Source organism: Callorhinus ursinus, unplaced genomic scaffold (assembly GCF_003265705.2).
Source record: "Callorhinus ursinus isolate GAN/ISIS: 27379988/994484 unplaced genomic scaffold, GSC_fseal_2.0 scaffold8, whole genome shotgun sequence".
In the NCBI taxonomy this organism is placed as follows: domain Eukaryota; kingdom Metazoa; phylum Chordata; class Mammalia; order Carnivora; family Otariidae; genus Callorhinus; species Callorhinus ursinus.
In genome coordinates, this window is record NW_027397070.1 from 46,285,462 (window position 1) to 46,352,074 (window position 66,613).

General features: G+C 48.3%; 2 protein-coding genes across 10 annotated transcripts; one reads left to right on the forward strand and one right to left on the reverse strand.

Annotated features, from left to right (window-relative positions):
* Nucleotides 1–5,667: 5,667 nt before the first annotated feature.
* Nucleotides 5,668–25,749, reverse strand: ABCD4 (ATP binding cassette subfamily D member 4). Of its 7 annotated transcripts, XM_073895552.1 has the most exons (22): nucleotides 25,624–25,749; nucleotides 23,247–23,360; nucleotides 17,385–17,503; nucleotides 17,108–17,235; nucleotides 15,827–15,966; nucleotides 14,499–14,615; nucleotides 14,008–14,133; nucleotides 13,353–13,403; nucleotides 11,829–11,923; nucleotides 11,447–11,568; nucleotides 11,254–11,345; nucleotides 10,992–11,081; nucleotides 9,253–9,461; nucleotides 8,990–9,081; nucleotides 8,441–8,477; nucleotides 7,987–8,036; nucleotides 7,524–7,576; nucleotides 7,161–7,237; nucleotides 6,811–6,867; nucleotides 6,575–6,718; nucleotides 6,382–6,497; nucleotides 6,004–6,205 (listed from the first exon to the last, which is right to left on the reverse strand). In XM_073895552.1, the coding sequence occupies exons 3-22, from the start codon at nucleotides 17,416–17,418 to the stop codon at nucleotides 6,137–6,139; spliced, it is 1,899 nt and encodes a 632-aa protein (XP_073751653.1). In that variant the 5' UTR covers nucleotides 17,419–17,503; nucleotides 23,247–23,360; nucleotides 25,624–25,749; the 3' UTR covers nucleotides 6,004–6,136. The 7 variants fall into 7 exon arrangements, with proteins under 7 accessions (XP_073751651.1, XP_073751653.1, XP_073751649.1 ...); XM_073895548.1 differs by lacking the exons at nucleotides 23,247–23,360; nucleotides 25,624–25,749 and adding an exon at nucleotides 21,456–21,594; XM_073895549.1 differs by lacking the exons at nucleotides 23,247–23,360; nucleotides 25,624–25,749 and adding an exon at nucleotides 18,280–18,400.
* A 3,517-nt stretch (nucleotides 25,750–29,266) lies between these two features.
* Nucleotides 29,267–58,062, forward strand: VRTN (vertebrae development associated). Of its 3 annotated transcripts, none has more exons than XM_025869661.2 (3): nucleotides 29,267–29,329; nucleotides 30,116–30,256; nucleotides 55,033–58,062. In XM_025869661.2, exons 2-3 carry the CDS (start codon nucleotides 30,177–30,179, stop codon nucleotides 57,161–57,163), a joined length of 2,211 nt encoding a protein of 736 aa, XP_025725446.1. In that variant the 5' UTR covers nucleotides 29,267–29,329; nucleotides 30,116–30,176; the 3' UTR covers nucleotides 57,164–58,062. The 3 variants fall into 3 exon arrangements, with proteins under 3 accessions (XP_025725446.1, XP_025725444.1, XP_025725447.1); XM_025869659.2 differs by lacking the exon at nucleotides 29,267–29,329 and adding an exon at nucleotides 29,348–29,716; XM_025869662.2 differs by lacking the exons at nucleotides 29,267–29,329; nucleotides 30,116–30,256 and adding an exon at nucleotides 49,026–49,087.
* The last annotated feature ends 8,551 nt before the right edge of the window (nucleotides 58,063–66,613 follow it).

A 66,613-nucleotide genomic window follows, 5' to 3' on the forward strand; every position in this document is an offset into this window, starting at 1 on the left:
AGGGGAGCACGGGACCACCCGCGGTGTGCAGAGTAAGGCAGCACCCCAGCGCACAAGCTACAGGATGAGGTGCCACAAGGACCCAGACAAGGCTGGGCAGGACAGACTCCGTTTGTTCCCTTTTCCGTTAGACATTTATGGAGCACCTACTGTGTGCCAGTGCTGTGTAACGAGCAGAGCAGGCACAACCTCTCCCTGCCCCCGTGGAGTTGATAGCAGGAGACAGAGGAATATGCCAGACTTCCCTGAAGAAGGGGGGTGTTTGGTCAGACATTTATCGAGAGCGCCCTATGACTGAGCCCCCGGCTTGCTGATCAGGCCTGCTTCCGCCAGGCAAGCCAGACTGGGGATGGGATGGGGCTGGTCTCTGGATGCGCCAGGCCGGGTATAGGAGCCCATCCCCCTGCAGACGCGCCATAGGAGGCAGCGTGGGAGGGAAAAGGCCAGGGTCCCGACTCCGCTGCCTGCCGTCCTACCCTCGGTGCCATCTCCTCCATCCTGCGCGCCTGGCTGCTGGACCGGTACTTGGAGGATTCCTGTCAGCCTCCAGACTTCTCCTGACAGAAGCAGCCGGTGGCCTTTGCCCATCGCAACCTGACTGGCTTGGACCTGGAATGTTGTGTCCAACTTTTCCAGAACCAGCTCCAGCACCAGCTGTAACCCAAGATCCAGAGCTGGAGATGGCTTTGGCACCATGTCTAGCTGCAGACCTACAATCAGAGCCGACTCTAGAGCTAGAACAAGCTCCAGTACCAGCTCCGAAGCTAGAGCCAGCCCCAGCCCAGATCCCGTGGTCGCCCTACCACCAGCTCCAGAGTTAGGGCCAGCTCTGGTGCCAGCTACAGAGCTACATTCAACTTCAGTGCCAGCTCTAGAGTTGGCGGGCTCTCCAGATCCAGTGCCATCTCCAAAGCTAGAGTGGGCTCCAATGTCCACTCCAAAGCTAGACCCTGCCAGCTCCATGACCAGCATCAGTCCTAGCACAGGCGCTAGTTCCAGTTCCAGAGCTAGAAGTAGCTCTGGCCCCTACTCCCCACCAGCTCTAGAGCTATAGCTAGCACCAGCACTGGCTCTAGAAACCGTGCCCGAGCTACAGCCGTATTGTGTGTCCGCTTCAGAACTAGAATAAGCTTCAGCACCAGAGCCAGCTCTAGAACTAGAGCAGGCTCCGGAGCCAGAGCCAGTAAGAGAGCCATTGACTAGACAGAGCTAGCACCGGCTCCAGCCCCAGCTCTCCATGGGAGCCAGAGCTAGAGTCAGCTGTCGGGCTAGAGCAAGCTTCGGAGGTACAGCCAGTTCCTGGACCAGCTCTAGCATCAGCTCCAGCCTCAGTTAAAACCTAGAGCCAGTGCCAGCTTGAGCTAGAAGCAGCGGCAGCACCAGATCCAGCACTGAGTCAGTGCTAGGTCCAGGGCTGGCTGTCGGCTGCGGCACCTCAGCCAGAGCCAGAACGAGCTCTGGGGCTTCCTTTGACTATCTGAGCATACTTAAGACCGGTGGTTTAAAGCTTTGGCTAGTAAGAATGTCTAGGCTTCTGCACGGATGGTTTCTGTCATTCCTCACCCCCCCCCCCTTTAAATGGACCATAATCCTGTTTCTTTGATTTGTTTTTGTTGAACACGGGACATTTGAATATAATATGTAACCGGAAACCAGTTCCTCCCCTCCCCCAGAGTTTGCTGTTTTTGATTATTGAAGGCCGCAGACATCTTTTTGGTGACTTTCTCAAACTAGTTTTGCAAGGACTGTCATCCTTGTCATGTGTGGTCACTTGAAGTCTCTGTTCAGCCAGTATTTTGACAGAGATTTCCTTGAGTACCACGACCCCAAACAACCAAAAACTACATCTCTCCCGGTCTTTCTAGACTGACTCCGTGCTGGGGTACTCTTTAACACTAAGCCAGTTTAACTCTTTTAACTCTACCTTAGCCTTTATTTCCTATTTGGACTGAGCTGAGACCAGCCAGAAAGGAAAGCTCAGGGTCTTCTCAGGTCTTTTCTGAGCGGGCATCCTATCCAGGGCATGCATGTGGCTTTCTAAATTCCCTAGTACACCAAGTCACTTTTGAACTCTCCAATGTCCGAAAGAAACTCTCTCCCCAGCATTTCTTCGCAGGCTTTAGGTGGTCTATTGTATGTCTTAAGCATAATCTTTTGCTTCAAGTGGCTGCAGGTTTTGTGCACCTTACCAAGTTTTTGAGCCATGCCCACTACTTTTCTGCCCAGTGAGTGAGTTCTGAGTCAGACAAAACAGAGACGAGCACCTTGTGTCAGTCTTCCTAGCCCTAGACAGGTTAGAACAAACACAATCATTGGTTGTATAGTGTCCTTTGATGCACAAAAGCTTTAATTTTGAAGTCCAGTGTTTTTCTTTTGTTGCTTGTGCTTTGGGCATTGTATTTAAGAAACCATTGCCAGATCCAAGGACATGAAGACTGCCTTATGTCTTAAGAGCTATTTAGTCTTAGCTCTTAAATTTAATTTTCATTCATTTTAACTTCTGCACCTGGTATAAGGTAAGGGCTCACTTTCCTTCATTTGCATGTGGATATTGTTTTCCAGCCCTATTTGTCAGAGACTGGTTTTCCCCATTGAATGGTCTTGACACTCGACAAAAATCATTTGACCATAGACGTATGGGTTTATCTCTGGACTCTTTTTTTTAATTTTTTTTTTTTTAGATTTTATTTATTTATTTGACAGAGAGAGAGAGAGACAGCAAGAGAGGGAACACAAGCCAAGGGAGAAGCAGGCTTCCCGCAGAGCAGGGAGCCCGATGTGGGACTCGATCCCAGGACTCCAGGATCATGACCTGAGCCGAAGGCAGTCGCTTAACCAACTGAGCCACCCGGACGCCCTATTTCTGGATTCTTAATTCTATTCCATTGAACGGCATGTCTCTCTTTATCCGAATACTGCAATGTTTTGATTACCATAGCTTTGAAGTGATTTTTGAAACCTCAAAGTGTGAGTCCTCCAACTTTGTTCAAGATTGTTTTGCCCAGGGCGCCTGGGTGGCTCAGTTGGTTAAGCGACTGCCTTCGGCTCAGGTCATGATCCTGGAGTCCCGGGATCGAGTCCCGCATCGGGCTCCCTGCTCGGCAGGGAGTCTGCTTCTCCCTCCAACCCTCTTCCCTCTCGTGCTCTCTGTCTCTCATTCTCTCTCTCTCAAATAAATAAATAAAATCTTAAAAAAAAAAAAAAGATTGTTTTGCCCATTTGAGATCACTTGCAATTCCATATGAATTTTAGGATCAACTTTCCCATTTCTGTAGAAATAGGCCATTGGGATTTTGATAGGGTATGGTAAAGCGGACATGTGATGGGGATGACAAAAGATTGCTTTTCTGCTGCATCCCACAGACCTAGGACTCCTCAGGAGAGTGACAACGGGACAGAATAACGTTTCTATGTCCCATCCACTGGGTCTGTGTAGTTCCCTGAGTGGTAGAATGAGATTTAAGTTTGGGAAATTATTTGCCTGGTTGATTTGAAAACATTTAAAATAAACATTTTGGGGGCGCCCGGGTGGCTCAGATGGTTAAGCGTCTGCCTTCGGTTCAGGTCATGATCCCAGGGTCCTGGGATCAAGTCCCGCGTCGGGCTCCCTGCTCCTTGGGAGCCTGCTTCTCCCTCTGCCTCTCCCTTTCATGAATAAATAAATAAAATTTTTAAAAAAAAATAAAAATAAATAAACATTTTGTCCTTGTTCTATACTGAGGACACACAACCAGACTTCTATGCAGGTGTGTATGGATTCATCCAAAACTCTCAGTAGCCTCCATCTCTGAGATGAATGTTGCGCAAAGGCGGAGTCTGCCCCTAAGAACAGCTTTCTCCTGGCAGAGCTTCTGCAAGGGAGAACACTGGGCATTCAAAACAGAAACAGCATTCGAAACATGTCTGAGGCGGAGGAAAAGCAAATGCCAAGACCCCGAGTTAGTCACCAACTCGGTCTCTCAAGTCATCAGCTGGCAGCAGCATCTGCAGGAAGGCTTGGGAGCTCCAGGGTCTAGTGAGGAGGAAGCAGGTCAGTAAGGCGATGCTGTCAACAAAAAGGCCGGGGGGAGCTTCAGCTACATTGAAAAAAGCACAGAAATTAAACTATTGAGGGGGTCCTTCCACACCCAGCCCCCATGATTTAACAGACACACACCCAAGGGGTGGGAGTCAGGGGAATCCTTAATCCTCAGGGAGACGGGTGTTCCCTTAACCTAAGCAGGAGCTCTCTTCAGTTAGAAGGGTCCGAGGATGGGTGGTCTCCAGCGCTAGCTAGCTGTGTTTGACCAGAAGCCAGAAGACCGCTTGGCAGGATGCAGCTGGGAGATTCAAGGATGGGACGGCTCTCGGGGCAGATGCCAACCTTGATGGTCCCTCCAGCCTTGTGAGAGGGTTGGACACTGGCTGCAGGGCTGCCACGGGCCTTTGTAGACCTGATATCCTGCAGGCCCCTCAGGAGGCTTCACCAGGGACCCGACCCCCCATCAGACCTGGTCAGGTGGCCCCCTGAGCTCTCTCAGCAAGGCCCCTGGGTGCGCTGCGCTAGCGCCCCGACACGGTGGAGCTGGGGAAGAACAGGCTCCAGGCCTGCGGGCCAGCCAAGCCGCCAGGGGGCGTCACTCAGCAGACAGCACTTCCCCAGTTCCCCACCCCACATCTGGCATCATTTTCAGCAGGGTACCAACAAGGCAGTAAATAATCTCAAGTTTTAGAGTGAGAAAGTTCCTTCCCGAGCAGTTCCCATTCCAGGTTTCTAACTTTACTGAGAAAATTCTCACTTGGGTGCCAGTATGTCTAATTCCCCCCAGGACATCCCTTAACCTCCCTTTGTAGAGAGAGAGAGCAAGCAAGCCTCAGGCTCAGACTCTCTGCAGACACAGTATCAAACTGCAATTTTGTAAACTGGTTTACGTTCACTTTTACAGTTACATTCTATTTATATCAAGCATAAATAAAAACAAACACAATTAGGTTTAAGGAGTTAATTGGGACGCCTGGGTGGCTCAGTTGGGTGGGCGTCTGCCTTCGGGTCAGGTCATGATCTCTGGGTTCTGGGATTGAGCCCCGTGTGGGCTCCCTGCTCAGCGGGAGCCTGCTTCTCCCTCTGCCTGCCACTCACCCTGCTTGTGCTTTCTCTGTCAAATAAATAAATAAAATCTTAAAAAAAAGGGGGGGGGAGTTCATTTAAAAAATATTAAGTAATTCACAGTACAAGAAGTACAGAGATCTGGCAAAAATCATGAACGTGCTGCACTGACAACTCAACTTTGGGTAACACTGTTCTAGAATAAGGGCTTTGGGCTCAAATCATTTTCCATCTCAAGTTTCCATGCTTTCTGGATTTTGTCTGTTCCTCTCGTTGTTGCTGTTTCCTCACAAAGATTATTTTTGAAAAATCTCTGACCTTATTTTAGTTGACTAAAGGGAAAGAGATTTATTTTTACCTGGGTTAGGACAAGAAAAACAGAAGGGCCCTAGAGGTTAGTGACTCAGGTACAACTGGCAAAGGGAAAGTGCAGGTGTGGAGTGAAGTGAAAAACCAGGCGCAGAAGTTTCCAGTACAATGGAGAGTGCATCTCCCTTCCCCCCAGGTTCCCAAATACAAGTCTGTGGATTCAATTTAAAAGGTCACCTTACAGTGGAAAATAAAGAGAAAAGGAAGAAGGCTGCAATTTGTAAGAAATGTTTATCTTTAAAAAAAAAGTTATAAAAGTTAAATAGTCGATTAAAGTTAAAAAATCTATTGCTACAAAATTTAATGGATTTAAAAGATTTCTGGATTGCGTGACTTTAAGCCCAATATTGTCTCCACAACGACCCTACATTTCTCACAGATTCCACACTTCTAGGTTTTTCTTTAGAAAACACGATCTGAGGCTGTTCGTAAGCAATCAGCACCCTGAGTGCAGGGAGCTCTGGCTGAGGCGGCAGGAGTCACCCTGGCAGGACTGGGTGCCCTGCAGCGAGCCGCACACCAGCCAGGCCCCCCCTGCTGCCAGTGCCCCCTGCACAGGGCCTGGGAGGCGAGCCAGGGGTCTCCCGTGCCCCGCAGGCCCCCCTCCCCCGGTCTCTCCGGGAGAATGCCGATCTGCCCCGAGCTGGGCACTTCTTCCAGGGGCCAGCCACACCCTTGGCTTCACTCCACTTTGATTCTGATCAGTTCCCATCTTCCTTCTCCACAGAGTTTCAGAACCAAGGAGTGAAACTGCAAGAGACCAGCACGACGCAGATCAGGCCGCGCTGACCACAGCCAACGGGAGGCCATCCCTCACCTGCCCTCTCCGCCACCCCCACTCCCCATTTGGAAGGGCCCCTGGCCCTCGTCAGGCCCAGCCTCTGGGCTCTTCCTCCTCCTCAGGCCATCTCTATGAGCTTGGGTACCCTCTCGAGGCTACGTCGGTGTCCCACGCTGATGAACGTCATGCCCAGCTGCTGGCCAATGCGGTAGAGCTCGCTCTCCACCTCCTCGGTCAGGGCACTGGTGGCTTCATCAAGCACTGAGGGCAGAATCCGGCAGGAAGAGATCGGCTCCTGCCCCTGGCCCACCTCTGCCTCTCTTCCAAACCACGCTCACCTCTGCCTGGGGCCCAGGGCAAGGCTGGCTGGAAGCTGCTCTGGCTTACAGGAGCCCTGCCACAGGAAGAGCGTGGGCCAAAAAAGCAGAGGGCGAGGCTCCACCTGGGAAGCCTTCTACCAGCGGCAGGATGAAATCCCCCAGCTTCCTAGAGTAAGCACCAGCACTTCCTAGAACCGCTCAAACCAGCGCTCCTTAGTTCCCCCAAGGACGCCAGTCCCTGAAGAAGTTCACACCTGCCATCCCTCCGCCAGGCACAGCTGGGGGTGTTGCCCACTTATTGACGGCAGAGGCTGAGAAGCATAAAATCGCAAGCTTTTTAGGCTGGCTCCAGCTGCTGCCATGGCAGGATGCTCGAGAATGGGTGGTGTAACACATCCCGAGCTGCTCTGGGGATGCCAACCTTGCTGTCGCACAGGCAGAGCTCTGGCATCCTCCCCTGCAGGGACAGAGATGCCCGGCCACGCACAGGGGTGCTCTCCTCCGTGTCTGAATGCCCCCGCGGTTACACATGGAACACACACACACACACACACCCCTGTGAGCACACAGTACCGGGCATGCGTACTGCTGGGGCAGACCTCACCTGCATACTTTGGCTGTAGGTAGAAGAGCCGGGCAAAGGAGAGCCTCTGCATCTCTCCTGGGGACAGAACATCGTACCTGAGGAATGGCAATGAAAGGACCGCTAGAGGAAGGAGGATATGGCTTGGCTTTTGCATAGAATGGGGTCTAAGCAAGAAGAGGTTCTTGGGGCAGAGAGGCTAGCCCCCGGGACAGACGGACATCACCCTCCCCTTTCAACCACAGTCCAGCCCATCATGAGATGGGCTGCCCACATGAGGTGAGGCCAAAACGCTGCTCCTGAGGGCATGAACATGCCCCTGATGGGCCAGCAAACACCTGAAACCCACTGTGTGGGGGGGGGGCACCCCAACTCCCTTCTTACCAGTTCCAGTCGACCTGCTGGTCCAGACCCTCTGTCCTGGTCACCAAACTGGACTGTAACACACCCAGAGGGAATGCTGTCTGTGAGAGGGCCCATCCCTGCTTCCTGTCATCTCTCCACACACACCTCTGAGGCAGCTACAGCCCTGCAGCGCACGCACCGTGGCAGGGGCTGCGGGAACGGTCTGTGCCCCGCAGGGAGGACTATCCTATCAACTACACTATTTACGTCTGCTAAGCAGACTTAGTTTTAGTATCATTTTAAAAGTCGATGCAGAGAATGCACCCTCTGGTTGCCTGTACCTGGCCAACTGCTCCCCTCACCACTTTCTATTCCTACTCCTGCAGTCCAGGCTCACACTTCTGGTCCTGAGCCCCGGGCACTATGCCGGCTCTGCTGGACCAGCCCTTGTGGTCAGTGCTACCAGGTGGGCCTGGGCCTCAGGGTCCCTGCCCATACTCACCAGGCCTGCCAACTCCAAGAACCTCATGATCCTCTCATCATCAGTAGAACCTGCAAAACAGACAAGCCTTCTTCAAGAAGTCAGCTCCTTCTGGGCAGCCAGAAGAGAGGGGGTACACTGTGGAAGGGGCCAGGGCTGGGGTGGGGGGCGCCAGATTCTGGACTAAGGCTCTGCAGTGACGGGGTTATACCACTTAATACACAGAAGAAGGGCCAGGCGAAGGAAGTAGTCCCTTCCCTTCCTCCAATGAGGGTCTCTCCTCAAGGTAGGGGAAGACAGAACAAGATGAGGTCAGGGTACAGACCCCAAAATAGTAAACACTTGAAGGAGAAGAAAACTACCTCAAACCAGCAGCCTTGCCGGAGCCTCTGCCAAGAGGCACTGGCGAGGCCCCAGTCAGGCAGAGCAGGGACAATTTAGATGGGAGGACATGCCCCAAGGAGGCCCAGCTCACCTGAGTCCGGGTAGATTTCCTTCAGGGGATAGATCACCTGATAAAACAAAACCACACAGGTCTAAGATGAGGGCCCATGAGAGGCAGTGCTGCATACAGCCTATCCTCCCTCAGAAACAGCCCCAGCAACTGCCAGAGGCCAGGCTCCTCTCCACCTGAGGACGGCAAGGAACACTCCGGCCAAGGGTCCAGTGGGAAAGTCTGGGCCAGCAGATAGTGCGACAGGGTCATTGCAACCTTCAGATTTGTGTCTGAGGGGAAAGAGTCTGTGAGCCTCCTAAGGGCACAGCGTCCAGAATCCAACCTCGGTGGCCAAAAAATGTATGTGATATTTGGTTTCGGCCCCCACAGGTTAACCTGCCCCCAGGAGCTGCTCTAACGACGTGGCCCAATCCACAGAAGTGAATAAAATGTTCTTAGAACGAGGGAGTTCCTGAGCAGGAGCCATTTACTACCCCACCTTCCGCCCCATAACTTTCTAGAGCTGAGACCTGTCATACTGCCAGAAGTCTCCGTTAGGGTAGAGGGAGGTGCGGGCCCCAGGCTGACCTGCTCCCGAAGGGTCCCATCAGTGAAGAATGGCTTTTGTGGCAGGAAGAGCACCCCATGGGGTCCAAAGTCCGTCAGCATCTGCACTGAGCCTGCAGAGCCCACAGAAACCTCCATTTTGAGATCTCCCAGACAAAGTAACTGCCTCTCATTTCCTCTCCCCAACAAAAAGGCCTGGATTTTTACACACACGCACACGCACGCACGCACACGCATCCCACCGGGCCAAGGCTGGCTCAGAGGCAGGGAGGGCTGGCTCTCACCCCGTGTGCTTGCCCAGAGGCCACCGAGAACCCGGAGCAATGACGTCTTGCCCGTGCCCGTGTTGCCTGTGATGAGCAGGCTCTGCCCCTCAGAGATCTTCAGGCTCAGATCCCTGATTAAGGGTTTATTAGAGGAGGGGGCACAGATGGAGACCCGCTCGAGGAGAAAAGCTGTGTCTGTTGGCTCTGTGACCGGCCGCTTTGGGGCCCTGCGACCGAGGGGAGAGAAGTAGTGTCAGTATGCTGGGAGACAGGGTCTTCTCCTCGGGGGCCTCACCTCTGGACAGGGGGGGTTGTTATGGGATAAACCGTGTTCTCAAAATAACACAATTATTTTGTGAAGACAAGAAGACGGCCATCTGCAAGCCAAGGAGAGAAGCCTCGGGAGAAACCAACCTGGCCAACACCTTGATCTTGGACTTCCAGCCTCCAGAACCGTGAGAAAATAAATGTCTTAGATAAGCAACCCAGTCTGTGGTATTTTGTTACGGCAGCTCGGGCACACGAACACAGAGGTAGGGCTGAGGGCACCTACTTTGTGCCAGGCTGTGCAAAGGCCCGCCGTGACTGATCTTAATCAGCTTTAACACCCACTGAGCACAAACGTCATCCCCACTTGGCAGAGGGGGAAACCAAGTCAGGTGGCTCAGTAACTCACTCAGGGTCACGGAGCTGAAGTTGTCTAACCTTAACCCTGGTGGGTGTGCACAGTGCGTGTGACCAGGGCGTGTGACAGGACGGATGTGGTGGTCGGAAAGGGACCTGGAGTTTCTGGTTCTGCACAGACGCCTCTTTCCCCCAGAGAACAGCACCTCTGGTCTCCTACAGTCGCCGAGCCATCCCCCCAGCCCCAGGCCCACAGCTGCACGAAGCCTGAATTCTGAACGGGGGCAACAGTTAAGGCTTTAGTGCCTCGGAAGGGAGTTGTGTGTAGGCCCTGGAACGCAGGCTGTTTCCACTTTTGAAAGCTTACTCTGTGGCCACTGTCCAAGCACTTTCCACGCACTGTGACAGCTAATCCTCACAACCATTCTAAGAGGAAGGTTCCATTACTGTTCCCCTCACAGTGATGAAGAAACGGAGACACAGAACAGTTGAGTAATTAGCCCAAGAAAGTGAGAACATGAAAACAAATCCTCAGTGCACAGAAAGGCCAGAAACATCACAACGCATGCAAGGAGACATGAGTAAAGGGACGCCTGGGTGGCTCAGTCCATTGAGTGTCTGCCTTCAGCTCAGGTCATGGTCTCAGGGTCCTGGGATCGAGCCCCGCATCCTCCCTCTGCTTCTCCCTCTGCCTCTGCCACGCCCCTCCACTTGTGTTCTCTCTCTCTCTCAAATAAATAATTAAAAAAAAAACAAAAACAGGATACACAAGTAAAGCCATGTGTGAGGGTGAGCGAGGCCTGGGGAAGAGAGAACAGGCAGACCCCGAGGAAAGGGGCAGGCGGCAGGGCTCAGTAGGAGGCAGACTGCTCAGAAATCCTGATTTGTCGTCTCGGGCCCAGGCAGGAGTGTGCACCATGCTTCCTGCAGCTGGGGGAAGGTGCAGGTGACCACAACAGATGTCAGAACAGCACTCCTGCCTGGGAACACCTGTGATGTGCCTGGCACCAGGCAGAGAGGCCTGGTATCTGCTCTGCACAACTCTGCTGCCCGCCTGGGAAAGGGCAGGGCTCCGGGGCGAACCCCAGCTGGGCACGCCCACCACGGCACTGCCCTGCCAGCCCGGCACCCACCTGTCCATGTCCCACTCGCTCTCGTCCGGGACCTCGCCACCCTGCGACTTCAGGGACATGTCCAGCAGGGTCTCCTGAAGTTCCCCGATTCTGGGCAAGAAGTGAAAACCTGAGCTGGGCCTGGGGGCCCAGGTGAACGCATCCCTCCTCCTCTCTCACACCCACTGCCATGTGGCTTTTCTGTTCCTTTTTTCATTCAGCTACTTCTCCCAGTGGCACCCGCTTTGCTCAGGACCTGGAGAGGGGCCGGACGCAGCCTCACCTGTGTGTGTAACCAGCCACATCTGAGAAGGTGCTGGAGAGGTCGATGAGCCCGGTGAAGCAGCTGATGAGGTAAATGCACACGAAGGCATTCTGCACAGGACAGCGCGCAGTGAGCACCGGCCTTGACTCCGAGGCGCTGGGCCGAAGGGCAGAGGGGGACGGCATGAGGGGTCACCAGGAGGGAGCCTCACCTTGCTGACCAGAGTGCTGAGCTCTGTGGGGCTCAGGTCTCCATAGACACCACGGAAAATAGGGATGGCCATCACAACGTAACTCAGGATGCTGCCCAGATAGTCGAATGTGTTGACACCGACTGCAGAAGGCAGAAACACCGAGGGTAAGAGACCCAGGAACCACTGATGTGCTCTGAGGGAAGAGGAAGCCAAGTAGGACCAAGCTATTCCCTGGAGCCTCGTTCTCCCGAGGACACTCCTGGCAAAGACAGTCGCTCCCCGTGGTTAATTCCTTCACCCCGGCAAACTGACTAGGGCAGAGAGAAAGCGGGGAGGTCAGGGAGGGAAGCAGACTATCCCGCCCCTGGGGCTCCTGCCTCCCCGGGCTCCCTCCACCTACTGTACAGCCAGAGCTCCTTGGAAATCAGCTCCCTCTGGGTCTGAAGGAGTCTCTGCAGCCTGCGGTCTGTCCTCATGTGTTCCACATGCCCAGCTCTGACGAGAAAGGCTGGGATGTTGATGGGGCCTGGGAAGCCTCAGCCAGGCCAGGGGAACCTCTAGCCTTCATCACACTTTCCTTTGGGGACCAAGCCTATATCCAAATGGTCTTCATCTCAGACCCTTTCTGCCACTAGCATCCATTCACTGCTTCATTTACTCCGCACAGTATTGTCTGGGGAAAGAACATGAACTCTAGACTGGGCAGATCTGGCTCAAATCCTGGCTCTGGCCAATTACTAGCTGGGTGACTAATGTTACTGAAGCCTCGGAGTTTCAGTGTCTTCTTCTGTGAAATGGGGCTAATCATACCTACAAAATAAGTTAGAGAATTTCTAAATAGAAAGTGCCAGGCAGAAGAGGGACCCTTAAAAAATAACAGCTGTCATTATTAAGCGACTATACACGGAGCAGTTGCTCGGTGGCAGGCTCTGTGCTAGTTAGCCAAATGAGATACACAAGGGGATAACATAGTCCCTGTCCTTGAGCTGTCAGTTTGGGGGGGGCAGGCAGACGCACTGCATTCCTCCCCTGGCACATGGAAAGTGTTAGAGGGACAGAGAAGCCAGGGAAGAACCCATCTAGAGCTCCAAGAACCAACCTGCTTTCCCCAGAGCCCAGAACTTCATGAGAGGCTGCAGAACCCAAAAGCACTTAGCACAGGCCCAGCCCTACCGCCTCACAACCAAACCCCACCTCATAGATTCCTAGTATTCTTGGCGCCCCCAAGTGGTGGCAGCTGCAAAATGCAGCAAAGACAAATAAGTGCAAAGGTCCTCGAGTTATTTAGATCCAGGTGATCCAAGAGCAGCTTCCACTCCTTTAACACACACCTCTGGGGCCTGAGTTATCTCTCTGGCACCAAACAATGACTCCAGAGGTCCCACAGAAGGCAGGGCCCAGGAACCCATCCTGACCCTGAGGGAAGGAAGGAGATTGCACAATGCTGCTATAATCAGACACTTTGTTCTACTTGGACAATGTTTGTGGGGAGCAGGTCTCCTGATCTCCTGAGGCCTCCTTTCCCTCCCATCCTACAGAGACAAAGGATCAGTCTCGGAGACTTTAATCGGCCATCAGGCACTGGCAGAAAGCCATTTTGTAGATGGAAAAACAGAGGCAGAGGCAATGCCTTATAGTCATCACCAAGACAAGAAGCATTCACTCGTTTCATTCTTGGAACAAATTTAGGCCCCCTGCTGGGTCACTAGAAGGAACAACCAGCTTCAGAAGCAAATCCCTGGACCTAAGGATGAGGCAGACAAGGGCAGTGAGAGACATGAGGCAAGGGTCATAGCCAAGGGTAAGGATGCTCAGCCCCAGGGTTCAGTGATGGTGGGAGGGCCGTACAGTTCGTCTTTCCTTTTCTGCCATCTCCACTATCAGCTCTGATGAGGCAGAAGGAAACGATCCCCACCTGACTCACCTGAAAAAAGCAGCAGGCTCAGCATTCACCCGGATCTGCATGTGCTTGAACCTGGGCAGACCAAAAGCAAATGTGTGCTGACAACGGGCAATACTGGCCCTTCTCCTTTCTCTAGCCTGGACCAAGAAGATCTCCAGACGAAGAGGAACCTGGCTCCACCTCAAAAAGGCCCAGCCCTTCCCTGAGCTGTCGCAGGGCCTGGGTGGGGTGGCAGGAGCCCTGCAGACAGGACAACCCCTCACCTCCCCAGAGGACAGGTGCATTCCTGCCCACACCACCTCCTCCCAGGGCCCAACCTGAAGTAGGAGGCCAAGAAGCACAGTGCAGGGGCTGGATCTATTGGCTGAGCCAAAACAGGAAGGTTGGAACAGAAGCACATGAGAAGACCAAGGGATGATGACGGCCAACCAGACACCGCTCTTGCTGCTTCTCACCTAGAACCTCAATAATGCTCCTCACAATCCCCTCTGCAGGCAACAGTACCATCCCCATTTTAGAGATGGGAAAACCGAAGTTTAGGGAGGTTCAAGACTTCACCCAAGAGCACATGGCTAGTAACTAGCACAGGCTGGGACTCGAGGGAGGCTGTCTTACTTGAGATCCCACTCCTTAAGCATTATGCTCGGCCCAGAAACCTCAAGCAAGGGAGACATACCTGAAATCCCCCTCCAGCTTCTCCTGCTGCACCAGCTTTGCCACGATGGGCCCCATCAACATTTTGTTCACAAGGGTTCCCAGGATGAAATACCCGAAGATGCTCACAGGCCCGAGCCAGCCTGTGCTGGAAGGCAGAGAAAGGGAGGGTGGGGGGTGTCACATATCCCCGCAGGCCTCAGCCCTGCTTCTTGCTCTTTCAAGCAGCCCTCGTCCAATCTCAGCCAGCAGTCCTGTGGGACCTCTGCTCCTTTGTGGGGGCAGCGGGTACCTGGTCCAGGTTGTCAGATACCAGGACCCCTGTGACACTGAAAAGCCATGTGTCCAAAGGAAGGGCGGGGGCCCGAGCACAGGACAGGGGAAGCCTTCCTGGGCTGCAGGCGGGAGGGAGGAAGACCGGCCTCTTCTGGACCCTGACCTGGGGGAGCTCATGTGAGGGAGGGACCTCGGGGGGAAACACCTGGGGGTGGGGTGGGGGAGGAGAGGCTTCACCTTTGGAAGCACTGGTAGGTGTAGTAGATGAGGGTGAAAGGGGAGATGATCAGCTTGCTGGCCATGCTGCTGAGCTGTCGGCAGAACCGTTCCACATCCTGGCTGATGCGCTGGTCCCTGGAGCCAACCACAAAGCAACCGGACCAGGGAGCGGGACGCGAAGGGTGGAGAGGGCTGAGGTTACCTCTTGCTCTGACCGCGCCTTTCAGCACTGTTAGCCACGGTCCCGGGGTCCCGGGGAAGACGGACCCCGACAAGCGCTGGCTTTCCTAGAGGCACTCAGACCTTTAGGACCTTTAAACAGGGTTCTGAAGAGTTACTTCTTAGGGTGCCTCAGTTTACCCCTCAGGAAAAGTAGCAAATCAAAGGGCCAGTACCCAGGGGTCCTGAGCCAGTTCTGAGTAGCACCAGAGAACGACCCGAGGGTAGAAGAGCTGAGTTTCTGGACGAGCCAGAAAGCTACCCCTTCTCTCTGCCTCCTCCCAATCCCTTCTGGGAACCTGCGCCTGCCCCCATTTTAGCTATCTGGCTGCTGAAGCTTCATATGGGTTGAGTCATGGAGAAGCCTAGAAGAGAAAGATAAGAGGCAACAGGAATCCCAAGAATCTTTGCCCCAAAGCTCAGCCTGAGCTGACGAAAGGTCACCACAGGCAGAAAAGTGCCTGGGGGTGGTGAGTGGAGAGGGAGTGTGAGGAGAGACCCCGTATGTCCCACTGCACCACCAGGGCCGCTCTGACTCCCGTTTCCAATGGGAGACATGACTTTGGACAAGTCACTTGCATTCTCTGGGCCTCAGTTTCCTCACCTGTGAAATAACCAGCGCTAACTCACACTGGGACACTTGCGATGTGCCAGGCACCCCACATGTGCATTGCATGAATATCCTTTGAGATATTCTTGAGATAGGAACTATCACCCCCATTTTCTAGAAAGGGAACCTGAGGCTCGGTGAACGAAGGCCTGTCAACTGGGAGGTGACAGAATGAAGATCTGAATCTTACACTGAGTCCCGGGCAGCAATAATTTTTTACTGCTGAAAATCCAAGAGCTGGTTTGCGAGCAAGGACACTTTCCTCAGAGGGTGCCTGGTTGGGAAGCACAGGGTATAAAATGGACAAAAGGGGGCCGCTCCTAACTTATATGCCCTATTCTCAGCCCCGCGGCTGCCCGGGGGTTTCTCCATGGAGTCCCCCTTCCCCTATGACACTTATCAACATTTGCAGAGAACTGTGGATGATCTCAAAGGGCCCACCGCAGGGACTCTCCAGGGCGGGGCCAGACTGACAGAACCCTGCAGAGGGTGGGGAGGACGGAGGGGGGGCGCCTACGGGTTATCGACGTCATCCCGCAGCACGTTAAGGGTGTAGTACACGCGGCCTTGGAAGTAGAAGCGGTGAAGGTGCTCGGTGAGGTCCTTTCTCCAGCTCACATACAGCAGGTTGCAGGTGAACTGGTCAAAGCTCTTCAGCTGTGCAGTGGGGAAGCGAGAGGACGTGAGGAAGAGGGAGAGGTGGCTTCTGCACATCTCAGCGAGGAGCTCGGGGCTGGCAGAGTGCATCTGCTGACCAGTCCCAGCCCACTCCGCTTAGTCTCTGTCCACTCAGCACTTCTGGGTTAAAGTGTCAAGTCAGGCGATTCTTCCCTCTCTCCCTCCCTCCCCGTCATGCTCTTTCCATCGCCAAGCACAGGTCTCTGGCCCCTTATGTTGTACTGTCTTATCCTGAGAGCAGGTGAGCTTCCGGATATTGGGGATGGTATCTTCTATGCCATTTATGTTCTCACTTTTCTGTTCACCAAAACTTGGAACAGAGTTCTGTATACACAGGTGTTTACCACCAGAAGACCCATCCAAAGTGCCCAAGTGTGATGAGAAGCGGATTCCCCAAGAGAACAGGCCACACAGGCAGGCAGAGCATTAGGCTTGAGTCCTAGCAGAGGCCTGACTCACTGTTCACCAGGGATGGAGCAGCTACATGCTACGTCCAAGGCAGTGACACTGAGCTCAGTCTAGCAAAGAAACAATTACAAGGGTGTGAGGAGTGTTACAGCAGAGGTTAACTAAAAGTATTAGCTAAGCAGAGAAGAGGGCAGAGTTTGGTTGAGGAAACATGAAAGAGAAGGCTAAGGAGGACTTGAAGGAGTGACAACAGCAGAACGTGAAAAGTGAGCAGGCATTAACCAAGTGAACAGGGTGGGGAAGGAAGCCATTCTGCAGGAAAGCAGCAGGTGCAAAGGTGGAGGGGTGTGACACAGTGCCAGGCTGAACCAGGGCCTCAGCCCCACAGAGAAGCAATACCCCCCTGGCTGCTGATCCCAGTTTTCAAATGCTTGGGAGTTCCCTGAAGCAAGAGTAATGGGAATGGAAGGGACAAGATCATTTTTGCTAAACACTGACTTAAACCAGAACCTCGTGGCCAAGTCCTGGGAGCCGAAAACATCCCAGGGATTGGGCCCAACAACAAGATCAATGCCCTTCTGACCTCCAGTTCCCAGAAAGGGAGGGAACACACACGCACAGCTTGATTTCTGCTTCCTGGTGGCTAAGTCCCAGTGGACACCGTGCTTACCCTAGGCTAGAGAGGAAGAGAAACACAGGGAGAAGACCTTACCATGGAGTTGAGAACGATGAGCACCACAGCCAGGAATGTCAGGGTCTTAAACCCATCCAAGTCTTTGTTTCCCAGGACCCCATAGTACTGGCTGGGGATCAAGCCAACCTGGTAGATCACCAGTTGTTCTGAGGTGGGGAGAGGGGTCCAAAGTCAGTGGTGAAGGGGGAGAAAACAAGGAGTCTTCCCCTTGAGTCCTTGCCTTATCAACTCCCCAGAGAGAAGGGACCCCAAACCAAGGCTGCCCTCCCCCTGTAGCCTGGGCTCACTCACTCACTCAGTAGGGCGACACACAACAGGGTCAGGAACATCAAGGCATTCTGTGATGACCAGGAGGGAAACAAAACCTTCTGTATTTGCAGGAACCGCTGGAGAAATTGCAGATCTAACCTGGGCCTGAAGAAGAGATGCAGGAGAAGTCGAGAGAACCCGAAGAGGGCAGTTAAGCCTTACAGAGCAGTTACCAAGTTGATCTACACTGTTCTGGAGAGGGGTCCAGGCCATGCAGGAAGAATGGTTTACTGATGCTGAAGGCAGTAGACTGGGAACAGACCAGGGAGAGAAAGGGATTTCTTTAAGCTGGTAAATGCTATAAAAGGTTATTTACCAAAAATTTACAGCAAAAAAATAAACAAATAAATAAAACATAGTTAATGAAGAAACTTCAGGCACATCCTCTTTATGGTCACAAACATGACAAGAAAGCCCATCAAAGATTTTAACGTCCTGGGGCACCTGGGTGGCTCAGTCGTTAAGCGTCTGCCTTCGGCTCAGGTCATGATCCAGGGGTCCTGCGATCGAGCCCCGCATCGGGCTCCCTGCTCCATGGGAAGCCTGCTTCTCCCTCTGCCCCTCCCCCTGCTTGTGTTCCCTCTCTCTCGCTGTGTCTCTGTCAAATAAATAAAATCTTTAAAAAAAAAAAAAAAGGATTTTAACGTCCTGGCTAAATCAATAAAGCAAGAAAAATAAATGAGGTAAAAGAATTAAAAGGGAAGAGATTGTCTTTATTTGCAGATAATGTGATCATTTACACAGCAACGAGCAAATCAATAGACAAATGCTGGAAATAAAAGGAGTTCAGCTAGATATAGGGTTAACATACAAATATCAACAGTGTTTCTATACCAACAATAACAAACTGGAAAATATAAAGAAAATATGAGGTCACTTACAAAAGAAAAGCATTAAAACAACTGTAAAACATGGGCGCCTGGGTGGCTCAGATGGTTGAGCGTCTGCCTTCGGCTCCGGTTGTGATCCGGGGGTCCTGGGATTGAGTCCCGCATCGGGCTCCCTGCTCAGCAGGGAACCTGCTTCTCCCTCTGCCTCTCTCTCTGTCTCTTATGAATAAATAAATAAAATCTTTAAAAAAAAAACAAAAAACTGTAAAACATCCGGGAATTAACTTTTAAAAAGAATGTATAAGACATTTTTTTTTTAAGTAGGCCCCCAAGCCCAGCATAGAGCCCAATGTGGTGCCTGAGCTCACAGCCCTGAGATCGAGACCTGAGCTGAGATCAAGAGTCGGAGGCTTAACTGACTGAGCCACCCAGGTGTCCCACATTTTTTTTAAGATTTTATTTTTAGGGGCGCCTAAATATGCACCCCTGAATTTAATCTATGGCACTACGACCCTAGACTGAACCACCGAGGCACCCCAAAAGATTTTATTTTTAAGTAATCTCTCCACCCATCATGGGGTTCGAACTCACAACCCCAAGATCAAGAGTTGCAAGCTCAACCGACTGAGCGAGCCAGTCGCCCCAGGATAAGACATTTTAAAAAGAAAAACGAAAGCTCTGTTATAGGATGTGAAAAAAAATAGAGCTGGCATGACTTAACATTATAAAGACCTCATTTCTAACAAAAGTAGTCTATAAATTCAATATAATACCAATCACAAGCAGAACTTCTCTGAGGAACTTTATATGGAAATATAAAGGCCCATGAACAGCTGAGGGCAACCGTGAAAAACAGGAAAGGAGGAATTGGAGACCCAAACCATCAGTTATTGAGACAAATCAGGGGCGCCTGGGTGGCTCAGTTGGTTGGGCATCTGACTCTTGATTTCGGCTCAGGTCTTGATCTCAGAGTTGTGACACTGAGTCCTGTGTCAGACTCCATGCTGAGCGTGGAGCCTGCTTAAGATTCTCTCTCTTCCTCTCCCTCTGCCCCAGCCTCTCGCGTGTTCACACCCTTCTCTCTCTCTCAAAAAAAAAAAAAAAAAGACAAATCATAGTGCAGGGCTGTGGTTTTAATACAGAAAAACTGTGGTTTTATTTTTTTTTTTAAGATTTTATTTATTTATTTGAGAGAGAGACACAGCGAGAGAGGGAACACAAGCAGGGGGAGCGGGAGTGGGAGAAGCAGGCTTCCCGCCGAGCAGGGAGCCCGATGCGGGGCTGGATCCCAGGACCCTGGGACCATGACCTGAGCTGAAGGTAGATGCTTAACGACTGAGCCACCCAGGCGCCCCAAAATTGTGGTTTTAATATAGAAACAAAAAGACCAATGGGACAGAGACCAAAAAGAAAAAATAGACCTATGTTTACATGGGCACATGATAGAGGTTATATCACAAGAAAGGTCATAGTAATACTAATAGTTGTCAGCACTTATTAAGCACATACTATGTGCCCAGTACTGTTCTACACGTGTTTTTCATGTATTAATTCATTTGATTGTCACAACCTTAAGAGATGGAGACTATACCCGATTTATGGATAAGGAACTGAAGCAAAAGAGGTTAAGTAACTTGCCCTGTCACCCACCTGGTAAGTGGAAGCCTCAGGGTTTGGACAAGGGCAGCCTAGGTCCAAGAATCTTAATGATGCTCCACAGGCTCTCCAATTTTTTTTTTTTAAGAATTTATTTATTTATTTGACAGAGAGAGACACAGCGAGAGAGGAAGCACAAGCAGGGGGAGTGGGGGAGGGAGAAGCAGGCTCCCCGCTGAGCAGGGAGCCTGATGTGGGGCTCGGTCCCAGGACCCTGGGATCATGACCTGAGCTGAAGGCAGACAGACGCTTAACAACTGAGCCACCCAGGCGCCCCTCCGATTTTTAATTATTAATTCATTAGTTATTAATTGAAAATGGTGAAGGAAAATTAAGGTCATTACCTCAAATCACTTAGAAAGATAAAATTTTAAAACTCCAAATAGATTAAAAATCTAATGTGAAATTCTATTTAACAGAAGGAAAGGAACAATATCTTAATGAAGATACAGTGGGGAGATATTCCTCAAATAAGACCCCAAACCCACAAATTTTGATAAAGGGGAAAACTAATGGACTTAATTTATTTTTGCTCAATACAGTGCCATAGATTAAAAGACTTCTGGAAGGTATGTGAAGAGTGTAAAACCAACAAGACATTAAAATCTAGAGCATACAAGGAATTCCTGCAAGTCAGGAAGATAGGAAATCCATGGAAAGTGGGAAAAGGATACAACGAGGCTATTCAGAAAAGGGGAAACCCAAATGCTTAATACAGGAAAACACAATGGGATATGCCACCTTACAACCCATCAGATTGATAAACATCAGAAAACCAAACAATACCAAACATTCCAGGGATGTGGGGAAGCCAGAACCTTTATGCAATGCTGTTGGAAGTATAAACTCATGTGCCCATTCCAGAAAACAATTCTGCAGAATTAGTTATGATCTAGCATCCTACCCTGGGGTGGGTAATCCAGAAAAATATTACCCATATCCACAAGGAGACAAGTGCCAGTATATTTGAGGTGGTTAAAAACTGGAAGCATTCTAAGTGTCCATCACTTGGGGAATATATAGGTAAAATGCGGTCCAAAGTACATAGGGTAGTATTATGCAGCCTTCAGAAATGGAAACTAGACTACTACTGAATGTATGATCTCAAAAACACAACGTTGAGTAAAAAGGTTTTTTTTTTTTTAAATCACAGCATATTATCATTTATAGGAATTCAAAAACCACTATCTTTCAAGGTAAGAGACATGCAGAGTTACGTAAGCTGGGCTGTACAGTTTTTTAATACACCAGAGTGGGGGTCTGAGAAGGGGAGTGAAATAGGATTGAGAATAAGGAACATAATAAAGTAAAGACAAGAGGGACCTTGCACTGGACCACAGCGTGCCAAGAACTGAGGACGATTAACTCAATTCTGTGCACTTGGAACTTCTTGCGTCGGGGGCGGGGAGCCAATTCCGAGGCAGAGGATCCCACAGCCAGAGTGCTGGAGGCCGCCTCGGATCGCGGGAGGGTGGGCGCCCCTTCCGAGCTCCTCGTTCGCCGGGGCCCGGCCACACAGCCCCGGGGAGGGCACCCAGAGGCCCGGCTCTCTTCCCCACCGCCCTGCTCACCTGGCGCCAGCCCCGGCCGCAGCCCCCGGGACCGCCATGAGCCGAGTTCCGCCCTCCTCGCCCCGCTGCCCCGGGAGCCGGCTGCGGGAAGAGCCCAAAGAGCACTCGGTCGGCCTAAGAGGGCGGGCCCACGGTGACCACAGAGAGGGGCGGATAGAGAGGAAGGCGCCGGGCGACGAGGCCGCCCCCGGAAGCGACCCACCCCTCGAAAAGAACCAAAGAGTGCCGAGTGTTACATTTGTCGACCGGGCGCCTTCAGCGCCCCCTGCTGGATCCGGGAGGTTTCCTATTTGACAAGAACAGCCGAAAAATGTGACCATTTTATGACAAATATTTTAGACTCGGAATATAGATGTTTCATACATTCTCCCACAGAAGCCAGAGTGATCTTTTAATAACATAAATCATGGGCACCTGGGTGGCTCAGTCGGTTAAACGACTGCCTTCGGCTCAGGTCATGATCCTGGAGTCGCTGAATCGAGGCCCATAACCGGCCCCCCGCTCTGCGGGGAGTCGGCTTCTCCCTCTGACCCTCCCCCCTCTCATGCTCTCTCTCTCTCTCTCTCTCTCTCGTTCTCTCTAATAAATAAAATAAAATCTTTCAAAAAAACAAAACAAAGCATAAATCATGCTTCTGGATTGTTTCCATAGCAAAGTGATGGCGCCTTTCCCTTAAATCTTCATTGAGAGGCTACTGTTTCCATCTCAGGATCTTTGCAAGTGCAGTTGTCCTGGCTGGGAGCTTTCCCATGGATGGCTTGCTCTCAAAATTCGTTCAAATGTCACCTGGTCACCCTACCTAGAATATGCCAGCCTGCCCACATCATTCCCTATTGTATTACCCTGCCTTCCCGCTCTCCCTCCCTCCCTCCTTCCTTCCTTCATCTCTACACCCAGCATGGGGCTCAAACTCAGGACCCCAAGATCAAGAGTTGCATGCTCCGGCATCTGGGTGGCTCAGTGGGTTAAGCGTCTGCCCCTGCCCCCCCCCCAACCATTATCCCAGGGGCCTGGGATGGAGTACTGCGCTGTGCTCCCTGCTCGGTGGAGAGTCGGCTTCTCCCTCTCCCTCTCCCCCCTGCTCAGGCCACCGCCAGCGTCCTCTCTCTCTCTCTCTCTCAGATAAGTAAATAAAATCTTTAAAAAGAAAAAAAAAAGCGGCGCCTGGGTGGCTCAGTTGGTGAAGCGTTGGCCTTCGGCTCAGGTCGTGACCCCAGGGTCCTGGGACCGAGCCCCACATCGGGCTCCGTACTCGGCCAGGAGCCTGCTTCTCCCTCTCCCTCTGCCCCCCCACTTGTGATCTCTCTCTCTCTCTCTCTCTCTCTGTCAAATAAATAAAATCTTTAAAAACAAAAAAGAAAGAAAAATAGAGTTGCATGTGCTACTGACTGAGCCAGCCAGGTGCCCCACTTGTATTTTCTCTATGATAATTATCACTGTCTGAAGCCATCTTGTTTCCTTGTTTATTGTTTGTCTTCCCCTCTGAAATTAAACTTTCTTTGAGCAGGGACTCTGCCTTGCTCATAGCTGTATTCCCAGTACCTAAAACACTGCCAGTATAAGTGCTTAGTAAATATTTGTTAAATGTTGGAGAATGCAATACTTCATCTCATTACCGTGCCCAAAGGGAGGTGGGAAATAATTCAGAAAACAAGCAGTTTGCGAGAAAGACAAATACCATATGATTTCACTCATATGTGTAATTTAAGAAACAAAACAAAAGAGCAAAGGAAAAAAAAGAGGCAAACCAAGAAACAGGCTCTTAACTGTTGAGAACAACCTGATGCTTACCAGAGGAGAGGTGGGTGGGAGTTTGGATTAAACAGGTGATGGGGATTAAGGCGTGCACTTGTCCTGATGAGCAGTAGGTGATGTATGGAATTGTTGAATCATTATATTGTACACCTGGAAATGGTATAACACTAAATTAATTAATTAATTAATTAAAAAAATAAATCAAGCAGCATGATCTCACAGGGTTTGAATCTGGACGTACCTCCTCATCTTCCTTCAAACCTTTTTTTTTTAAGATTTTATTTGTTTATTTGAGAGAGAAAGCAAGAGAGAGCACAAGCAGGGGGTGGGGAGGAGAAGCAGACTCCCCACTGAGCAGGGAGCCCAGATGCCGGGCTCAATCCCAGGACCTGGGGATCATGATCTGAGCCAAAGGCAGAGGCTTAACTGACTGAGCCACCCAGGTGCCCCTCTTCCTTCAATCCTCATTAAGTGTGAACTATATGCCAAACACCCAAGAAGACACATGTATCACCTGTCCCCATGAAGCTGCCAGTCTAGTTGGGAAGGTCAACCTGTTTACAATTATAGTTGTCTTCATGAAGTGCTGTGACAAAGGTACCTACAGCAAGTTTTCACAACCATGACAGCATTGACTTTTGGGGCCCGATAATTTTTTGTTGGGGGAGTAGGGAGGCTATCCTGTGTACTGTAGGATACTGAATGGTATTCCCAGCTTCTACGCACTAGCTTCTAGCAGCACTCTCCCTGATCCATTTGTGCAATCACTAATGTCTCCGGACATTACCAAATATCTCTTGGTAGGTGGGTGTGGGGAGGAACAAAATCCCAGCATTGCCCACCCCCAGCATTTTGAGAACCACTGCCCCAGAGCCTCAGGGAGTGCCATCCAACTGGGGATGGGGGCAGGGAGTCCAAACTTTATGGAGGAGATAACTGAGCATTTCTCAGAGATGGCAAGAGCTTAACTTCCTCCCAAGTATGATTTCCCGAGTATGGCTTTGTCACTTTGAAAATCAAACAAATAAAACATGTCAGGATGCAATCTCTGAAAAACTAATAAGGCAACCAAAGTATTAAGGCAAGCAACTTCACCTGGCTAGAACAATTCAGGTTTCCAGGTCTTGTCACCTTTTACTCTCAAAAGCATCCTGCTTTGGAGTATGGTGGCATATCTGTCCCAGGTCCCCTCAACACTATATATTACTTTAAACTTTTAAAAGGTATTGTTCTGGGGCACCTGGGCAGCTCAGTCATTAAGCGTCTGCTTTCGGCTCAGGTCATGATCCCAGGGTCCTGGGATCGAGCCCCGCATCAGGCTCCCTGCTCCGCGGGAAGCCTGCTTCTCCCTCTCCCACTCCCCCTGCTTGTGTTCCCTCTCTTGCTGTGTCTCTCTCTGTCAAATAAATAAATAAAATCTTTAAAAATAAATAAATAAGGGTATTGTTCCAATACCAACTGGATTTAAGTATGATCTCAACTATGAAAATATAGATATAAATATCTGCATAGGAAAAACTATAATGCAATATAACAAAATGCTATGTATATCATATCATTCATTAATATATTAGTTTACATTTCTAAATTATCTACTAGCTAACCTCCAACTCTTTAATCCCGGAGTGGGGATAGTGGGAAACCTGACAGAATACCTAAAAATTTTTTAAAATAGTTCCTTAATATCAAATATACTGTGTTCAAATTTCTAATCGTCTCATAGCTGTGTTTTTTTTTTTTTTTTACAGTTAAAAAAATTCAGGATCCAGGGGCGCCTGGGTGGCGCAGTCAGTTGAGTCTCCGACTCTTGGTTTCCACTCAGGTCAGAATCTCAGGGTGGTGGAACTGAGCTCTTCGTGGGGCTCTGTGCTCAGCTTGGATGAGTCTGCTTGAGATTCTTTTCCTCTGCCTTGCCCTGCCCTTCTCCCCTCCACCCTGCCCTGGAGCACACTCCCTCTATCTCGCTCAAATAAATAAATAAGTAAAATCTTAAAAGAAAAAATCAGGATCCAAATGAAGTCCACACATGGCAGTTGATCGATGCATCTTTGGAGACTCTTTTAATCTATAGGTCCTCCTACACCACCTTAGGCCAGCCTCCTAACTGGTTTCCCTACTTCTTGTTCCTGCTTTAATCCAGTTCCTACATAGCAGAAGGGAATCTGCAAAAATGTAAACGAGATCAACACCTCACTTAAACCCTTCAGTGCTTCAAAAAGCTCTAGGGCCTTGGCCCCACCTGTCACTCCAACTTCTTTAGGGGCCAGGAAATAGCCTTGTTCCCCTCAACTCTTCTGTTAATTTCTACTCTTCCTTCTGTCTCCAGCTAACGTCTCTTCCCCAGGTCCTCTCCTGACCACCCTCTCTAAAGAAAGCCTCCATTACTCCTTCCCACAGCACTCCGTTTTCTCACCTGATAGCATTTATTGCACATTGTTGTTACATTTTTCACTCTGTGTGTTTACTTCATTAACGCCTCTCTCCACAGATTGTCTGCCCCGTGAAGGCATGGCCTATGTGTGTTCGCCATGACTGTCTCCATTCTCTGAACACACTCAGGAAGGGCACAATAAATATTTGTTGAAAAAAGACGAGCTAGACAATTTCATAAAACACACAGGTCAGTGTCTCTGCGCACGCTGTTTTCATCTAGGATGAATTTCCCCTTTCTGGGCTACTTCCTCATTCTCATACATAGACAAGGGGTGAATACACTGGTGAAGTAAAATAATGGGAAGTAATTTGGCAATACTACCAAATTTTAGATGATGCAGTGGTTTCACTTCCCGGACTTCTCTTATAAATATATTTAGCCAAGAACATGAAGGGTTAATTACGAGGGTGTTTCTGCAGCACGGTAAGTAATAGCCAAATCCCAGAAGCAACCAGAATGCATATCAAAGGAGGAGTGGTTAGATAAAGTGTGACACAATCACTTTGTAGAATACACTTTGCAGCCCTTAGCGGGAGAAGGGTGTCATCGCAAGATGGTTAAGAGCATGGACTTCAGAGCCAGGTCACATGGGTTCAAATTCCTGCTCCACCACCTAATATCTGTGTGACCTTGGGCAAGTTGCCTCAGTTTCTTTATCTGTGAAATGGAATAATGATTGAGGGTTGTTGTGGAAAATAGTAAGTTAATACACGTGAAATATCTAAACAGCACGTGGTAATAAGAGTTATACTATATATAATGTACAGTAACATGGAAAAAATGCCCATGCTATTATTGTTCAGTTTGTTTTTATTTTATTTATTTTTTTATTTTTTATTTTTTAAAGATTTTATTTATTTATTTGACAGAGAGAGACACAGCGAGAGAGGGAACACAAGCAGGGGGAGTGGGAGAGGGAGAAGCAGGCTCCCCGCGGAGCAGGGAGCCCGATGCGGGGCTCGATCCCAGGACCCTGGGACCATGACCTGAGCCGAAAGCAGACGCTTAACGACTGAGCCACCCAGGTGCCCTGTTTAGTTTGTTTTTAATTAACTAGGTTTTTTTAAAAGTTTATTTTTGTTAGTAATCTCTACACCCAATGTGGAGCTCAAACTCACAACCTCAAGACAAGAGTCGCATGCTTTTCTGACTGAACCAGCCAGGCACCCAAGTTAACTAGTGCCTGGCACATAGAAGGTGTTCAGTTTAAATTTTTCAATTAAAACACTAGTTAATTGGGGCACCTGGCTGGCTCAGTCAGAAGAGCATGCGACTCTTGATCTTGGGGTTGTGAGGTCGAGCCCCACATTGGGTGTAGAGATTACTAGAAGAAAAAAAAAGAAAGAAAGAAAAAAAATTTTTTAACACATGGTAAAAAAATTCACACAGGATGATAGAGTATGTAATGAAAAATAAGTCTGTCTCACATCCCAACTACTGTTCATGGTTTCTTAGGAATTTTTCCAGAAATGTTTTATGTATATACAGATTGATATGTGTGATTATTATTCTCTTTCTCTCCCTCTCTCTCTCTCACACACACACACACACACACACACTTTTCCTTTTAAACACTCTGTCTTGCAGCTTGCTTTTTACACTTTGTTTAAAAAAAACATTTATTTATTGAGAGAGAGAGAGAGCACGCAGGCAGGAGTAGGAGCGGGGAGAGGCAGAAGCTCAAGCAGACTCACCCCGAGGATGGAGCCCGACATGGGGCTCCATCTCATGACCCTGAGATCATGACCTAAGCCGAAATCAAGTGTCTCACGCTTAACTGACTGAGCCGCCCAGGCACCCTAGCTTTTTACGCTTTATAGTATAGCTTGGAGATTGTTCCATACCATATACACCTATCTCATTTTTTTCCCACTATAAAATACACCACCTAAAGAGGAACTATTTATCCAGTTCCCTCCTGATAGACATTTTAGTGGGCTATATTCTCTTGCTAATACATAGAATGCAGCAATGAATATCCTTGGATATAGCCAAAATATGGTTAGGTTTGGGGCGCCTGGATGGCTCAGTCGGTTAAGCGTCTGCCTTCGGCTCAGGTCATGATTCCAGGGTCCTGGGATCGAGTCCCACATCCGGCTCCTTGCTGGGCGGGGAGCCTGCGTCTCCCTCTCCCCCCCCCACTTGTGCTCTCTCTCCCTATCTCTTTCTCTCTCTCTCAAATAAATAAATAAAATCTACAAGAAAAACAAAATATGGTTAAGTTTAAAAGAAGCCATAGTCCCTATTTTGTTTTTACAATGCATGTTTGTGTGTGCATAAGTACACACCCATTGAAAATAATTGGCATCTGTAGGAATTAGGAATGCAAGGACTAGAAAGAACACAAGAGCCTGTATGTTTAAAGTGGGTTTTTTTTTTAAGATTTTATTTATTTATTCATGAGAGACAGAGGCGGGGGGAGAGAGAGAGAGAGAGAGAGAGAGAGAGGCAGAGGGAGAAGCAGGCTCCCAAAGAGCAGGGAGCCCGATGCGGGACTCGATCCCAGGACCCTGGGACCACGACCTGAGCCGAAGGCAGACGCTCAACCATCTGAGCCACCCAGGCGCCCCTAAAGTGGGTTTTTTTTAAAAAAAAAATGTTACCCACACAATAAAACCTTCCCAAAGTTGTCTCCCAATATAGAAACAATCACAATCACCTTCTGGCTCTCTCAACTCTTGGTTCACACCTCAGTTATAGACAGAATATTCCTGCCTCTCACCCCTGCATGCCTGCCTAGTGCTCCTCATATCCTGCATCACCCAGCCCAGTGCCTGGTGCATAGAAGGTGTTCAGTGAACACTTTTGGAATGAATGAAGTTAATATTCTAACCCCCAGTTTCCCTGTACATAAAATTAGGATGGTAAAGTGGACCTGCAGTTCATAGCCACCACAAGAAATTACTGAGCATGTGAATGTTCTTGAAAAAGATGAAACAGGGGCACCTGGGTGGCTCAGTCAGTTAAGTGTCTGCCTTTGGCCCACGTAGTGAGCCCAGAGTCCATGGGTCTCCCTGCTCCATAGGGAGTCGCTTCTCCCTCTCCCTCTGTCTGCCGCTCCCCCTGCTGGTGTGTTCTCGTTCTCTCTCTCTCTCTCTCTCTCTCTCTCTCTCTCTCTCTCGTCAAATAAATAAATAAATAAATAAATAAATAAATAATATCTTAAAAAAAAAAAGATGAAACTGTGTAAAAATACTCAAGAGTAGGGGCGCCTGGGTGGCTCAGTTGTTGAGCATCTGCCTTTGGCTCAAGGTCATGATCCCGGGGTCCTGGGATCGAGCCCCGCATCAGGCTCCCTGCTCCGTGGGAAGCCTGCTTCTCCCTCTCCCACTCCCCCTGCTTGTGTTCCCTCTCTCGCTGTGTCTCTCTCTGTCAAATAAATAAATAAAATCTTAAAAAAAAATTGTAAAAGTGAAAAATTAAAAAAAAATACTCAAGAGTAATCAGTTAATCTGAAATGTATCCTATGGGCTGACAAGGTCAAAACACCTGCAGTGTGGCTGGTTCAAAGGCCCAAGGCAGCTTCCCCATATGACACTTGCTTCAGAGGAAGTGAGAAGTATCAGATTTGGGATGTATTTTGAAACTATAATGGACAGAATTTGAGTTTGGGTGTGGGGAATGAGAGAAAGAGGAATCAAGAGTGATTCTAAGGCTTTCGGCCTGAACAACCGAGTGAATGATGGTACTATTTACGGGGATAGGAAACTCTGAAGGAAGAACTGATTCTGGGTAGGGACAGGTGGTAAGTCATGAGTCTGTTTATGGACAGGCTGAATCGAAGATGCCTACTGGACACCCAATGGTGATGTTACATAGGCACTCGGCTGTTTTGTCTTGAGTTCAGGAGAGATATGAGCTGGCGCTATCAATGTGGGAATCATCAGGAGGTGGGATTTTAAATGAGTAGATTACAAGAGATCACCTAAGAAGTGAACATAGACAGAGAGAAGAGGTCAGAGGATTGAGCCCCGCAGGACTTTCACATCTAGCAGTGGACCAGGACAGGAGGAGAAAGAGCCAGCAAAGGAGATGGAGAAGCAGCAGCATGGAGGGAGGAGGAGAGAGCCAGGTGAGTGTGGTGTCCTGGGAGCCAAGGGAAGCAGGCAAGCACTTCATGAGGCATGGCCAGATCAACTGTGTTGAATACTGCTATGGGGTTACAGAGACAGAAACAGAATTGCCCACTGGAACAGCATTGTGAAGCTTATCAGCAACCTTGCCAAGAGCAGGTTCCATGGAGCGGGTTCAGGAGAGAGGAGGTGAGAAAGTGGAAATAGGCAATTAGGAATAGGTGATTCTTTCTGAGTTGTACCATAAAAAAGGAACAAATAATGTACCAACAGTCAGAGGAAGATATGAGGTCAAGGATGGAAAGATATTTCAACACATTTGTAGGGTGAAGGAAAGATCTAGTAGAGAAAGGGAAATTGTCGATGTGAACCTCCACTGCATACTTACTACTTTTCAGGAGCTGTGTCAGGCATTTTATATGGATTGCTTAATTGGACACCAAACCAATGAGGTAGATAATGTTGTCAGCCCTATTTCACAGAAGACAAATTGAGGCATCGGGAGGATGGATTAGTACATGGCCATGGTCTCATGACTGGTAAGTGGAGAAACTTGTATGTAACCACGATGTCTGACTCTGGAGCCCTTGTGTTCACTTTCTTCTTCATCCGAATTTATCTCTTATTGCAAAACATAACCACTGGCTAAAATTTATATCCATTATCCTGTGTTATATCCCTTCAGAGGAAAACAAAACTATGGACCCTTCAAGACTTGGCTGAAGTGAGTCTCCTGGAATTTGTATCTGACTGCTCCCTCCCCCTCTGCTTTGGACCAAACCTCTATCATGGTCTCTACTATGCCGCTGCCCAACCCAGCACCCACCCCCCACCTTAATGTGTCTGTTTACTTATCAGTCCCTGCAGTGGAACCGGAGTTCCTCAAGGGCAGGAGCTGTGTCTAATTCATCTTTCTATCTCTGGCTGGCAGGACAGGCCCTCCAGCAGTAAATATTTATCAGGGAGTTGAATGGATGGATCACTGAAGGAACTGTAAAGAGTTACTAGGAATGTTGGCAACCACAAGACAGCTGAATATGGGCATCTATATCTGCAAGCTGGTTACATACTAAAGTGCTCTCAAAATCCAGAGTGCAAAGGACTCCCTGAGGAGTAGGAGTTTGTGGTTGAGGATATTTAAGGATGTTCCACCCCCAGACATTTTATTCAGCATGTCTGAGGCAGAGCCCAAAACTTAGTACAAGAGGGTTCTTCCCTTTTCAAAGAATTCCATGCAAGTACTCCATGGTCTTACCACTGGAAGGTGCTAGGGAATCAGGAGACTCGGATTCCAGTTCACATTCCCCACTTACCATGTGGATAGGGTTGCCAGATAAAATATTGCATGCAATATTTGAGGTATGCTATACTAAAAAATTACTCATTTATATGAAATCCAAATTTAACTGGGCCCCTGAATGTTTATTTGCCCAATCTGGCAACATTCCAGCTGGATGACCTTACCAAGCTACATAATAACCCCTTTGATCTTCAGGCTCCTTATCTATAAAATGGAGAAATTTGAGCTTTCCTCATTGTCATGACGATTAAATAAGGTCTTTATGTAAAGTGCTTCAACAGCAGATGGCACATGATAAGTGCCCAATAAATGAGCTAGTAGAATTTATAACATTTATTTTAATTTCCTTCTCTCCTAGAGCATTAAAATATAATCCATCAAATTAGATTTACACACAGTTTCTCAGAAATGCATCAGGTGAATGGTCAGTTAATGTGAGTCTGGGCAACTGGTTGGGATGGTGAAGTATGGAGAGATCCAGTCAGTCCTGGGCCCCAAACAGAGGGTTAAAAAAGGACATCCAAAGTCTCATTCAGCTGCTAATTTCTCAGTCAGATCTCGTTTTCCCAGATCAGCCAACCAATAAAAGAAAGATGTGATCCTTCCAGAAACCAGTAGGTGGGAGTGTGTGCATTTGGAGACAGAAGTGGGATTCGGCAGGAATGGTCCAACAGCACCGCGGCAGGGTTTCACATTTGTTTAGAGAAAAAGGGAGGGTCTGAGAAAGCTCTGGGCAGAGCACTGGTCAAGAAGGGGAGAGTCGCTGCAGCCCCCAAACTGCCAACTAAAACAGCCTATAGAGGACCAGCCCTTATGGGCAGATTTGGGCATACACCGTGTAGAAAGAAAAATAGATTTTGTATGTTGAAAAATAGCAAAAAGCCAAAAGCGGGGCACGGGGCTGGCGTAGTAGAATACTCACTCTTGGTCTCAGGGTTGTTGTGAGTTCAAGCCCCACGTTGGGTGTTGGGTGGAGATGACTTAAAAATAAAATCTTGGGGGCGCCTGGGTGGCTCAGTTGGTTAAGCGACTGCCTTCGGCTCAGGTCATGATCCTGGAGTCCCGGGATCGAGTCCCGCATCGGGCTCCCCGCTCAGTGGGGAGTCTGCTTCTCCCTCTGACCCTCTTCCCTCTCGTGCTCTCTATCTCTCATTCTCTCTCTCTCTCTCTCTCTCTCAAATAAATAAATAAAATTAAAAAAAATAATAAAATAAAATAAAATCTTGGGGGCACCTGGGTGGCTCAGTTGGTTAAGCGACTGCCGTCAGCTCAGGTCATGATCCTGGAGTCCCAGGATCGAGTCCCGCATCGGGCTCCCTGCTCAGCGGGGAGTCTGCTTCTCCCTCTGACCCTATCCCCTCTCATGTGCTCTCTCTCTCTCTCTCATTCTCTCTCTCAAATAAATAAATAAAATCTTAAAAAAAATAAAAAAATAAAAAAATAAACTAGAAATATATTAAAAAATAAAAAATAAAATAAAATCTTGGGGCACCTGGGTGGCTCGGATGGTTAAGCGTCTGCCTTCAGCTCGGGTCATGATCCCGGAGTCCCAGGATCGAGCCCCATGTCAGGCTCCCTGCTCTGCGGGAAGCCTGCTTCTCCCTCTCCCACTCTCCCGGCTTGTGTTCCCTCTCTCGCTGTGTCTCTCTCTGTCAAATAAATAAATAAAATCTTTAAAATTCAATTCAATTTAATTTAATTTAAAAAAACCAAAGCAAGTGGCAGACCAAAAGAGAAAAATCTGCAAATTTTATTTTATTTTTTTTATTTTATTTTATTTATTTATTTGAGAGAGAAAGAATGAGAGATAGAGAGCACGAGAGGGAAGAGGGTCAGAGGGAGAAGCAGACCCCCTGCTGAGCAGGGAGCCCGATGTGGGACTCGATCCTGGGACTCCAGGATCATGACCTGAGCCGAAGGCAGTCGCTTAACCAACTGAGCCACCCAGGCGCCCTGCAAATTTTATTAATAAAGAATTTCAGAATGTATAAAGATGTCCCACCAATCATTAAACCAAAGACAAAAAAAAACCCCACAAAACCCTAAAAGAAAACTGGATGCTAGGGACACCTGGGTGGCTCAGTCGGTTAAGCGGCTGCCTTCTGCTCAGGTCATGATCCCAGGATCCTGGGATGGAGCCCCGCATCGGGCTCCTTGCTCAGTGGGGAGCCTGCTTCTTCCTCTGTCTGCCATTACCCCCACTTGTGCACTCCCCGCCCCTGACAAATAAATAAATAAAATCTTGAAAAAAAGAAGAAAAAGAAAAATGGATGGCAGATATGAACAGACAATTCACATAAGAAATACAAATGGCCAATATACATATGAAAAAAAAAGATTACTCTCTCTAGCAACAGGGAAATACAAATTGAAACAAGACTGCCAGGAGGTTCTGCCTTATTTTCCTATGACTATTAAGGGGAATAACTTAATATTCATCGAGCACCTATTCTGTGCCAAGTATTGTGCTAAGAGCTTTCTAAACATTAACTCAGCATTTAATTTGTACAAAAACCTTGAGAAGTAGGAACAAAGGGAATTGCCATTTTACCTACAGAACACTGGGGCTTAGAAAGGTTAGTAACTTGCCTTGAATGCACTCAGCCGGGAAGGGCAGAGCAGGTTTGAGACTCAGGTTTGCATGGTTCCAAGTCCTTTCTCTCTCCACACTGCTTTTTCTAAGACTTTAGTCCAAGTAACATCTAATGCTTGAATGTGGTGCTTTGGAGAAGGCCCTGGAAGCCAGAGCGGAGCAGACAAAAACAAACAAACAAAAACCTCAGAAAATCAAACGGGCTTGGGAGTAGGCCTGGCGAAGCAGCGTTCTTTGGCAGAGCGTGCAAAGCTGGGATTTGGGAACTGGCGAGAGGGGCGTTTGGGAGGCCAACTGGGGGGCGGGGAACCAGTTCGTGGCCGCACTCAAAGCAGGATGGAGTCTGGCTGGCCTGAAGGTTCACAGCCTTAGAGGCTGGAACCTGAGGAATCTGTTTGTCAGTCCACTGCATGCTGAGTTGCAATTCTGATTTCTAAACCTTGCAGGCCAGAGTCCGCATCTCCCTCCCCCATTCTCGCACCTGCTGGCAGCAGGGGGGCTCCGATGAATGGACAAGTTCCACGGATTCTTGCCCCTTCCCCCACCTTTTACATAGCCAAGACCAGGGACAAAAGGCGCCCGGGGTCTGGGGCTCCCTCCTCGGGCTCTTGCCAGCTCTGGTGAGTGCCAGACAGCTGGAGCCATGCTCCACGCTGCACCATTTACATTTTTTACAGCTTCCCCACTGCCACCACCACTCCCCTCTTTCCCTCTTGGCTACGGCCAGGGCCACGGGTCCACAAGACCCCAACACCCTTGTCACAGTTAAGGGTACTTGCCTGGAGGTGGAGGCTACTTGCCCGGGAAAGAGAGCCAGAGCGGCAGGAATACCGACAGGGACGCCATGCTCAGGTCCCCATGCGAGAATGCTGGGCCCTTTGTCCAGGACAGGACATCCCACCCAGCAGCGGCATGTTCGGTCGTGGTTCCAGGCCCCATGTGGGGACTGCCCTGGAGGATGTTGGTCCCTATCTCTTTGCATGGCTTCCTAATCCACTAATAAACTAATAAACAGCTACAATTTATGAAACACCTCCTGTGTCCTGGGAAGAGGGCTGAATGCTTTTATATCTGTTCCCTCCTGTAAATCTCAAAACAACCCCAGGTGAAATGAGTATGGGCCACATTTTCCAGATGAGGCAAGAGGCTCAGAGAGGAGAGGCTTGCCCCAAGCCTCCACAAAGTCAGCTATCAGCCCTGGGCCCAATATGTGAGCCCAGGTCTCCCCCTACCCCCTACCTTGAGGGTAAGTCTGAGGACCCTTGGGTAACCCCTTCCTCACCTTCTCTTGCACAATTCCTCAGTCTCTGTTGTTTACATGTTTACCAACTGGCTCCAAAATCAGGCCATCACCCTGACCCTTACTGGGCCCTCAGGACTGGCCCCACCTGAGCACCCCTTGCCCTTCTAAGATGGCCTCCTGAAAAGCCCACATTTTGTTTCAAATACTAGTTCAGCAGGGCAGGCCAGGAAAAGGGACCGTTATTCCTCACCTCTGTGAGAAGCCCTGTCAAGATTCAAGCGTGGCTCGGATCTGCTGCTCCCTGACCCTCCTTCATTTCTGTCAGGCCCTGCCCCTGTGGACAGGGTCTAGCTTCAGTCAAAATGAGTGCTGGTTGATTCTCACTAGCATGTTCTACCTCTTCTGATAGTTCGCAAAGTGCCTCCTCCGACTTCCTAGGTCAAGGGCCAACACACCAAAAGGCACCTTGTGGGGAGAGGAAGGAAAACTCTGCACCCTGGCCACCTCCTGCCTCCGACAGAAGAGCTGAGGTATAGCCATGGATGTGGTGGGGGCAGTAGCCTGGCCAGCCCTCAACCTCAAAGGACCAAGGATCCCATCCTCAGAAGCCACTTCAGTCCCAATAATTCCATGTATGCACTGAGCAAAAGACAACATGAGGCACTTCCTTTGTTCATTTACCAAAACACAGAAATAAATACGTAAGTATGTAAATACTTACCTACATATCATGTTCTTTGACTAAGCAGTTCCGCCTCATGAATCTTATAGAAATGTTTGCACAATATGGGCAAATATGTCTCCTGCACATTTATAATACAGAACAACTGGAAACAACCTAAATGTCCAGTTGCCAGGAATTGCTTAAATACATTATTGTAATCCCTACAATAAAATATTCTGTAGCTGGGGCGCCTGGATGGCTCAGTTGGTTAAGCGTCTGACTCTTGGTTTGGGCTCAGGTCAGGATCTCAGGGTCGTGGGATTGAGCCCTGCCTCCAGCTCTGGCTTGGGATTCTTTCCCTCTTCTTCTTCTTCCCTTTCTGCCCCTCCCCCACTCACACTGGTGCTTGTGTTCACTCTCTCTCTCTCTCTCTCTCAAATAAAATTTAAAAAATATATTTATATTCTGTAGCTGTTAAAAGTGTGAGGTAGGGCACCTGGGTGGCTCAGTTGGTTAAGCGACTGCCTTCGGCTCAGGTCATGATCCCGGAGTCCCGGGATCGAGTCCCACATCAGGCTCCCAGCTCAGTGGGTAGCCTGCTTCTCCCTCTGACTCTCTCCCCTCTCATGCTGTTTCTCTCTCGCTTGCTCTCTAATAAAAAAAAAAAAAAAGAAAAGAAAAGAAAAGAAAAAAAAAAAAAGTGTGAGGTAATTGGGTGCCTGGCTGGCTCAGTCAGTGGAGCCTATGACTCTGGATCTCAGGGTGGTGAGTTCAAGCCCCACATTAGGTGTAGAGAGTACTTAAATAAATAAATAAAGCCTTAAAAAAAATCTTTAGAATACCTGGGAATTTAAAAAGAAATCCAGAGGCCCAGGTTGCACTCCAAATTATATCACAATTTCTTGGGGTAGGAGGGAGGCACCTCTTTCTTAACCTCTTCAAGTGATTCCTATGAGCGGCCAACTTGGGAAATAGCACCTTAAAGAAACAGAAGGAAGGAAAGGTTGAGAAAGGAAAATGAGGTTGTAAACGCTTTACATGAAATTTAAACAGATATTACCTGCCCTTCTTCTGGGAAAAGAAAGGGCCTGGGGTCACCTCAAATTATCCCTAGGCTTCTGTCAGCATAGCCCTTAGTGATACCAAACTTTCTGATGACACCTGAGGTATTCCAGAAGTTGATCACTTGATTTTAGGAGATCAAGTCTCCAAGGGCAGAAATAAAAGCAGGAGTCCATGTTGCTGTCGCATCCTGAAGGACTTGAGCTGCCCTCTCATTAGTAAACTGGGAACACAGATAAAGCCCTTTGCACATGGCCTGACATAGCAGAGGCATTCAATAAGCGGTAGCTTATTCATTTTCAGGAATGGAGGGAGCTCAGAGGTGATCTCTGAGTACCAGGCACTTAGACATTCTATCACACAGTCCTCCCAAACAAGCCCCGGAGGCAAACAGTGACATCTCTCTCTTTTATTTATTTATTTTTTAAGTAATCTCTCCACCCAACGTGGGGCTCAAACTCAAGACCCTGTGATCAAGAGTCATAAGCTCCACCGACTGAGCCAGCCGGGTGCCCGCACACTGTCACTTCTTAGGAACATTTGGGGCTGGAAAATAGCTGTGATTAGTCCTCTCACTTTCAGATGCACTCTCCATATAAGAGAGAGGGTGAAAAGGAGGGTGTGACCAAAGTCATCTGGGGTCACTCTGCTTAGAGATGATAGAACACATTCAGAGATTGTGCCAAAATGTGGTTCTGGAAAACTCGAAGTGAAACCTGCACCATGAAAAAAAAAAAAAAGGAGACTTCTATCTCTGAGCCCAAGGAGAAGTGTCAGAAGCTTTGGGCATTTGTTCTGCATCGCAGATGGATCTGGGCAGAGGACCCCTCCCATTTTCTACCCCAAACCTTCCATTCCCTTCTCCCTCAAAACAACTGCCCTTAACCTGGTGTTGACACCTGTTTGGCCTGGCACACAAGTCAATCTTCCCACCTCAAAGGATTTAGTTCTGTTCTTACTCTTTTTCACTTCTCTTGAAAAAGGAAGGTGCCCTTGGGCATTGTCCGTTGTCTGTTCCTACCCCTTTTCATACTACTTGAACTGAATAGTCAAAAACAGGGCTTTACTGAGCACCCCTGTGAGACCCAACAGTGTGGGTAGCACATCAGTCCTGGAGGGTCTGTCTTGGATCATCCACGGCTCCCTTGACTTGGAATCCCTGCTCTGTCATCCGTGTCTCCTGGGGCAGTGTGCCTCCCATGCCACCTTCTCCAGGATCCCTCCACATGTCTCAGCTGCTCTGTGTCCTCATGGTGCTTGGACACCTTTACTGCATGGTTTACCATATTCTGTACTTGGGTTATAGCTATGGGTGTGTGTGTCTCCCCCACTAGACTGAGCATTTCCTTGAAGACAGAAACAATCTTTTGTTAATTTTGTATTCTGCAAGCATTGAACACAGTGACCGGCATATTAAAAACATATTTATGTAGTTATTTGCTTGTACTCTTTCCAAAAACAGATTTGAAGTATCTTACTAAAATACATATAGAGTTGCAGAAATGGGGCTGAAGAAATTTGAGGGTAAGGAAATCCTAGAATAAGAGCCAATAATAATCATAAAAATAATAACAATATCAGGGCGCCTGGGTGACTCGGTTGGTTGAGTTTCCGACTCTTGATTTTGGCTCAGGTCATGATCTCAGGGTAGTGGGCTTTGCACTCTGCAGGGAGTCTGCTTCTCTCTCTACACTCCCCTTCTGCCCCTCCCCTCACTCATGCTCTCTCTTTTTAAAATAAATAAATAGGGCGCTTGTGTGGCTCAGTTGGTTAAGCGACTGCCTTTGGCTCAGGTCATGATCCTGGAGTCCCGGGATCGAGTCCCACATCGGGCTCTCTGCTCAGCAGGGAGTCTGCTTCTCCCCCTGACCCTCTTCCCTCTCGGGCTCTCTATCTCTCATTCTCTCTCTCTCAAATAAATAAATAAAATCTTAAAAATAAATAAATAAATCTTTAAAAAATAATAACAATATAAATAATATTTGATGCTTAGTATATGCTGAGTACTGTTCTAATTGCTTTACCTTTTTTTTTTTACTACTTAAAAAAGTCTTTTTAGGGGCACCTGGGTGGCTCAGTCGTTAAGTGTCTGCCTTCAGCTCAGGTCATGATCCCGGGGTCCTGGGATTGAATCCCGCATTGGGCTCCCTGCTCAGCGGGGAGCCTGCTTCTCCCTTCCCCACTCCCCCTGCTTGTGTTCCCTCTCTCACTGTGTCTCTGTCAAATAAATAAATAAAATCCTTTAAAAAAAAGTTTTTTTTAAGTAAACTTGAACTCATGACCCCTAAGATGCTCAACCCACTGAGCCAGCCAGGCACCCCTGTTCTAATTGCTTTAGATGCTGGGGCACTTGGCTGACTCAGCTGATGGAGCTTATGACTCTTGATCTTGGGGTTGTGAGCTTGAGCCCCATGTTAGGCGTAGAGATTACTTAAAAATGAAATTTGAAAAATAGTAATAATTGCTTTATGGGGCTGGGTGACTCATTTGGTTGAGTCTCCAACTCTTGATCTCAGCTCAGGTCCTGATCTCAGGGTTGTGGGTTTGAACCCTGCATTGGGTATATTTGCTTATAAACTATACATATGCATTGATGAACTAATGCAATAGTATGTGCATTATAAAATACAAAAATAAAAATTGGGAAAAGAATGAGAGAAAAATATAGATACACAAAGAAATTCTGAGGATCATCTTGCATCCTCCCTCTGGTGGACACAGGGTGCCTCTTGAGTTCCCTGTATGACCCTCTGTGAAGGTCCAAAGCATGACACAGAAAAAGCATTGCAGCGAGAGCACTTCTAGAATAATGTGGTCCAAGTTTGCACCTCTCTGATTGGCCCCTTTGACCGAGTCATAACTGTTTCATCTTTTGATCTAGGAATAACTAGATATTTAAGATTTCATTTTTAACCAATCTCTACACCCAATCTGTGGGGCTCAAACTCACAACCCTGAGATCAAGAGTCCCATGCTCTCCCTACTGGGCCAGCCAGGCGCTCCTAGTAATAACTAATTTTTTAAAAGAATTTTGTTTTAATTTATTTGACAGAGACACATCGAGAGAGGGAACACAAGCAGGGGGAGTGGGAGAAGGAGAAGCAGGCCTCCCGCTGAGCAAGGAGCCCGATGAGGGACTCGATCCCAAGACCCTGGGATCATGACCGGAGCGGAAGGCAGACGCTTAAGGGCTGAGCCACCCACGTGCCCCAACCCTAGTAATAACTATTTTAAAGGCCAACTAATACTAACTGAGCTTTTCCTGTGTGACAGTCACTGCACTAAATGCTTTATTTGCATTTCCCCATTTAATCCTTATCACAATCTCTGAGGTAGTTATCATAATAATCACCATTTTACAGGTGAGGAAGCTGAGCCTTAGAGAGGTTCATTTGTTCCTGAGGGTAGAGCTGGGTTTAAACTCAGGTTTATTATGTTCTGAAGCCAGTGCCTTTTTTTTGTTTTTTAAGATTTATTTATTTATTTCAGAGAGAGTGTGTGCGCAGGGGTGTGTGTGGGGGGGGCGCAGAGGGAGACAAGCAGACTCCCCTCTGAGCAGTGAGCTGGCCCCGGGGCTGGATCTCAGGAACCTGAGATCATGACCTGAGTCAAAATCAACAGTCAGAGACTAAACCAACTGAGCCACCCAGGTGCCCCTAAAGCCAGTTCTTTCAATCTTAATCTCTACAGCCTCAGAAATTCTGAATACAGGGGCACCTGGCTGAGTTGGTAGAGTTTGAGATGCTTGCTCTTGGGTTATGAGTTCGAGCCCCATGGTAGGCATGGAGTTTACTTAAATAAAATGTTAAAAAAAAAATTCTGAATATAGATGGCCTTAACCAGTAGTTTCTCCTCTTTTCCAAATCTTTTTTATTTACAAAAAGAATGTGTTTTTGGGACACCTGGGTGGCTCAGTCCGTTAAGTGTCTTCCTTCGGCTCAGGTCATGATCCTGGGGTCCTAGGGGATCGAGTTGGGCTCCTTGCTCAGCGGGGAGCCTGTTTCTCCCTCTACCTGCCACTCTCCCTGCTTGTGTTCTCTCTCTCTCTGACAAATAAATAAATAAAATCTTTGAAAAAAAATGTTCTTGTGGTAAAAAATGCTAACCAAACCCAAGTATGCAAAGTAAAAAAGCCACCTTTTCCCACAAACATGCTCACCAGGATTTCTCCCTATTAGTTTGTTCTCTTTAATGTTTTCCAGACTTCTTTCTCCTCACTGAACACGTGTAGATACATATCGATTAGGCAGATTTTTGCAAAAATGGGATCAGAAAATACACTTTACTCTGAACTCTCTCTTTACCTTGGCTATCTTTCCAGGTGGGTTTATGCAGATCTATTTACACAATAGAAGCAAGTATCACAATTGACAACTTACTCTTTTCTTCTTAAAATATTCTCTCCTGAGGGGTGCCCGGATTTTATTTATTTATTTACTTGACAGACACAGCGAGAGAGGGAACACAAGCAGGGGGAGTGGGAGAGGGAGAAGCAGGGGGAGTGGGAGAGGGAGAAGCAGGCTTCCTGCGGAGCAGGGAGCCCAACGCCGGGCTCGATCCCAGGACCCTGGGATCATGACCTGAGCCGAAGGCAGACGCTTAACGACTGAGCCACCCAGGCGTCCCTAAATACATACATACATAAATAAATTAATTAATTAATCTTCTCTCGATTTTCCCTTTGCTTCTTTGTTTTCCTCCTCCTGCTGACGCTATGGGTGGTCCCTTTTCTTTCCTTCCTCTTGTTCCTCCCCTCTTCCTCTATTATCTGTTATCACTTCCAGTCCCTTGGCTTTAGATCTTATCGACAAGGCCAACAACTCCCAGACTTCCCTCTTTACCTGGAACACTTGGCAATTTTTTGTATTTTCAATTTGCTTTGTTGTTAGTTTTAAGCCTATTCAAAACATACTCGGAAGATGCACATTTGTATTTGCTTGTACTTACAGAAAGAAACTCTGGAAAGAAACGTATAAAAGTGCTTGACTGAGTGGAGTGGTGGGAGTGGAGGGAATTGGGAATAAGCTAACCAAAACCAAGGGCACCCGGCCTGAGATTAAGAACAGAATGATTGGGTGACCTTGGGTTCATCCTCTTTTCATATGAAACAGAGGCGATAGAAGAAACGCAATGAACTAGCAGGGAGAGGACCACGGGCCCTTGAAGCCTTGTTTGAGGACGGGCTGTTCTAGTTGGGGACCTGTGCTTGTTCCCTTGGGGTCAGGGGAGGGGCTATTATCCAGCAGCCTTCTTTGCTCTCCAGGTAAATTCCCTAAGGACAGCTGTTGTGTGAATCCCATCACTCCAAGGGCACCAAGCAAAGGCCCTGCAAACGAAGTTAAGTGTCGATCCCTGTGGCCAATGACTTTGTCCACCAGGTACCTTTCCAACACTGTCCTGTCTACCTGGCGCCTAAATGGGAATGCTGCTTGCAGGAAGTTTCCTTCCCCGCTTCCCCCATAAAGTGATGTTCCGATGCCTCAACAATAAATATTTCACTTTTCTATTACAAAACTTATGAAATACACCAAAATTGAGAGAATAGCATAACGAATCACTCTGAATGAATGGTAAAACAAACCCTGATTCAATAATAACTATCAGTACTTTGACATATGTAGCTTACCCTTTTCTCTGCTTTTCCTCTGGTTTTTCAAAAGCAAATACCTGAGGTCCTATCATTTCATGCCTCAGTTCTTACATGTTTATCTGAAAATTTAGGACATATTTTACTCTTATCATTTTGTACAAATTAATATTAATTCCTTAGTATATGCTAAGACACAGTCTATATTCAAACTTACCACCAAAGTAAATTACTTTATTTATTTATAAAGATTTTATTTATTTATTTATTTGCCAGAGAGGGAGAGCACAAGCAGGGGGAGCAGCAGGCAGAGGGAGAAGCAGGCTCCCCGCTGAGTAAGGAGCCAGATACTGGACTTGATTCCAGGACTCTGGGATCATGACCTGAGCCAAAGGCAGACGTTTAACCAACTGAGCCACCCAAGTGTCCGAGGCGTCCCATGACTTTATTATTTTTTTTAAGATTTTATTTATTTATTTGACAGAGAGAAAAAGAGAGAATGAGAGAGAACACAAACGGGGGAGCAGCAAGCTGAGGGAGAGGGAGAAGCAGGGGGAGCCCGACGCGGGACTCAATCCCAGGACCCTGGGAACATGTTCTGAGCCGAAGGCAGATGTTTAACCGACTGAGCCACCCAGGCGCCCCAGTAAATGACTTTAAAGCTGTAGATAATTCCAGACTGGATCTGTAAATGAAACCAGAGAAGCCGGGGCAGGCTGACAGCCTGCTCAGCACGGGTCTCTGAGCAAGCCCAGGGTCCAGGAGTGAGGGGCTCAAAAAACACTTGTTCTTTTCCTTGGTAATAGCAAGTAACATTGGCTCTTCTGGAGCACTCAGTACATTCCCCCCTGGGCTGTGGTTTCTGACTGGAAGACACTACGTTAGCTCTTTATGTGTCTTCGACAGCCCTGAGCATAATGTCTCCAGAGAGTAGATGCTCAACCCATTGTGATTTGAATTGATAATCATACCTCCCTGGTATTAAATGTTTCTTCACAGCCAAGGAGTGACATCACCGTTTAATTCAGTCATTGGAATAAAGTGGCTATCATCCCCATTTCACAGATGAGAAAACTGGGGTCAGATTTGTTTAAGTTCCCTTAACTAGGAAGTAGAGGAGCTGAGAGTCAACTCAGGTTGGCCGGACTCCAGAGTCTGAGTTGTTATCTGTCTTTTAGTAATTGCCAAGGGACTCTGGGTAGAGGCAGAGAGGGGGTAAAAGGGAAGAGTGGTGGGGAGGAAGAGGGAGAAGAAGAGGAACAAAGGAGAAAGAAAGGAAACCAGGAGATTATGACGTCATGGAGTAATTGTCAGCCATTGGATGTAGGGCCTTCATGTACAGTAAACACAGTAGTAAGTGTGGTGTTGTGTGTGGAATGCTTCAGAAGATTCCTGAGCCTCAACCCTCGGACTCTGGAGTCTAGAGTCAGGTCTGTAGACATCACTGCGTCCTTAGGGCTAGCCTAGGACCTGGCGTGTAGCAGGAGCGCAGATATCTGCCAGCGCAGGAGCAAACGTACGAGTAAATGAACAACAGAATAAAGAAATGATTGAATGAATGATGGACCAATATATAAGTTATTTAGTAAGGCCACCAAGTGGATAATTAATTGAATAGAGAGGGATGAATTCTTTAAATCTCTGTAGAGAATGAGTAGTACAGCTAAATGGAATAGCAGTGTCGTTTGCGGAGCCTTTATGCTAAGAATTTCATAAACCGTTTTTCATTTCACTCTCACAGCAACCTCTCTAGTATTAGTCTCATCATTTTTTAAGCAAGGAATTAGGCCTGGAGACATGAGAAAACTTGGTTAGCCGCACACAAGGGCAGAACTGGAATTTCAACCCTACCGTCACACCCCAAGCTCAGGCTGGTCACTGCCCAGCCAGTGCTCAATAGATGCTCAATTCAGAACTTATTTTTTGTAGATGCAAATACAGGTGACCCCCCCACTTATACAAGCCCTGGACAGCTATACATTTAAGCCCAGTTAATTACTTATCTCAGTTCATTATTTAAAGGAAGCTTTTCTATTGTATGTCCCTTTATAAGTGAAGGATTACCCCAACTCATCTGCTCCCTAAATCTAAATTTTGTTCAAAGCAAGGTACGTATTTTTTTTTTTTAAAGATTTTATTTATTTGAGAGAGAGAGAGAGCATGAGAGGGGGGAGGGTCAGAGGGAGAAGCACACTCCCCGCCGAGCAGGGAGCCCGATGTGGGACTCAATCCCGGGACTCCAGGATCATGACCTGAGCCGAAGGCAGTCACTTAACCAACTGAGCCACCCAGGCGCCCAAAGCAAGGTACATATTAACTAAAGATGTCTACTTGTAGGATTTGGTTTAATTATTGCTGGGAATCTGGGATTTTTGGTGTTTGGACACCTGATGACTAAGACTTTAATTTTGTAATACTTAATTTTAATAGTATAAATAAAGGTAAATTAAATTTACCAAATCTAGAATCCATTAAAGAAAAGCAGGTATGGTCAATATATGTAAACATAAAAAGATTTCTTCAGGATAAAAACTACCATAAGCAAAGTCCAGTTATAAACCACAAAATCAGAAAAAAAATTCTTTTTATTTCTTTTTTCTTTTTTCTTTTTAAAAAGATTTTATTTATTTATTTGACAGAGAGAAAGAGAGAGAGAGAGAGAGCACAAGCAGGGGGAGCAGCAGGTGGAGGCAGAGGGAGAAGTAGGCTCTCCACTGAGCAGAGAGCCCAACGGGGGGCTCAAACCCGGGACCCTGGGATCATGACCTGAGCTGAAGGCAGACACTTAACCGACTGAGCCACTCAGATGCCCCTATTAAAAAGTTTTGTGGGTTTTTTTTTTTTAAGATTTTATTTTTAAGTAATCCCTACATCCAACTTGGGGCTCGAATTCACAACCCTGAGATCAAGAGTTGCGTGCTTTACGGACTGAACCAACCAGGTGCCCGCAGAAAAGACATTTGTAATTCCTACCATGGACCAAAGGCGATACTTATACAGAACTCTCATTAACAGTAAGAAAAAGGTTTATAATCAATAGCAAAATGCGCAAAGGATATTCATAGGGAAGAAAACATAAATGGTTCAAAAATATATGAAAAATGCTCTTTCTTACCCATAATGAAAAAATGTAAATTAAAACCACAGGGAGGAACTAATTTTTCGCCTTTTTTTAAAAAATATTTTATTTATTTATTTGAGAGAGAGAGAACGAGAGGGAAGAGGGTCAGAGGGAGAAGCAGACTCCCTGCCGAGCAGGGAGCCCAATGCGGGACTTGATCCCGGGACTCCAGGATCATGACCTGAGCCGAAGGCAGTCGCTTAACCAACTGAGCCACCCAGGTGCCCATAATTTTTCGCCTATTTAACTGGCAAAGATAAAAAAGTGCTAACGCATTGTGCTGGCCAAGGGGTAGGGAGATAGCACTCTCATACTTTGTTTTGGGGGAAATAAATTGGTACAACTTCTAGGGAGGGAAATCTGGCAAAATCTATACAGATTACGACAGTGCACTTGGGATGTATTAGCTATACCTATATTCATGCAAGATTACCCATTGTAGCTTGGCTTAAAGAGCAAACAATGGAAATGACCTTACTGTTCACCAGTGGAGGACTGGATAGGACATTATGTTAATTCATAAAATGGAGTTCCTTGGGGTGCCTGGGTGGCTCAGCCGTTAAGCGCCTGCCTTTGGCTCAGGTCATGATCCCAGGGTCCTGGGATCGAGGCCAGCATCCGGCTCCCTGCTCAGCGGGAAGCCTGCTTCTCCCTCTCCCACTCCCCCTGCTTGTGTTCCCTCTCTCACTGTCTCTCTCTGTCAAATAAATTAAAAAATCTTAAAAAAAAATGGAGTTCCTTTTCCATCTAGATATATACTAGTACATTTGCTACCAGCCACATGGGGCTATAGAACATTTGAAATGCGGGTAGTTCTACATGAGATTGGCTTCAAGTGGAAAATACATTGAATTTTGAAGACTTGGTACAAAGTGTCTCATTAATAATTTTTATATTAAAAATAATTTTTATGTTGATTTCCTGTCAAAATGATAATATTTCAGAGATATTGGTTTAAATAAAATATATTGTTAAAATTAATATCACCCAGGAGCACTTGTGTGGCTCAGTCATTAAGTATCTACCTTCGGCTTGGGTCATGATCTCAGGGTCCTGGGATCGAGCCCCGCATTGGGCTCCCTGCTCCGCGGGAAGCCTGCTTCCCACCCCCCTCCCGTTTGTGTTCCCTCTCTCGCTGTGTCTCTATCAAATAAATAAATAAAATCTTTAAAAAAATTAATATCACCTGTCCAATTCAATGATCCCTCTGTCCATTCAGTTAAAGTCTTCTAACTATCATTAATGTGGCTGCTAGAAATGTAAAAGTATTATGTGTGGCTCTCATTACATTTTGTTGGACAATGGTGACTCTGGATAAAAAAGCAAAGTGACAAAAGCAAGGTGCGTAAGAGGGTTTAATGTACTACCATTTGTGCTTCAAAGAAAGGAAAAAAGCACTCTCTCAGAGATTTGCTTGTTTATGCATATTTCTGGAATGGTACCCTAGAAACAACACTGGCTGCTTCTGGAGAGGGAAACTGTAGACAGGGCTGAAATTTGAATCCTGAATCCTTTTGTAAATTCCTGAACCAAAAATTTACATGCATTTTGAATAATATGCTTTTTTTATGTATAGAAAATAGACTATATATTAGTCAAAAGTAGTTTAAAAAAACGTTTAACATAGAACAAAAATATGCACAGAAAGATCAGAAATTTATACGTGTTGTAAATGCACAGAAAAAGAACTGGCAGATAAGCATAGTGAAGAGAATGTGTTAGGGACTGAAAGGGAAGACTTGCTCAATTTACTCTATTTTTTACCCTGTACCATTTGGATCTTTTGGAAAGAGAATATTTAATTTGTGTAAGTCTAAGAAAAAAAAAAACTAGATTAGAAAGAAATATACCAAGATGTTCACAATAGCTATCTTCAGATGAGATTATAGGTAACTTTTTCTTCTTTCTACTTTAAAAAAGTTTCCCAATTATTCTAAATTTTCCCAATTTGGTCTATAAAAGACTCGTACCTTGGTGATGGAAGCACCAACAAACCTTTAGTTTCTTTAAAAAAAATACTTTTAAAGACTCCATTAGCCTTTTAAAGAATTTCAAATTATCTTCATTGCTTTTAAAAATGATAGCAAGTAAGGTAGGTTCCTTATAAAATGTCAACACAGAAAGATAATTTGGAAAGGAAAAGTATCCAACTCCTACAAGATAACCACTATTCTCTGAAACTTTTAAAATGCTACATTTATCTTAAGAACTTAAAAATAATTTCAAATTAGCTGTAGAGGCTGAGGACTGCAACAGACTTGCTCTGTGCCAAGCACGGTCCTGAATGCTTTATATTGATCATCTTGCTGAATCTATGCGGCAACTCTGCGGGAAAGGTTGTGCCCCAGTAACCTTTAAATCAGGGCTCCAGGGGTTGAAACAATTCGCCTAAGGCCATACTCTAGAAAGGGGCAGGGTTGGCATTCAAATCCAAGTCCAGGACACGTCTAAGCCGCTGCCTCGGGCGCCTACCATCATGGTGGGTGGGGCTGGTGTGATTTTGATCCGGGGACTGGACTTGAGCTCCCATCTGAGCCCCTTCCTCCTCCCGTGCTCCTGGGAACAAGCCTTCAATAAAGGATTTTTGATCTAGGTGGTAAGTGTAGGGCTCATGATTGGCAGAGGAGAAAATGATAATTGTGAGCTGGGGCATAACCGACATTGGGGGCCTGGGGTGGGGGGCTGGAGGTGACCTTTTACAGCGGTAGCCAGGGGTCAGGCCATAGAAGGGAGGTGGGTGGAATGAAGCCCGGGAGGGCAGCAGCTAGCCCCAGCTCTCCAAAGGGTTAAAGCCGGGCAGGAAAGCCCCTGGGGGGAGCTACCACCAAAGGCTGCGATCTGGCGGCCTTCACCTCCCCCACCAGCGGGGACTAGACGGGCGGATAGGACTGGTTCCTCTGGGATTATCTGAGGCCCCTGGGCAGAGATGAGCTGCAGGAGGGACGGAAGCCCAGGTACTGCACGCCCCCGCCTTCCTGTGGGGCTCAGAAAACTAGGTGTCCTGGGATATAGACGCCCTGGCCCCGGACAGAAGAAATTTTGGCCTGGGCAGGCTTTGGGAGTGAGAGGTGTTGAGCCCCACCCCTGGGAGATGCTCCGAGAAAGGTGGGAATGGAGCCCTTGGAGAAAGTGAGGCCATTCTGGAAGGAAAAGGGGCCTGCACCAAGGTGGGGGCAGTGAGCTCTCCAACCTTCCCATCCAGCACCGCCAGGGATGGGCAGCTGCCTCAGGAAGAGATGCATCTTGGAGGTTCAGAAAGCCCCAAAGTCTGCCCAGTCATCAAAGGCCAGTTTCTGGGCTCCAGCTATGCTCCCCCACCCCTACCCTCAAGCCTGGTGGTTGACTTTCCTTCCCTAGGTCTTTCTATCTGAACCTCCCCAACCCCTCCCCCCAAACTCTTTGGTAATCTTTCAACTTTCTTTTAAGTTTTCCCAGGGCAGTTTGGGGTCTGTTTCAGAGCTAGGTCTGGGCGCTTTAATGCCCCCAGCTGGGTAGAGTGGACCAGACAATAGCCGCTATCACTTTACCATTGGAAGTGACCCCCGAATTTGCACTTCTTTCATCTTGGGACCAGAGCACTTGAGGGTGGGCGATTTCCTGGGGGGAGTGGCTTAAGCCGCTTCTCCACCGGCCAGTTGGCTGTAGACGGTCCATGCTCAATGGTCCACTACAGATACCAAGCCAGTTCTGGAGTGAGAGTGGCGCTTGGCTGGGGACGCTGACGCAGGGTGACTTAAATGTCCCAAGCTGGAAGCTGCAGAAAGAAGTGGACGCCCCCAGGGCTCTGGGCCACCCTCGAGGTCAGTAAACTAGGAAGTTTCCTCAAAATTAGGAACGGTGGGTGCCCCGTTCGGCTTGGAGGCCCCAGGGGAGAGAGGACTGGCCTTGGGACAGTAAAGGGCCTAAGGGTCAAGGAGCGACTCCGTGAAGATGCTGCAAGCCTGTGTGTCTGCGTGCATCCGTGTGTGTGTGTGTGTGTGTGTGTGTGTGTGTGTGTAAGAGGGAAGTGAGGCATTGTTTCAAGTTCTTTCTCCCCACCCCCACCTCCAGCCCCATCCCCACCCCCACCCGCTGGCCTATCTCCCCTCCCCACCCTACACAATTGTCCGTCCTCGGCCCCTCCCCAGGCTCTTAGCGTTTCTCCGGTTGGGTCCCTTGGCTCAGAAGCGTGGGGCCAGCCAGCTCTCGTCTCCCCAGCCGCCTGCTGCTTTCCTGGCATCCTGAGGGGCGATTGTTGGCCTGCACTGCTTACCTCGTGGGCCATACTCTCCCTTCTCCTACCCCTCCAGACACGTGGTCCACGAGAGCAACTAAACTTGGGAACTCCCGAACTCCCCAGGCGTGGTTGACTTGGTGGCCTCAGGCCCACCCTGGATCCCCCAGGCACTCCCGTTACCCTTCCTTGGGAGTTCACAGCTGATGGACTCGCCGGCCACCAGCCAGCCCCCGTGGCTGCCCCTGCCCCTGCTGGGCCTCCTGGAACCCAGGGAGGGAGCCAAGATGGCTGGCGCTCCCTCGAGCCAGGGACCTAGCTTGGGCAGCCGGGAGGGCAGACCAGAGAGGCACCGAGCCAGGCCAGGTGAGATGCCATCCGGTTTACCGTGGTCTTAATCGGTCTTGCTGAGGGTTGAGGCCTGGGTGGCACTGCCTCCTACTTGTTGGGCCTAGTTGACTGTAGAGACGGCAGAGCCTACTTTATGACGGATGGGGAGAAAAGGAGGGATGGCGAGAACATGGGGTCCTTGGTGAGCAAACACAGAGCCCAGGATGAGGCTGGCAGAGAAGGAGTTTGTTCTAGAAGCCAGAGGAGATTTATAGCAGCATTGTGTTAGCAGATTCATTGGCCCTTCCTTCTCTTGCCCTGCCTAGAACCCTGGCCGACCCCTTCTAAAATGGAAGGGACAGAGTCCAGACCTGGGCTCTGAGACTCTATCTCTTGAAATAAGGAGATGGAGGGAGGAGGAACGCTAGCTCTGGTGAAGGTAAGGCTTGGAGTCTCTTGCAGAGTTGCCGGTGCCCCTTCATTTATTCTTTGGCTCCGAGCCCTTCCTAAGTGCTAAGGTGCTGGCTGGATGCTTTTTAGATGCCCCGTTTTACCTCCCTCCAACCTCAAGCTAGGCAAGCCTGTGTAACCTGGTGGGGCTTGCCTCCTTGGTTTCTTGCCTTTTCCAATCCCTTCCAAGAGCTGTGGGGGCCGGGGTGGGGGCCAGTTGAACAAAGCCCATAGATGAGCTTTCGCTTTTTGCACCTCATTCCATGAATGCACCTGGCCATTGCTGGATCTGTTTTGCATTGCACTTCCAGGGAGCCATTGTTGAAAAGACTGTTGCACCTGAACCCCATCAACCAATTGTCTACTTAAGGATGATTGGCTTCCCCTGCAGAGCCTCTGGCTTTTCCCCCACTGTCTGTTCTCCGGTAGTCCAGACCTCCTTGGATGGATGTGGGGTGCGGAGCTCCAGGGAGCTGCTTTTTCTCAGTAAGCTTTTGAGGAAAACGGAAGTGGGGTATTACCTACTCACACCTCCTCCTACGCCTTTGGGGAAGAGGAAGGAATGAGATAGGGTGGAGTGGAGCTGGGTGGGACCGGGACCGGGACCGGGACAGGACCGGAGAAGAGTAGGTCGGGTGGGACAGGGTAGGATGGGGTGGGGTTTGTGCAGAAGGAAGTGTGGTATATCTGGACATTTTGTTGGAAGATACCTGGATACTGCTGCTTGAAGTCAGGCAAGTCACCTGTGCCTTTCTGGACCTCAATTTTCCTTATCTGTGAAATGGCCAGGTTTGTCTCAAAGCTCCAAGAATCCATGCGTTTCTGGATCCCTCAGCTGATAAGCATTTTGGGTGATGTATTCCCCTGGGTGGTGGAATTACAGTGTTTAGGAGGGGTACTCTGGAGTCACATTGCTTAATTTTATAGCTTTAATAGCTGTGTGGTCTTGGGAACGTTATTTAACCCCCAGGCCTCCGTTTCTCCAGGTGTGAGCTCAGAATAGCCATCCCACGCAATGGTGCAGGTGTGATGGAGTTGTAGTTTATGTGGAGGGGAGGGGAGAACTGCATATAAGCAAAATTACCTCTAAAAAGCCTGAAATCCACTCAATCCTTGTAAAGCCCAAAGGAGCTTGCCATCACCGGAGGGGACATGATGCTTTGCTCAGGAAAGAGACTGAGTGGGAGGGTAGGAGGAATCACCCAACAGTTTAAATTCATTGTCCCCTCACTTTTTTCCTGAGATTTTGGTTGAATTACCTAATTAAATGCACCTAGTAAGCCGTAAGTAAGTGGTGGCTATTTTCATAATTTTGTTTGCAAAGTTTGCTCCTGTCTAAGCTGTATAGCGGCATTCTACCAGGGACATGTAAGTAAAACCAGCATCTTTGTTGGCTACCAGAGTGAAAAGGCTGTTCTGTGCGTACGGTGTGTTTTTCAGGGCTCAATGTTTTTTTAAAAAGATTTTATTTATTTTAGAGAGAGTGTGAAAGCGAGAGAGATCACAGAGGGAGAGGGAGAAGCAGACTCGCTGCTGAGCGGAGAGCCCGATGTGGGTCTCAATCCCAGGACCCTGGGATCATGACCTGAGCCGAAGGCAGACGTTTGCTCAACCGACTGAGCCACCCAGGCATCTCAGGGCTCAATTTTTTAATTGCCTATGGAAGTGTGCTCTCTTGATCAAGGACTGCTATGACATTGTTTTATCTCCTGAGTCCAGTGAAATGAATCTTTTTTTTAAAAAGTAAACGTAAAGTACATTCATGATGAACAGATTAAGAGCCCAACTCCAGGGTCAAATGATACGGTAAAAATACAAAATCACTGCGAGGTTAGACCAGATTTGTCACAGCATACACATTAAAAAAAAAAATCTACAGCCAAGAGTTTTACCCGAAGGTGATTCTAATTTTTTAATTTTGTGAAAAATAATTTTTTAAGTAATCTCTGCCCAATATGGGGCTCAAGCTCATGACCCCGAGATCAAGTCTCTTCGCTCTACTGACTGAGCCAGCAAGGTACCCCTGATTACTAATTCCTGAAAAGCTTTCTTTTTTACGATTATCAGGTAAAATTCTGGTACTCTTCTGGTGCTTTATAAACTTTTTTCAAAACTTTACTGAACCATAATTTACACCCAAGCACATCCCCTTTAAGTATGCAGTTTGATGAGCTGACAAATATATACACCCAAACACAGTTTTTAAAATTCAGCCTAGGGGCGCCTGGGTGGCTCAGTCGTTAGTTAAGCCTCTGCCTTCAGCTCAGGTCATGATCCCCGGGTCCTGGGATCAAGCCCCGCATCGGGCTCCCTGCTCAGCGGGAAGCCTGCTTCTCCCTCTGCCCCTCTCTCTGTCTCTTACGAATAAATAAATAAAATCTTAAAAAAAAAAAACAAAAAACAAACCTCAGGCTAATCTAAAGCAATTTATTGAATTCTGAGAACAAAGATCTGAGAGAGGACAGTGGTCTTCTTTTTAATTTAAAAGCAGTATCTGAAAAGGAATATACTTTGCAACGCAACACTGAAAATGTACCGGTAATTAGGATCATTCGTTTGTGTTGGTTTAAATTGGAGATGAATCACAGACCCTAAAGTGACTAGGTTCCAGCATTGGTACTGGCCCTACCACTTGTGCGACCTAGGGCAAATTAGCCTAAGTTGCATTTTCTCAGTTTTTTTCACCTCTAAACTGGGGATGAGGGTAGTGCCTGCTTTTAAAGTATGGCTGTCGGGCTTAGAAGACAGTGCCTGGCAAATACTGAATGCTCAGTACATCCTAGTTAGTAGATCTATGTTAGTCCAGGGACTAGGCTGCTGCCACCCCTTTGAAAAGGCTCTTTGTTTTAGGGCAGTGGTTCTCAAACTTTCTGGTCTCAGGACCCGTTGTACGCTCTCTAAAACTTGAGGACCCTGAAGAGCTTTTATTTATATAGGTTACATCTATCAATGTGTATTCAAAATTAAAATGGAGAAATTTAGAAAATATTTATTAAAAAACCAGCCTGTTACACAGTAAAAAAAATAACAATTTTTTTTGTGAAAAATAACTTTTCCAGAACAAAAAAAGTAGTGAGAACAATGCATTCTTATACATGTCTTCATGTCTCTGTAATATCTGGTTTAAAAGGTATTCTGTCTCTACGTTTCAGTCTGTTGTGATAACGTTGTTTTGATAGAAGTCTATGAAGAAAATCCAACTTTGTTCAGATAAGGAAGAGTATTTCGATAGCTTGTTCAGTGAATATTCTTTGATCAGTACGTCAACGCTTGACAAGTAGTAGTTTCTTAAAGCTTAGTTATAATGTAAAAACAAACAATATCCATGATTCTTTAGTATAGTAAAATTCATTGCTTTCTTTTATACTTGGAGTGGATCTTTACCTGTGTGTGACTTTGTAGCATCACCCATTGGTTTTTTGGGAAACACAGTTCATTGATGGATGTAGATCTTCAGATGTTGACAATTCCATTACATGGTATAAAAAGTTACATTTGTTAGTGTCACTACTGATCCCATCAGAAAAGTCTTTAGGTATCGGGAAACTGTCAGGTTCACTATAGTGGATACAGGTTTTCCAAAATTCTAGTTTTCAAACGAAAGTTCAGAATTTTACTGGCAGCAGAGAGTTAACAGTTTTCTGTGAGGTGACAGGCTCACCTTACTCATTTTTGAGATGTCTGCCCAATATACCCAAGTCTAAATGAGTAATGTCTCAATTTTTCTTTCAAGTAAAAGTGATATTCCATGATAAAAGCAGCTAGTTCATTATATAAACCAAACAACTGGCACGTGAGACATTGAGTATGCAGCAGAAATGACTACCCCCCATTTTGCCACTCACAAAACTGAAAAGTCATGTACTTAAGGGCTGTGATTAAATTAAAAAAAAAAAACTTCACTGCTTCATCAAGGACATTCTTGAGTGAAACTAGTGTTCCCCCCGCCCCGCCCAAACTGAGCACATGGTGGTAAAGAATATAATGACTACTAGCATAGTTGGATTCATGCTAAGTTACCACATTTCTACTCAAAATTAATATAATGAAAAAGGCAAATAATATCTTAGTTTTACATTATCTTTGTATATCTTAGTATTATGAAAATAATGTGCAGACCCCCTGGAAAAGTCTCAGGGAACCCCAAGGGTCCATGGACCATACTTTGAGAATCACCGTTCTAAGGAAAGGCAGACCAGTTGTAGCTCTGTGAGTTTGTAAGTCTTTTTAACAGGTACGGAGGTACGGCCTTTATGTCTGTACTGTGGAATGCGTCATAGCTAGCTAATGCTTCTCCATTCCTTCCCCGTGTGTCAGGCGCTGTTCTAAGGATGAGAGAGAGAGAGAGAGAGTGTGTGTGTGTGTGTGTGTGTGTGTGTGTGTGTGTGTGTGTGTGTGTGTGTGTGTATACCTATATATCTCCATGCTTTCGTGGTCTCATTTGTGCCCACAATAACTGTGTAACTGGATACTTTGGTCATCCCACTTGACAGAAGAGGAACCAGAAGCATGGAGAGCTGAAGTGACTTGCTCAAGCTTGTATCAGAACCAGGATTTCCAAGTCGGGTTCCAGAGACCAGGCTCTTTCTCAGTACCCCTGAGGGATTAAACCCCGGGAGGCACTTAGCCAGCTGGTCTACCCCCGGGGGTGGGGGCATGGGAGTGGGTGGGTGGGCATTATCTTCAGGGAGCAGGTGCAAGTCACCATTGCTGGGTATCTGGGCATCCTGACTCTGCCCTCTGCCCTGGCAGGATGACCTCTCGGGAGCAGCTGGTACAGCAGGTGCTGCAGGAGCTGCAGGAGGCTGTGGAGTCCGAGGGCCTCGAGGGTCTTGTCGGTGCTGCTCTGGAGGCCAAGCAGGTGTTGTCGTCCTTCACCCTCCCCACCTGTCGGGAGGGGGGCTCCGGCCCCCAGGTGCTGGAGGTGGACTCAGTGGCCCTGAGCCTGTACCCCGAGGATGCTCCCCGGAATATGCTGCCGCTGGCGTGCGAAGGCGAGGGCAGCCTGCTGTTTGAGGCGGCCAGCGTTCTGCTGTGGGGAGACGTGGGCTTCAGCCTGGAGCTGCGGGCCCGCACCGTGGTCGAGATGCTGCTGCACAGGCACTACTACCTCCAGGGCATGATCGACTCCAAGGTGATGCTGCAGGCCGTGCGCTACTCCCTGTGCTCCGAGGAGTCCCCTGAGATGACCAGCCTGCCACCTGCCACGCTGGAGGCCATCTTTGATGCGGACGTCAAGGCCACTTGCTTCCCCAGCAGCTTCTCCAACGTGTGGCACTTGTATGCTCTCGCCTCTGTCCTTCAGCGCAATATCTACTCCATCTACCCCATGCGGAACCTCAAGATCCGGCCCTACTTCAATCGGGTCATCCGGCCTCGCCGCTGTGACCACGTGCCCGCCACGCTGCACATCATGTGGGCCGGCCAGCCCCTCACCAGCCACCTCTTCCGCCACCAGTACTTTGCCCCTGTGGTGGGGCTGGAGGAGGTGGAGGCTGAAGGTGCCCCCAGCCTGGCCCCGGTGCCTCCAGCCCTGGCCCCGCTGCCGCCGCCACCGGCCAAGACCCTGGAGCTGCTCAACCAGGAACCTGGCCTCAGCTACTCCCACCTCCGTGAGCGCTACAGTGTCACCAAGAGCACCTTCTACCGCTGGCGGCGGCAGTCCCAGGAGCACCGGCAGAAGGTGGCCGCCCGCTTCTCGGCCAAGCACTTCCTGCAGGACAGCGTCCACCGCGGTGGAGTTGTGCCGCTGCAGCAGTTCCTCCAGAGGTTCCCCGAGATCTCCCGCTCCACCTACTACGCCTGGAAGCAAGAGCTCCTGGGCTCTGGCACCTGCCAGGCCCTGGCCCCCAAGGAGGGGCAGGTGACGGAGGAGCTGCAGAAGCTGCCAGAGGAGCAGGTGGCCAAGGGGCTGGGATGCTCCTCACTCGCCGTGTCGAGCCCCGGAATGGTCTTAATGCAGCGGGCCAAGTTGTACCTGGAGCACTGCATCTCCCTGAACACACTGGTACCCTATCGTTGCTTCAAACGCAGGTTCCCTGGCATCTCCCGGTCCACCTACTACAACTGGCGCCGGAAGGCTCTCCGAAGGAACCCTGGCTTCAAGCCGGCACCAGCCCTCCCCACGACTGGGGCTCCCCAGCCGGCATCTGTTCCGGAAGAGGCCCTGCTCCCTTGGAAGGGGGAGGGGGGCGAGGGGGCATGCAAAGCAACGGCGGGGGGACCACCCGCCCCCCACGAGTTCCTGCCCCCCAAGGTGCCCCTGTCCCGTTGGCAGAGGCGCCTGCGCAGGGCGGCCCGCAAGCAAGTGCTGAGTGGGCATCTCCCCTTCTGTCGCTTCCGCCTCCGCTACCCCAGCCTGTCGCCCTCCACCTTCTGGGTCTGGAAGAGTCTTGCCCGGGGCTGGCCCAGAGGCCTGTCCAAATTCCAGATGCAGGCCGCCACCTTGGGCAAAGGGGGGCTGCGGGAAGTGGAGGAGAAGCAGGAGAAGGAAGCTGGCAGGAATGGGTCAGCTGTGATGGCCCCTCCTGCTGGGACCCCCCTGCAGGTGGGGGCTTCTCCAGGAGAGGATCCAGGGAAGGCCCACGGAGGGCCTTCCGGTGAGGGGGCCACGGCCCAGGGCCGGCCCCACAGCAGGTCCCTGTCCAGCCGCCCTGTGGCGGAGGCAGCAGTGGGGGGCAGGGACGGCCAGGTGCTGGTGATGGACATGCTCGCCACCACAAAGTTCAAGGCCCAGGCCAAGCTGTTCTTGCAGAAGCGCTTCCAGTCTAAGAGCTTCCCCTCCTTCAAGGAGTTCAGTGCCCTCTTTCCCCTCACTGCCCGCTCCACCTACTACATGTGGAAACGGGCGCTCTATGACGGCCTCACCCTGGTGGATGGCTGACGGGGACGTGTGAAGGGGGCTGGGAGGAGAGGGGACCCATTTGGACAGGGTCAGGGACCTAAGTTGACCCCTGGCTTGGCCAGGATGCCCTTCGCTCTGGCTCCCACAGTGTCTACCTTGAATCCAAGGGCAGCTTTGCGCTGCTTCCTGGTTCTAAGGCGGACAGAGCCAGAAATGAGCCATCTGGTCTCCTGCAGAGAGCTACAGGACCAGAATTGTTCTTTTTGGTTGTTTGCCATTCTTGCTTTTTATTGTCTTGGTTTTAGTTTTTTGTTTTGATTTAAGTGGGTTGGCTGGGCCCCCTGGCTGGTGTTGGAAACCATACGTATGGGGGTCCTGAGGGGGTTTGTTAGCTAAAGCTGCTTTCAACTTTTCCTGGGGATGGAGGAAGTACCGTTAACATGGCTATTTGTCCCATTAGGCAGAATATATGTCTTCAGTTTCTTTTGGGGGTTGGCACCCTCCTTAAAGATGTTTCCCAAAGGAACATTAGAAAGAAATCAAATATGGAGCAGGTCAGTGGCTTCTGCCTAGTGCCCCCGAGGGAGAGGGTGCCAGGCTCAGCATGACAAGGGTATATCGGAAGGACCTCTAAGGGAAGGCCCTGAGCTGGATCACTGAGGTGCTGGCCTGTCCCTTGAAAGGAGTGTGGTAAGGGGCTGGGGGAGAGGGCTTCGAGTCTCTGCTGGTGCTTGGCCCCTCTGTGGACCCCAAACAATATGTGAGATTGCCAGCCTGGTTGGCTCTTAGGGGCCCCCGTCGTTCTGTTGAGTCTCTCCTCAGAGCCTGTGCCCCATCAGCGAGGGACCATATAGTGGCCAGGCAGGCGAGTAACTGAATTTGCATTGTCTAAGAGTCAAGTTGGAAAACCAGAAAAATAAAGTGATGTGGTACCCACAGCCCTTGGTCTCTGGTATTTGTTTAGCCAGGATGTGCCTGCTCATTCCCACAGTCCCTTTGTTTTAAGGGATGGCTCCCAGGTCCAGGGTTTGGGGGATGGGGGGGATGACTCGGGATTGTTTAGCATCGGATCTAGAGGTGACCTGGGGTGCACTTCCAGCTGGAGACGGGGCTCTGGCCGCCTGGAAAGATACTCCCACTATGGGAGAAAACCGGCCCACGAAGGGTCCTTGCAGGCCCGGTCAGCACAAGGGTCAAGTCAGTTCTGTGTCAGGCATTCTCTTTCATGTTTGTCATGCACCCAAGCAGGCTAGGCCCAGGCACAGGTAAGGACACCATGGGCCTCAGAGTGGCTAACTTGCAAACCCCCTCCAGTGCGCTGAACTTGGAGGGCCAGACCTCAGCTTGTTGGGGTGTGGCATCAGCAGGGAAAATGTTGGTTTTCCGCACCGGCTCCCATCCTCATGGTCCTGGGGAGTCATTCTTGGTTCTGCTATTTTTTTCACCCCCGTATCCAGTCTATAAAAGCAAGTCCTGTTGACGGACTCCAAAGTGTGCCCAGAACCCTCTCCCCTTCCTGCTGCTGGTGCCATCCCCACTGGCCCACATCCCTGCCTCCTGTCTCGCTTCCACTCTTGCCCCGTACAGTCCATGCTCCGTAGAGCAGCCGAGAGCACTTTTAAGGGAAATCGTATCCTTTCACTTTCCTGTCTAACTTGTGTCTGTGGCTTCCCGTGACTCTTAGAAATTTTTGCACTGCCTGACAAAAGCCTTCATCATTTGGCTCCTGACTCCCTCTCCCTGCTTGTCCCGCTCCAGCCACACTGGCTACCTTGGGTCTTGAACAGCCTATGCTCGCTTTGAGGGCTTTCGCATTTGTTCCTTTGGAACACCGTTGCAGGGCAGGCTCCTTACCATTCAGAACTGTGTCCCTATTGCATTACCCTTTTTCAATTCTCCATGCGGTTTTTATTCCCATCTGATAATTTTCTTATTTATTTGCTTTATTTGATTACCTCCTACCCCCACCCGTTAGAGCTCTATGTAAAGCAGGGCTTTTTCCTGACTTGCTTAGACCCCGGGAAGATTAGCTCCCTGCACATAGTAGGTGCCACAACTTGTTGAATGAGGGAATGAATGTAATGGGGCCGCTATGCTTTTCCTGCTGTTGTCCTTTGGGATTGGTGTTATTAAATCTAAGTAATCCTACTTCCTAAATATCTCTCATTGGCCATTTTTCTTCATCCCACAGCAACCCCTAATCTAGGTCAGTAGCTGCTCCCATCTTTGACACTGACTCCCTCCTTTCAAACTATCCTGTTCCATCCTGATAAATGCCAGAATGATCTTGCTAAATCTGGCCTGGAATGGCCACCTAGAGCCAGCAGGTGGCGATCTGGTGCAGCAAGAGACTAGTCTGGGTTCCTGGTAGGGCCAGCGGGGTCTGGCTATTTGGAACCCCCAGCCTACCTGCCCTTACTTCCCTCCTGAGAACTGCACTGGTTGGGGTTCTGGATTCTGTCTGTTTCCATGGGCTTTCAGAAACAGCAGATCCGATGCCTGAGGAGTACCTCAATGGGGTCTAAAAACCTACTGGATCTCAGTCCTTGGGGAAGCTGGTTAGGACCATGGATTCCAGGGCCCCACCCAGTGATGATAGTCTTAGACATTGGAGAGGCAGCGTATGCACATGGGTGAGCTAAACCTCGCTGTACGTCACTTTTTCCGTCTGTAAAATGGGGATTACGTAAGTACTGGATGAGCATTTGCTATTGGTAACAACCATTCCCGGTTTGAGAGCCCCTGGGAATCTAATTCCTGTTTTCTAGGAGGAGGCTAATGCCCAGGGAGATTCTTGCTCAGGATTGCCTTGTAAAGTAAAGGTACTCCAGTCCCGAGACTGAAAGGTCCTTTTGTCCACGGCCAGCTCTAAGCCCCAAAACCACAGGGAGATCTTTACCTTCTGTTGGGAAAAAAAATAAGATAAAAATAATAGGTCAATATTTATTGATTTGGAAAGTATCAGTACAGTTAAATTATTCTTGGTAGAAAAACTGTTTCCTTGATAATTGCTTAGAAAGGCAGATTATACCTAAGCAGTGGTTATCTTGCTAAGAATATTTCATGCTAATGCTGATTTCGAAGTTGACATTTGTTGAAATTATTTGTATGTTTTGCACCACTTTCTCACATGCAGGTGTAGAAAGAAATTCTAGTGAAATGAACAATGGGAATAACGGAAGAAAACAATGTGTGAGGTTGGCTCTCCATCTTCCAACATTCTGTACCATTGTAGAGTAGTAACTGGTTCTACAAATTTTGAATACAAAAACTTCATCCTAAAAAGCAATTAGGTGAAATGTGAATAATTTAAAAATTTTTAATATATTCATCCCCTAGGGGTAGGGGTCCTGTATTTTGGTGGAGATTATCTTGTCTACCTTGATGCACGAGGTTGCTCCTCGAATATTTCTCTGGAGGCCAGCACTCAGGCCCTGGGGTGGCTCTTGGGCCCCGAGCAACCAGCTCACACCTGCCCCTCATGGGCAGCACTTCAGTCTCACTGTCAGTCTGGGCTCATCCCCTACCGACCTGCTCTTTGAGTATTTTTTAGCCTGGTTGCTGCCAGCATCAGCTTAGCAGCTGAAATGGCCAGAAAGCTGGGCACCATCCTAGAATTTTCTCTCCCACATCTCCATCTTGGCAGGACCCTAGGAACACTGAAGGCTTCATGTGTTTCCACACTGCGAGATGATCACAGGGAAGGGAACTGGACTGGTCCAGGCCATTCTTATTCTCATCCTCTCCTTTGAGCACAGCTCTCCTACCAGGTCACCTCTGAGGCCACTCAGCGCCCAAGTCTGGTCCAGGTGCTAGATCAGACCTGCTCACACAGGGTCTGGCAGGTCTGATAGGCTCCTGTCCAGCAACCCACGACAGGCTGAGCCTTGTGCAGGGAGCTGACAGTACAGAGTCATTTGGCCCTAACACTTGTGCTCACAAAGGCCTCTGCTTACTGGCAGCAATATGAAAGAAGCTTCTATCCGGGATGAACAGCAAGGTGGAGTGAGTTCACAGGGAGGCATATGCTGGCTTTGGCATCTCCTCGCTCATCCCAACCCCTCCAACTCATAGCTCCCAGGGTCAGCTTTGCTCAAATGTTGGCTCCCTGGGGGTCTCTGGAAAATGCCTCAATTGCTCCTCAGATGACCTTCGTTGCTGGTTGTAAACCACTTGTCCCAGGGGGGTGGCTGTCACAGGAGGACGAGGGCCAGGTATCCTGAGGTTCGGCCGAGAGGCAAAGCTTAGGAGTGCGTGCGAATGCAAGAGGAGCCTGCTCCAGCCCCTGCCCTCGGTGCTGTGTGCTCCTCTTACTGGCCTGACTCCTAACGGGGAGGCTTTCGTGTGACTTCTCCTCCCCAACCTTGGTGAGTGACACCCCAAGACACCTGTAGAGTGTCACTAGCAGGTTCCTAAATGTTCCCATTACTGGTTTATCTCATGGACGAGGAGGAGGAAGCTTTCAGGGAGATGAGAAGAGCAGCAGAAAATAGGTTTAATGGTAGAAAAAAATTTCCATGGAAGATGACTTTGAAAATAGCATGAAATCCGCTTAACTTGAGCGGATCTTCCCTGCAAGGCAGAGAGAGCTGGAGGGAGGTGCGGGGGACCTAGATAGGAGGGCAGCCAGGAGGCGACTGGACGGGCACCTGCTCACGTATCACCTGCCTGAGGACACTGGGAGGGCTTCGGGGGATCCTCCCCATACCTACCTATTCCAGACTGCAGCCCCCACAATGCAGGCCGACGGGAGGCCAGAGGAGGGAGCACAGGCTGTTGGGAGGTATTCCGAGAGCACGTGAGGGGCTTTGCCTTCCCTCCTTGCCCCAGCCCAGCCCTGCTTAGAAGGGGTCCCAGTGCAGTGCTGTGATTTGTGCATGTTGCTAGCAAAGCTCAGCTTCTGGGCTCCCTGGCTTTGGGTAGACTTATCTGTTGTCATCTCATTGTTGCTGAACTTTACAATCACCTGGGTGCTTTTTTTTTTTTTTTTAATAACCTCTACCCCAACGTGAAACTCAAACTCACAACCCGGAGAGCAAAAGTCTCAGGCTCTCTCTATGGACTCAGCCAGCCGGGTGCCCCACGTGGGTGCTTTTGGAAACTAGGTTGGTCCAAGTCCAATTGCAGACGAATTAAATCAGAAATTCTGCATGATCTCATTAACTTGCCCTATGATTTAACCTTCTAAGTATCTCTTTAAGATCTATCCACTTCTCCTCACTTCCATCATCACGCATTGGACTACAGTTATGCCAAATCGGTATTCCCCACGTTCATGCCGCAGTCAGGGGTGCATTGTTGAAATGCACATCTAAATGAGTCACTTGCTTAAAATCCTTCAATGCTATCCCTTTTCTTCTTAGGAAAAGGATCAAAATAGTAACTTTTTATAGTGGAGAAACCTGACATACACCAATGAAATCGAGAGATTGAGCTTAACAATCCTGGTAACAAGGCATATAACTTTTTGTGGAATTCTTGCCAGAAATTTAGAACCTTGATCCAATCCCAGGAAGACATCTGACAAGCTAAAATTGAGAAGCATTCTATGTATGTTCTATGTAATAAATGATCAGGACTCTCCAAAAGCCTGAAGGTCATGAAGAATAAGACTGAGGAACTGTTACAGGTTGGAGGAGACTAAGGGGACCCAGCAAACAAACGCACCGTGGACCTGGATTGGATCCTGGAACAGAAAAAGGATATTTGGGGAAAATGGGTGAAATTTGAATAAGCACTGTAGTAAGTGGAATTGTACCCACATTATTTTCCTGGTTATGATAATTGTACATACTCGTGTGAGTTGTTAATCTTAGGGTAAGTTGGGTGAAATAAGACACCCAGATTAGAAAGGAAGAAGTAAAACTATATTTGCAGATGACATTTTATATATAGAAAATGCTAAAGAATCCACAAGAAAACCGACTGGGGCTTGTGACAAATTCAGCAAAGTTGCAGGGCATGAAATCAGTCATGTTCCTATATACCAGCAATGAACAATCTGAAAAGGAAATTAAGAAAACAGTTCCATCTACAATAGCATCTAAAAGAATAAAATACCATGGAGTGAATTTAACCAAGGAGTGAAAGACTAGCACACTGGAAACTCTAAAATATTGCTGAAAGAAATTTAAAGAAGACCTAAATAAATGGAAAGATACCTTGCATTCATGAGTTGAAAAACTTAGTATTGTTAAGGTGGCAATATTCCCCAAAGCGATCTACAAATTCAATGCAATCCCTGTCAAAACCCCAATAGCCTTTTTTCTCTCCCTGCAGAAATGGAAAAGCTGATTCTCACACTCGTATGGAATTTCAAGGGACCCTGAACGGCCAAAACAATAACTGAGAAAGAAAAAGTTGGAAGATTCACATTTTTGGATTTCAAAACTTCCACACAGCTACAGTCATTGAAACAGTATGGTACTGGGATAAGGATAGACCTATAGAACAATGGAACAGAATTGAAATTCCAGAAATAAATCCAAAATATACATAGCCAGTTGACTATCAACAGGGGTGCCAAGACCATTTGTTGGGGGAAAGAATGGTCTTTTCAACAAATGGTGTCCTTATTCACATCTAAAAAAATTAACTTAAAATGGATTAACAGGGGCGCCTGCATGGCTTAGCCATTAAGTGTCTGCCTTCAGCTTGGGTTGTGGTCCCAGGGTCCTGGGATCGAGCCCCGAATCAGGCTCCCTGCTCTGCGGGAAGCCTGCTTCTCCCTCTCCCACTCCCCCTGCTTGTGTTCCCTCTCTCACTGTGTCTCTCTCTGTCAAATAAATAAAATCTTAAAAAAAAATGGATTAACAACCTAAGTATAAGAGCTAAAACCATAAAACTATTAGAAGAAAATGTATGGGCAAATCTTTATGACTTCAGATTTGGCAGTGGATTCTTAAATTTAACATCAAAAGCACAAGCAACAAAAGAAATATTGGGCTTTGTAAAAATTAAAAACTTTTGTGCACCAAAGGACATTACCAAGAAAGTAAAAAGACAACCTACAGGGGCACCTGAGTGGCTCAGTGGGTTAAGCGTCTGCCTTTAGCTCAGGTCATGATCTCAGGGTCCCACGATCGAGTCCTGAGTCAGGCTCCTGGCTTAGCAGGGAGTCTACTTCTCCCTCTCCCTCTGACCCAACCCCCTGCTCATGCTCTCTCTCAAATAAATAGAATCTTTAAAAAATAAAAATTAAAAAATAAAAGACAACCTACAGAATGGGAGAATCTATTTTCAAATCATATATCTGATAAGAGTTTAATATCCGGGGCACCTGGGTGGCTCAGGTGGTTAAGTGTCTTGACTCTTGATTTCGGCTCAGGTAGTGATCTTGGGGTCGTGAGATCGAGCCCCACATTGGGCTCCCTGCTCAGTGGGGAGTCTGATTGAGATTCTCTCTCCTCCCTCTCCCTTTGCCCCTCCCCCACCCCACACGGGCGCGTGCACTCTCTCTCAATAAATAAATAAATCTTAAAAAAAGTTTAATATCCAGGATATATTAAAAAACTCTTACAACTCAACAACAAAGAGACAACATAATTTTTATTTTTATTTTTTAAAAAGATTTATTTATTCCAGAGAGAGAGCATGTGCACGTATGTATGTGTGAGTGTGAGGTTGGGGGGGTGCAGAGGGAGAGGGAGAGAGAATCTCAAGCAGACTCCACACCGAGTCTGGAGTCCCACATGGGGCTCGATCCCATGACCCCGAGATCACCACCTGAGTGGAAACGAAGAGTTGGACACTCAACCAACTGTGCCACCCAGGTGCCCTAAAACAATGTAATTTTTAAAAATGAGCATTTGAATAGACCTTTCTCCAAAGAAGAGATAAAAATGGCCAATAAGCTCATGAAGACATCTTCACCCTCACTGGTTATTAAGGAAATGTAGGTCAGAGTCACAATGAGATGTCACCAAACAGTTTGGTGCTTCCTCATAAGGTGAACATCGAATTGCCATGTCTTAGTTCAGGCTGCTATAACAATTTACTATAGGCTGGGTGACTTAGACAACAAACACTTCTTTCTCACACTTCTGGAGTCTGGGAAACCTGAGATCAGGGTGCCAACATGGTTGGGGGCTGGTGAGAGCACTTCTCCTGGCTTGTAGATGGCTGCTTTCATGTTGTTTGCTCATGTGGCAGAGAGAGGGGGGAGCTGTATTGTGTTCTTCTAGGAGCACTAATTCCATCATGCGGGCTCCACTCCCAAGACCAACTCTTTCCCAAATGTCCCACATCCAAATGTCATCACAATGGGGGTAAGGGCTTCAACATAGGACTTTTGAGGGACATCGTTCAGTCCATAGCACCGTTTGATCCAGAAAATTCACTCCTTGGTATACATCCAAAAAATTTAAAAACGTACTCAAACAGTATGTATTTGAGTGTTCATAGCCATACTATTCACAATAGCCAAAGGTGGAAAAGACCCAAATGTGTATCAACAGCTGAATGGATAAACAAAATGTATAATATGGAATATTATTTATCCATAAGAAGGAATGAAGTTCTGATACCTGCTACAACATGGATGAACCTTAAAAACATGGTCCAATATCCAACCACAGCCCCTAAAAACCCTTCTCTGAGTCCTCAGGGGCTCCTAGGGTCTCTTCCTTAATTCAGTGGTATTTGAATTCATTCCTTTATCAGGTCACCTGCTATGGATCGGATTAGATCCTGGCCCTCAGGTTGCACAAAGCTTGCGTGGGCGAGGAGATGGGAACAGGTCAAATACACAAACAAACTATAATGACATGCAACACTTATCCTGGAGGTCTGTGCGAATTGGAAGAGGTAATTAAATATGCCTGGGGGGAGAGAGGCAGCCTCTGAATGGTGAGGAGGAGAATGAAGATTTCCTGATAGGGAGATGGTATCCTAGGGTCAGGAACAAAGGTCTGCAGCACGTGGCTCCAGGAAATGGGGGTGAGGTGGGCAGAGGTTGAGGCCAGAGTGGGCGGTGGAGCCAGATCGTGCATGGCAGGTGAGGACTCTGGGCCACATCTTGGAGGTCACAGCGGACTGGTTACAGCAGGTTTTGTGATCTGGGGTGGCCTTCAGGGGTTCTGGGCATAGCTTGAAGCTGTGTGCAATAAAATTGTGTGTGTAAATGTGCATTCTTCTGGGGAGGGTCCTTAGCTGTCATCACATTCTCAAAGGGGTCTGTCCCCAGTGAGGTTAAGAAGTGGATTGTTAGCCAAGCTGATTATGGTTGTTCTCCCTCAGCACCCTGGTTCCAGCCAGGCTGGGCTCCTCTCTCCACTCCCTAGCACGGTGCTGGGCCAGGTCCAGGTTTACTGCCTGAGACACCTGTTCTCTCCTGGCCTCCTGTCACACCCTTCCCACTCACGGAGCAGTCCCCGGCAGCCTTTAGCCCCTGAGCCACCTCTGAGTCACTGCTGTTGGGCTCCCATGTTCGAGTCTGTCTGTCTCCTGTGCAGAGGAGGGCCACACCTACCTGCCTCCCCCTTTAAACCT

Coding starts and splice junctions, on each gene's coding strand:
- ABCD4 (XM_073895548.1), bottom strand. CDS start 21,493: ATGGCGGTCCCGGGGGCTGCGGCCGGGGCTGGCGCCAG. Junction 14,134..14,498: donor ACCTACCAGTGCTTCCAAAG/GTGAAGCCTCTC, acceptor TCTGCCTTCCAG/CACAGGCTGGCTCGGGCCTG. Junction 11,924..13,352: donor GAGCCTGCTGCTTTTTTCAG/GTGAGTCAGGTG, acceptor CTTTCTCGTCAG/AGCTGGGCATGTGGAACACA.
- VRTN (XM_025869661.2), top strand. CDS start 30,177: ATGTTGTCAGCCCTATTTCACAGAAGACAAATTGAGGCATCGGGAGGA. Junction 30,257..55,032: donor TGGCCATGGTCTCATGACTG/GTAAGTGGAGAA, acceptor CTGCCCTGGCAG/GATGACCTCTCGGGAGCAGC.